The sequence below is a fragment of the Pteronotus mesoamericanus genome, unplaced genomic scaffold (genome assembly GCF_021234165.1).
Source record: "Pteronotus mesoamericanus isolate MK-2021 breed Mesoamerican mustached bat unplaced genomic scaffold, CSHL_Meso_final scaffold_99, whole genome shotgun sequence".
Classification (NCBI taxonomy): domain Eukaryota; kingdom Metazoa; phylum Chordata; class Mammalia; order Chiroptera; family Mormoopidae; genus Pteronotus; species Pteronotus mesoamericanus.
The window spans coordinates 12703121-12774834 of NW_026555330.1; the positions used below are offsets into that span (position 1 = coordinate 12703121).

Below are 71714 nucleotides of genomic sequence, written 5' to 3' on the forward strand. Positions count from 1 at the left end.
ACCACAAATTCAACCAAGAACTAGGAACTAGTCCTTGCTCTAGGTCCCACAGATTTTCCCCTTTGTTTTTGACTAAAAATTGTAGTTTTACATCTAAGTGCTTGACACATTTTGATTTTATTTTTGAAAATACCTCTTTGTATACCTTCAGAAATACTTGTAAAAATATCTTGGATTAATTCATTTAGATGCAGAATGGGAAAGGCTGAGCTGCGGATGCAGTGAAGTCGGTTTTCCTAACCCCCCAAAGATGACACACTTTTCCTCAGAGGACGTCACAGGCTAGAAGATACAAATTATAACACAGGGAAGAAGCGTGTCTAGGATGGAGGGTGGGTGATAGCTAGTGTTCTTTCTAGAGGGTACCAGGTGTTCTGAGGTGATTAAGAGACAGGGAGATTTTATATACATACGATTGTCATACTTTTCGCTTCAGATTCATTGGTCTGCTTGTCGGCTGCACTATTTTGAAAGCTCACCTTGGAGTCTAGATGGATTTTCCTCCTAGGCGGTGCCCGAGGATCTGAAGGAAGGGGGAGCAAGGGGGAGAGAATGGGCACTCGGCAGGGTTGGTAGGTGGACTTGGTGGCAGAGTATAGTTTTGCTCCGTTCTCTCCTCTTCTTGTATTGGCTGTAGTGCACAAACACGGGCCGTTAGGGGCTTTCATAGGTATATAATGGAAGGGACAGAAATAAAAGTCACTTCTTTTTAAATAATTTTTAAATTTATTGATTTTAGAGACAGAAGAAGGAAGTAGGGAGGAGGAGAGAGAAAGAGAGAGAGAGATTGATTTGTTGTTCCACTTATTTATGCATTCATCGGTTGCTTCTTGTATGTGCCCTGACCAGGGATTGAACCTGCAACCTTGGTGTGTTGGGATGATGCTCTAACCAACTGAGCTACCCAGCCAGGGCCTAGAAGTCATTTCAGTATCAGAGGACTCATCTAGATATTTTCTTATAATTAGTAAACAGGGTCAGTAGGGATTTCCTCCAATTGAATCTTATCTGTAATATCATATACTGTTACTGAAATCCATATTTTCTTCAAACTGGAGCATTTGATCTAGAGGATTTTAGAAGATTTCTATAGAATCAAGTCAGGAGACACATTGGATGAGCAGAGGAAATGAAGTACCCAGATGCAGACAAACCATTATCCAATGCCCAGGCCGCATTTTCCCTTTAGGTTAAACCATTTATTTTCTTTTGATTTCCTTCAATTATAGTATTTTAATTAAATTACTCTCTGAAACATGCATAGATTTTCATACCCCCTTTGAACTATAATATGAAATGACCCACATATATCAAGTAAAGACTTGACCTGTAAAAAACAGAAATAATATGGCTCTTAATGATAGCTTCTTATGTCTATAACCTGGAATCTACTCACCTGATACATCATGAGAAAGGTACTTGAATTAGGGGTTCTTGTATAAAAATCACCTATTTTGATATAATATGCGGTAAAATGGTTGGTGTAGGCTTTCAGCAACCCCGTTGCTGCGCTTACGTTAACTTTGTGGCCAAAGCTGATAATACCCATTTTGGGCCGTTGAGCTTTTATTGGGAAAAATAGAAGGCAGCAAGAAAAGGAAATGACCAGCTATGAGATGGAGTGACCTCCAAAGAAGCCACAGAGGTGAGTCTCGAGGAGCTGAGCAGGGACGAGGACAGGTCATCTTGGACACCACTTGTCCTTGTGGGCGCCAAGAGTCGGAGCCAACTTGACGACGTGTAACACACACACACACAGAGAGATTTCACTCTCTGGATAAAAGACATGATAGTGACCCACAGACATTAAGGAGGGACTGCAGTGCACCCTTTAGAAAAGATGATGTAGTGGACTGCCCCCCGTTTTAGAGATAAAAGCTCAAGACCCAGAGAGACTTCCTATTGTACTTCAGCTATTATAAACACATGGTTTTCTCACATGCGAACGTCTCTAAAGCCAGTATGTTTTGCACAATGGCATCTTACAGTGCCTTTGGCCAGGTGGCTGTCGTGATAGAGTTGCTTGGGATCATGAGCTTGGCTGCTGTTGGACGGTTGCATGAACTTGGTGGCTGTCCTGGGCAACTGTGACTTCATGTTTCAGTCAGCAAACTGCCTAAGGACCCTCTGAGTAAAGAGTCTTGGCTGCCGTCTAAAGGCTTGTGGTAGCTCCTTCTAGGGAGCGGTTTAAAGCGGCAGCATCACAACCCGCTGGGCAGGGGCCGGTGGCTTGGGAAAGAGTCCTTCAGGTAACCGGGAGGCATTCTTTGGAGGAACACCCGGCACAGCGGGTAACAGTGCTTGGGAAAGTTCGTGCATCAACGACTCTGAGTGAAATATTGATTCCGAAAAATTGACGGTGACTCGTCCATGTTTTTATTTTTTATACTGCTGATATGTGAATAATTTATGTCTAAACAAGCTTAAAAGAACTCCTTTAATACACATACAATAAAAATTCTGAACGGTAAGGGAATATTACGTCACAGTTTGACAATTTTTTTTGTAGTGCAACAAACTTTCTTCTAAACTCATAAATAGAATCAGTTCTGATTCATTCTTATTTCTTCATCTGTTTTCCTATAAGCCAAGTTATTATCCATTCATACGTGCTCTGAAGTAAAAAAAACCCCAAAATGTTCCAATTTTGATGAAGAAATCTAATCTTTATTTCTATGATGTTAGCACAATATACTCACACAATAGCTTTGATCTGTACTTAACAAAATACATTATAGCACTGTACAAACTTTATCAGTTTGGAAAACATTGCGTAACATTTTATTAAACACAATACTTTATATATATATTATATATATTTTCATAATTTTATTTACTTTAAAAAGATAATTAACTCTCTTTATTCAATACTTGGTTTTATCAGTAAAGCACAGCCTAACACAGGAAAAAGTGCTCTCGTTAGCAAATAAGATCAATAGAACCCTAAGAAGAGATACCACCTATTAGTCTCATTTAGTTTAAATTAAGGTACCAGTGGAATGTAAACAAATTTTTTGTAATTATTTTTTTTACAAAAGATGTGTTATCAAATATACATGCAGAGGTCTGAGTTCTAGCGACTATTGTTTTATTTCCTTAACAATGTGGTACAATTTAAGTCTTTAAAAACTGTAGCCTTTGGCACTTTGAGTAGAAAAAGAATATATCAATATTTATGTAAAGGAAAAAAAAAGTCAATGACCAGAGAAGTACTTTAAAATCTTTTGCTAAGAAGTAGGAAAGATTAGGAAATATCACACTGCGCCTGAAATGCTGCAGCTTTATTGTTTTCTTCAGAGTACTAAAACCAGCCCTCCTTTCTCTCTGGGAACGGCCAGAGCCGGCGGCGTGTCAGGACGGTGGTGTCCTGGGAAGCGGTGACGGCGGCATTTTCGTCCCGCTCGCATCTCTGAGAAGGAAATTGTCACAAGGGATGTGGTTGAACCTGTGTTTTATTGCCAGTTTTCAATTCTGCTGGTTTCAACTAAATCCCTAATGCTGGAGGAGGTTGGTTGCTCTAGAAAGCTCTGCCCCTTCCCTGCATGAGTGATAATGACGGGGTGTCTCACCTCTAAACAACGCCTTCTGTTCTCTCTGAAAACTAAACCGAGATCTGGATCGACCGGCGGCCCGGTGACCTTTGATCCCCTTGGCAACCCTCCGGTGTAGATCAGAATTCTAAGTAACGGGGTAGGAAAGGTCTCGTCTAAATTCCAAGAACCGAATACTTCTTTATAATTAAAATAAATTTTTAAGTTGGAAACATCTCAAAATGCTTTGTTTTCATCTTCTTATGGATCATACTGTTTCCTTTGATTTAGGCTGAAAGCTTCATTTGGGATAGATAGCAAAGACTGTTGTTTGCAAACAAAGCACTAAAACTGTGTCTATTTAGATATTTTGAGGAAATACATTCTTTGTTCTGTGAGATACTTTTATTATCAATTTGCATATTTTTCAGATTCTTCCTGTTGGTGTCCAGTGAACTAGGTAAAACCTACCTATGGTGGCTCTAATTTCCTGGTTATCAGAATGTCAAAAAAAGTTAACAATCTGGAACTAAAGGAAATTTTTGGATTACTTGTTAAAATAGCAACTAAACAAGCTGGCGATGTAACCCACCATGTCAAGTTTTGGTTCACATTTCTTGTTTATAAATTCACAGCGATACATTTTGTGCAAGGAATATTGACTATTATTTTCACGTTAAAAATAGAAGAACATATCTATAACATCAAAAAAATTTGAAAATCCATAAATAAAGTAGAAGCCATAAAATACAAAATAGGATCACAACCATTTCAAACGATTCTCTAAAACAATCTAGTTTTTAAGTTATGCAAATTGACTCACTAAAAACCAGATTCTTTATTAGCGGTACCTATACTTAAATGAAAAGTAAGCAGGAAAAAAAACAAAACTATGCAGAAATGCACTAGCGATTCCCATTTATTGAAAATATTCCTACACGATTGCTGTTGCTGAAGAAAGCATCCTTTTGGGGAGAAAATAAAATGCACAAAACCTTTTCAGGTTTGGATTGCAACAGAACCACTACGGGGAAGCTGTGGGGTGCCCTATTCTAACACGAAGCAGCCAGCGTCATCTGAACACAGCAGCATTTCTTTGACAAGGGATTGCACACACCACTAGTTCACAGCTAGACAGACCTGGAGCGTGTACACGGGAGATGAACTATGCGACCCAGCACCGCCCGCGCGGGGCGCCAGGTGCAGATTCTGCAGAACAGATATATAAAACCGCATGGCCTCTGCCGTGGGGACCCCTGGATCCTCACGGCGAATTAAAAAGGAAAATCCCTAACGTTGGCACATTCAGGAAGTAAAGGAGTATACATGGAAGGGAACCCCTGTCTTTCGAGATTGCCCTCGGCCAACCTTTGAGTGTAAAGACCGTCTTGCGAGGAGTCACCCCGTTGTCACATTAGTTGGGTTCTTGCGTTGTGCTTTTCCCTCCCCTCGATGTGAAATGTACAAGCTTGATGGTCGCAGTTCTCAAGAGTCGTTGAGTCCCGGGCTGACGGTGGATGATCTCGTTGGATAAGAGGTTTCCCCAATTTGTTGGAACAGGACACAAGGAGAATCAACTCATGGTCTTTTTTTTTGGGGGGGGGGGCACCCAAACGATTGACTGGACATTGCTCAATCCTTATAAGCCCGTGTGGGGGAGGTCCCCTTGTAGAAGATATTCCTAGTGTTTTCGGGGCTGTTGCTTCTCTCGGGGATCAAGATGATGTTGCCTTTCCTGCGAAGTGTGGAGTCGCGCGAAGAGGAGACCGACAGCGTCTCGGAGCCCAGCTCGCTGCCCTCCACCGGGGTGACGCGGATGGTGGCGATGCCGTGGTGGTGGTGGTGCTCGCTGCCCTCGATGTTGCCCCTCTTGCGGTCTCCGGAGCCAAAGCCGTCCTTCAGGGACTCGCAGCTCTCCGAGTCCCTGTTGAGGTCGTTGAGCTCGTAGGTCTGGCGCAGGCTGCCCTTCTCGGGGGCTTTCCACTTCCAGGAGCCGCTGCCCTCGCCCTCCGTGGACGGGATCTGGATGACGGGCCTGTTGTTCTCCGGGTGGGCCTCCACGCGGACGATGCCGCCGGGCTCGTGGTCGGTCAGGGCCTTGTAGCGGATGGAGCCGGTGCAGGAGACGGCGCTGCCCTCGGTGTTCTTGGGGCTGCCCTGCAGGACGCCCTGCTGCTTGGACATGGCGATGACCTGCATGATGCGGGGCTGGCTGTTGCTCCGGTTGCACGCCACGGTCTTCTCCGCCGCCTTCAGCCACTTGGCCCGAGCCGAGCTGCCCTTGGGGGAGGCGCCCACGGTCTCCTGGGTCTCCTCGGGGATGTGCACTAACTGCGAGGAGCCAGGGCGCGGCTGGATGGACACCCTGGCGCCCCCGGGCATGTTGTTGTTGCAGCTGGGGACAGTGCCCGGCTGCAGCTTGAGGTACTGGCCGCCGGGGCCGTGGGGGTCTCCGTTCACGCCCACCCGGGACGGCTCCGAGCTGGCCCTCATTTCTATGGACTGGGGCGGTGACTGTCCGGGCTCAGTCTCTATGACTTGCAGCGACAGCTTCCGGCTTTCGTTCTTGTTCTTCCACTGGGTGAGGAGCTGCTTGGACCGGGCCGAGTCCATGGAGGCGTGGATGCTGGCGTTTCGGCGGACGGGGTCCTCCACCGATGGGGTGCTGGCCCGGGGCAGGGTGTTGCTGAACGTCACCATGTTCTCCTTGCCCATGGGGCTGCGGGGGGTGATGATTTCCACGTCGGCGTTGGCCCTCTTGAGGTTGGTCAGCGAGCTGGCGTCCCGCGGGTTTCGGGCGAGGATGCCTTCGGTGTGAGCGATTCCGTCGCTGCTGCTGCTGTTCTTAGCGGCCAGCACCCGGCTGGGGTCCTGGCTGAGGTCCGACAGGGACCGCAGGGCCTCTCGGTGCTGGAACAGGCTCTCGTCGCTGGGCAGGAAATTCCCCACTGCATACAGGCCCTGGCGTGGAGGACAGACCATGAATACGCAGGCTGGACACCTGCTTGCTCGACCCCGGTCCCACCGAGAGGACCCTGTGCCCCCTCCCGCTCCACCCCCATGAAGAAGGTATGAGCTTGCTAAACACCCCTGGTGAATTCAAATAACAAGACCCTGACAACTGCCATGACTGGGGAAATAGTTTGTAAGTTATATCACACGCCACCATCCTAACTGTTCGGAAATACAGAGCCTGTGAGTTTTTTTTATTATTAGTTGGCTTTTCTCTCCTTTCTCCATCCCACTGGATGTTTTTGCACATTTACTCCTCTGAATGCTTTGAAAAGAAAAGTCAGACAATGCGAGATATAGGAACATCCTTCTGCTTTTCAAAGCAATTCAGTTTTCTGGGTTTTGGACTCTCTTGTTGAGTGACACCTCAGGGTTTCCATCATTCCTTCGGGTGGGTGGCAGAAGAAGCGTGGAAAACAGAGAAACAACAAATCACTCACAAAACATGCTATCAGGTTTTGCAACAAGGTCAGATACATATGTCGTTACTACTCCCATGCAGTACAGCCCTGCGCGTTCAGCTTTGTACGGCGTGTTCTCAGGACACGGGGCGGAAACCGTCACTGGATTGGGACCCCATGTTCTCCCCTGATCTCAGCTTGCTCTTAGGCAGGGAAATAATATTTGATCAATGTAGTGCTATTGCCCTACCTTTGGGCCAAATTTTTAAAATCTTGTCTTCACGTCCAGGCGATCAGCTTTTTGTTTTTGATCGGAGGGATACCATTTTGGAAAAGGCTAAAATTCAGATCCAGAGGTTCTACCCTTCCCACAAAGAGGATCCAGTCCCTGCTGCGTTTTCTGTTTTTGAGTTGCTCCGTTTAGAGACAAGGGCAGAGCCCCATTGGCGAGCTAAGTTCAGTAGATGGTAGCCCGTGTGCCCTTTTCCAACCCGCCCGAAAGAATCCCTTGGACTTAGTATTTATAGAGCTGCCTAATAGTTTACAGTGGCGTAGGCTTAGAGCTGACAAATCTCCCATTTCCAGGCAGAGAGTGCAAACAGGGATGGGAGAAAGTCAAACCTCTGCTTCTCCAACTGCTCTCATTCCTGGTTCAAATCTTCTAAACAATAACTATTTACACTCTTGCTGCCAGAGCGCCCAGGATAAGCAGTCTCCACTTAACGTTCCATTAATAATTGTATTTGCATTTGTAAGTTTGGGAAAATAACTTCACCAGACTGCAAGCAACCTCTGCCTGTACAAGGTGGGGCAAAAGTAGTTTATAGTAGTTTGTCTGGAAAATAATACAATAATTAATAAGTCATAATACAAAAATGAACTCTGTTTCCCAAACAGCTGTAAACCTATGTCTGCCTACCCCTGTATTTTTATTAGCCTTTACACTGTAAATTCCTCGAGGACGTATCTTATTTCTCACCCTTTTGACTGTCAGCATCGTCCCTGGCACAGATCGGGTATTGTATAAATGTAAAGTGAATGAATCAAACGGGCAGCAGAGGCCGGGCTTGCGCGTGGAGCCCTGTTAAGGCGCCTGTACTGGTGGGCTCTGTTGCATCCAGGCGCTGCGTCTGTGTTGTGGGGCGAGTTACGTGATCTTCCGCTAAACCTTCGCCTTCCCTCAGGTTCACTTTGTTCATCTGTAAAATTATACTCATCCCTGGATCTTTTGGGGGATGCTAAGATAAAATGCAATAATCCCTCTAAAATCACAGTTTCTGGCCCATGGTAAGGGTTTAATAAGGTATTTTACTGAAAGCAGGTATGTGTTTCCGCTTAGAACAGAGATGCAGCCAGAGATTTTCTCATGAATAGCAATTAGTTTTCGGTAAATTATTACAGTGCAAAATAGACTATGCATGTTTTCCACTTTACACTGGGGTTTATCAAAAATAACGGTAAATTATTTACCAAGTACAGAGCAATTCCTCCTCCGATTAAAAAGCCACAATAGACGTCAACGGGGTGGTTCTTGTACTGGGTTATCCGTGTCAGCCCGCAGATGATGCCGCAGATGATGAACGCGAAGACCAAGAGCGGCTTCAGGAGCTTGGAGGAGTCCGTCAGGGTGGAATTGAAGTACATCTTGTTGCAGATGGAAGAGACAGGTTGAGTATGTTAGAAGGTCCTTCTACTATTAAGTTATCATCAAATAAACAGTTGAACTCAGAAGCCTAACTGATACACTCCATGAGAACTTTACTGTTCCATTCCCGTGGCATCTCTCCTTTCTCTACCCGAGAGGAAGGAATTGCAAGACAGAGCTCATCAAATAAGTAACATCATTTAATTGCACGGGAGTGTAAAAAAATGGAAGCAGCACGATCAGCCAGATAACTGTTTAGTCTCCGTGCTACCTGTCACAATTTCAGCTCGTTTTTCTCACATGAGAGCTAACGAACTATTGTATTGATCAGACATGATGACCCCTCATTGTATGGCATTCCTCAAATTTACACTGCCTTAGCACTCACATCATGGAAGTACTAAAACTAAAGCTTGCACACGTGTGTATGTGTGCACTTAATGCAATTCCTTCAGTTTCAGAATTTATAACATCCACGTGGCTCACAATACCCTCTCGGGAAGCATGATACTACGTGAAGGGGATACCAGGCTAAAGAAGTGCACGACTGTGTAGAAAAATTCTGTTACTAGCAGTGTTTGCAGTGGCACCCGCTTCCTCCTTTCGAAGCCTGCTCGGAAGGACCGCTGTGCTCGGGCTTACCGTTCTGTTATCACGCGGCTACATGAGGGGGTCGGGAGGAGGCAAGCCCCGTTCCCGACTTTCTCTAGCGCACGGGCTGACGAGAAGGACCCCGTTACTCACCGAAACGTACACAGCGGCAAAGGCAGCGAGGGTCGCATGCTGAGAAGGGAATGATTTTCTGCCAAAGGAAGACAGTCAAATTATGCCCCTATTTCAGACACGCCGCCAACAGTCATCTTAGGAACACCGCAAGGCTAAAATCTCCAGTGCGAATGCCACAAGGCAGCAGGCGATAACTAACTTCTGGTTTGTTCTCTGGAGAATTAGCTGAACGATGGGGTAAAGCGCGCTCACCACGGTTAGTGTTAAAGACCAGGAGCGATGCCCTTCCCCTTAGAAAACGCCAGCCTTGTCAGGCATGCCTTCCTCATGCCACGGGAGTGGTTGCTGAAGGCAGAAACAGGCCAGAAGACGTTCTAACTGTTCTTTGGTGTTAGAATCATGCCAGTTTAGAGTAAAAGGTCATGAAACTAGGATTTTAAAATCTTTCGATTTTGTCTATGCTCCTAAATATATGACTCCATTTACATAAAATTTTAAGACAAAATTATTTTCTCACAGCAATGGGTCTAAATATGTTTTTCACACTCTATCAAGCATAAGAAAAATCTAATCTTAGCAAAATGTTTTTTTCTGTGTATTCTACTGTAAAATATTATCTCAAGAATCACAGAGCTTATTTAGTTAAATAATTTAAGAAGCAAGGAGAGAGAGGAACTCAGGATAGTGGGAGAGACACTGAAAAAGGCAGACAAAAGAAGAACAGAGATTTCTTTTAATGGATAAAAAATGGAAAAATAAAATTTAATTATAGTAATGTTTGGTACCCAATAAAAAAGATTACCATTCAGTAAAGACAAGATAATGGAAAAGGACTGAGAAAGAATAGAGGACATAGATTATAAATGTAGCTTCAGAATTATTGAATGGACCACGAGAACTTGAATGTGTATAATTACATAGTATCAGGCTCTGATTTTCTTCAAGTGTACTTATTAATTTAATTTTGACTCAAATTGATCTTTGGGGAGTCACTGATGACAAATGAATTCTTGTAACAATAATTTATTGCCCTTCGTCCTTCTATAATTTATCTTGAATTTCTAAGATACTTCTTGAGATACAAGTTTATCTTCTACTTTATTGATTGAAAAAAAATTCATGCATTGGCAGTTTCCTGAGTTCTTCTGTCTCCTAGTTTTTGAAATGCAAAGTTAGAAGCTATAGGGACCTTCTGGGTTTATTCACAGAAGGCGCATGAGATCTTGGATGTTATCCCTTTTAAAACTCTACCAGAAGGAAAAATTCACATGATTTTTAAAAAATAAAACATATAATGGAGATGTAAATATCACAGATATTTAGTTTTCCACTTAAGTCAATACAGGGTACATACTGACTGTAAGCCATGACTAACTGTAAATATCCTCAGATAAGCCCATGGTGGGAACCTAAAACCGTAAGGATTATAGTGTGGATCACAAAACACAAGAACGTTTGGTGATAGGAAGACTAGTGGCAAAATGTGAGGCTGAAATTTGGAGACAGAGAGGAAGATTTGGAATGAGTCACCCGTGGTATACTTACTAAAGAGAGTACTGAATTGAAAAGGAAAACAAAACCAAACTCCTTATGGCCGAAGAATGGCCGCCCAAGGGGACGCCTCCGGCTGTCAACATACAACACGAGCCCTGAGACTGAATGGCCCTAAACTTCCGTGTCGAACCTGCCACTGTTGATCACCGTGAGGTCGGATCCTGAGCAGATGTCCTCCACGATGTAGGAGTTTTCCTTGCAGGACACGTTCAGGGAGGTGTAGTTGGGCTTGCACACCGTCAGGAAGTAGGGCGCTTGGTACCCAGTGCACAGCTGGATGATGTCCGTGATGAGGGCCGTGGAGCAGAGTCCAAACACGTGCACACCTGCGAGCAAGAGGGCGGGGCGGTTACCACGCGAGGGCCCGGTGCGGCCGCCCCGCCCCCCACCAGCCCCGCTCGTCCCACGCCCACAGGACGGCCCTCCAACCTGCTGGGGTCCTCGTCTCTGAGTTTACTTCCACTAGGTACTGTAGAAAACCCCCAAACTTCTAAACAGATACCTGAGTCCAATAGAGTGGCAACGAGTATCTTCAAAGCGGTAGTTTCAGGCATTTTGGTCAGTTTGGTTAAATGAGGCCAGCTCTCTATATTAACCATAAGTCACTTGTCAAACACCTGGAACATGTCAAGGTGACCAAATGCATGAAATGTGGGGAAGGCAGCAAAGTGAAAGATAATTTTACGATGCTCAGCCTGGTTGAGCGGCCAGGAGTCTCTGACTCTGATCGCGGGCGCCAAACCCCGCAGGACTGGCTCGCGCTCCCCGCAAGCTGCAGTCGCACAGGAATGCTGATCAAAGCAGAGAAGAGGGCGGGGCCCTGTCGTGGAAACAGTAACGACATCGGGGCACAGGGCCGGCAGGGGCGGGGCGGGGGGGAGGGGGCCTTCCCGCACATCTGCAATTCAGAGATGATGTTCTTGCATCTCCTGGTTGGAATTCCATCTTTCTTTCGTCTCTTAGGGCCAGACTCAAAGCACAAGCTCACAAACCCCGAGGTGCACACACGCACTCAGGCCCCATTCCCGCTGCAAGTCCCTTGCTCGGCTCACTCCCTGGGCGCCTGGCTCCGCACATTTGGCAGGATCTGAACCCGCCTGCCTCCTCTACACGGCTCGACACCCTCGATTCACGCTGACGTGCCAGCCCGGGTTCTGACTCATGACGGGAGAGGCACCTGGTGGTTCATTAGTGGGCGCTTCCAGCCCGGCATCGCCCGCCTGCACGTGGCCCTGCTTTGAATGTTCCTTCTCCGCTTGTTGTCCCCGAGCAACCACTCTACCGAGCCCTTCTCCACACACTCCCCTGGGATTCTGGACACAGGGCCTCCGTGTCTGCATCCCTGTTCCTAGCAGCATGCAAGGTCTTAGAGAGGAGTATGGGAAAGGGGGAAACACCCCTGTCATTACCTTTGGAGGGGGACACCCTCCAGCCTCACGGGGGACGGGCTCGTTGGCTCCGGGACCCGTTCTCTAGAGTGAGGTGGACCGTCCTCACGGTCGGAGGCTTTTCAGAGAGGTGGTGTGCCCCTTCCCCATCGCATTTTGCTTCATTAGGGAAAACTGCCCCTCAGGTCAGCTCTCTGTCCTGAAGGTTAATTTCCTTGCCTCAGTTCGTGACCTGCCAAGGGGCTGCTTCTTGTCTTACCGTCTTGCTGTGCTGTGCTTAGCGAGCAGAGTCTAGGCCATGATTTAGACCCGACTTTGCCTCTGGTGGAGAGATGGTTGTATTTAATTGCCTACTAGGCACTGGGTGAAACTACACTTCCCTTGGAGATAGAGGTGACAGATGAAATACCTTTTCACTGACTTATTGGGAAGGAATGGAGAACACCCATGCTAGTATATGCTCTGGGCTTCTCAGCTCACTTAAAAAACCAGGCCTGTGACTGTAAGCACATTAAGATGTTTCCATGCCAACCAGAAGAGGCAACAGTTTAGATGCTGGTTAGCTTCAGATGCTGGTTAGCAGGTCTGCGATTTTCTACAGCTCCCATAAAATATGGGAGGGAAACTGATCGGGTATAACCGAGGAGAAATAGCCATGATGTGGTACTGTATAGTGACATTTTATGTGCGGTAATTTCTGGATGAAAACGTTCCAGGACAACTGAAATGGAACCATGGACTAAAGTCATCTCTGAAGAGTTATCCATTCACGCTGGCCTGCTGACATTTATTCTCCACTTTAAAAAATGAACACAGGTCCAATGAAACCATTTTAAAGTGGATTTATGCTTCCACTAGAGCTACTGAAATGCACGGCACGTCGGCTCTCAAAACAAGGACTATAACCGCAAATAACACATTTCAGCTACAACACGCAGTTTGGGGGTAGTAGCAGTTGTGTGTGTGTGTGTGTGTGTGTGTGTGTGTGTGTGTGTTTTGTATAAAGTAAAACTCATCATGTACCTGAAATTGCACATCTAAATTATAGCTTTAAAGACTTAATATCTGTAATTAAACATAACATTTCTATTTGAAAAACACATTTCCTTTCTTTGTGGGTCCCACACCCACCCACGAATCTGACGGCTCTTCGAAGGAAAGAGTTGAAGTTGCAGCCTCCAGCATTGATGTTGGGCTCCAGTCCGACCCCGTTTCTCCTTTTGGACAAGCAACAGTAGAGGATTCCTTCCCCTACCATGATCTGCAAAGACAAGAGGGTTCACAATGGACTCAATGGCTTCAAATGAGTCATGAGTTACCTCTTCACACGCTGCCAGTTCGACGAGGTAAAGATGGGTTTCCTTAACAGCATCAGAGAGGCGGTCCGTTTCTCCTCAGCAGACAGAGCAGTGGAGAGAGCATGGGTTGGATCTTCGGAGCCCCTACCCCCGGTCAAGGGCACGATGGCACCAGGGGTTTTGACGTGGTGGCAGCGGCCAGTCTCTGACCCTGTGCCTCTCTGGTCCATCCTGTACTGGAGCCACTACCCGCATGTGCCCACCAAGCACTTGAAATTCAGCTGCTACAGTTAAGGAGCTAAATTTTTACTTCCAGTTCATGGTATTCAATTATTTAAGATTTAAGTCAATCTAGGTTTCGAATGAAGTAGCCCCATGTGGCCAGTCACTATCTTATCGGGGAGAGTCTCACGCAAGAGCCAAGGCGAGCGGGGACTGGAGCATTCAGGGCGATGGAAATGGAATCACCAACAGGGCGGGAGCCATTTCTGAAGGGCTCCCTGTTCACACTGGGTATCAGCCGAAGAGAAAACGGTTTGCCCTGGACAGAGAACCGGACTGCAGTGTCAGAAAGGCCGTCTTCAGCTAGGGGACCGTGAACTTGCTGTAGAATCCTATGAGAGAGGATGCCAGGGATGGGGGGCACCCAATGTAGTTAGGCCTAAATGAAATTATGTCCCCTGGCTTGTGGTTCCCTTAGGGCCTGTCCTTCCCTCTGGCACAGACTGATTAAAGGGCAGGTCAGCCGTCCACCTGATTCTCTCTCTGTAACCACGCCCCTCCGAGAGGGGCCCGGCTCTTCTGCCTTTCACCCCCGCTGTCTGGCCCGGTGCTGGGCACTGTGGGATTTGGACCCATCACTGTCACCGTGGGGTTATCATTGGCTGATTGCCAGGGGCGTTCAGGCTGTGAGTCACTCTGTGTAAAAGAAGCCAGTCTGAAATTGTGAATTTTATTTATGCAAACGATCTCAAATATTTGGGATTCCTGTGCTAGGGGAGATTGTTGTGAAATTAGAATTGATTTGTATGGACATGTGGAAAGGGGAAAAGTAGGGTTACACAGGATGCTGGCAGTCCCTTCGGTACATGTGGCCACGCCACTTGAAAGATTATAACCATGATGAGGGCCGAGACAGATTTGCCAGGGAAAGCTCCCCAGGCCTCAGTACTAGCTTAGCATTTCTCTTATGAAGTATTTAAAATGATAGGCTTTTAAAAACTCATGACAGGAATCCTATGACCTTCTGCTTCAAATATCCCACCTGCTGCATTTAGCTCTGTAGGTCGCATGGTATATGGACAATGGTAAAGAACTGTAATTTGTATGAAGAATAATTTTCTTAATGAAACTCTACCAGTAACCATACATGTGTGAAAATCATGTGGCATGCATGATAACATTTTAAGATCAATTGGAGAGTAATGAAAAGGATTTTTTTTTTCCAAATCATGGAACATGGAGTTAATTATATGTCTTGAAAAACACCCTACATTATCACTTTCAGTTGGGCATGGAAACACAGTAGGTTCTATATTTGGCCTGACGCACACATAGAAGAGCATAATGTTGTCCCAAGTTGATCGTTCTAAGGAAATTAGCCACTCATTCCTGAAATGCATTGCTGTGTGGCTGTATGGCTAGAAGAGATTGAGTTCCTCTCCACATCCTCCATAACAGCGCTGTGAATAATTTTGTTTCTTTTTTTCTTAATTAACTATGCTTCCTTTAGTTAGTTAGTTAATTAATTAATTATTTATTTTTGCTTCCTTCTCATCAGTGAATGCTACCTTATATAAGAATTTATGTGTCCCGCGCCATGGGGAAAACGTGTCTTACAACCAACACAGCGGCCGTTATCTCAGATGACCTTGAGATTTCAGGAACTCACTATGAGTTGCTCAATATGCTGAAAACGGTTATGCCGACAGAGCGCTCTCACACTACCTGGCTTGACTCTAGGCAGAGGGTTTACGGGTCGGTACTTTGACAGCGCCCGAGTGCCCCTCTCACTAAGGGCACGTCACTTTCCTCCCCACACTTCTATTCTTTTAACCTTGATCACCAGGTCTCTGCACGCATTTTTGGAATGACGTGACTTGGTTTAAGGACAGCCTCCCCTCAGGGGAAGGGCAGATGCTCCCTGGCATATTTCTGGATGTGCCCGCTGTCCCCTCTCCTCCCTCACAACGGCGCGCTGTTCCCCTGAGCATGGGTTCCAGGGGGCACGTGACGGGCCAACACCTTGTGGCTGTTGTCAGTTGTAGGAAGAAACAATTTATGGCAAGTGTCTTTCTACAAGATTCTGTCTATGTGGTACACAAACCCACAAAGAAACAGTATAATTTTTTTTGCGCGTCTGATATCTTGAACCAGCTCTGGGAAAGAGAGTCCACAGGGACTCGCCCTTGGGGCAGATGAAACTGGGCACCGAACGACTTCTTATTACTTGGGCACTGCGTGGGGGGGTGGGTGCCGCCGGTGGGAGGTCCCAGCACAGAAAGTCTTTCTTGTGAACACACAGAAGAAAGTGATGAAAAAGTGTTGTATCTATCGGAGTACCTTTAGTGTGAAAACTTGCAACCAATGTCCTGGGGAACCCCAACGTGATCGAGGATTCTGCATTTTGATTGTAGAGACTCCTAAAGCTAAGGCTACCTGCTAGGAACCATGATCAAATTCTGATAGAATTCTCCTCTAAAATTAGATAGACTTGTCCTTTAATAACATGTAATAAAATTTTACTTCCAGAGAAAATGTGCACATTTTTTTCCTGTTCCTGTGGATTTCATAAAGTTTTGTTCAACCCAGATAGTCTGTATTGTTTCCCTGAGAAGTAATCTCCAGGGGACCGAAAAAAATGCTGGTTTCATTATCGCGCTAAAGTAAAGTAAAATTGAGTAGTAAGAATGAGACTTTCAGGGCAATTTTAGAGAGACAAGAATATGCATTTTATAGACCTGAAAGGAATTTTTACAGTTTGTCATACGGTATCATGAAGACAAGTTATTTTTAAAGCATCCCTCAAAGCACAGGAAAAAATCGGAGAAGCCAACACTAAGTAACTGATATGTAAATATCTGTACAAAAAGACCCAGTTGACCTTCTTTTTGCTGCTAGAAACTTTCTTTTAAAGAACATTGCTGCTGAGATACTTCCCTGTGAGGAGGCGAACGCGGACGGGGGCCTCTCCGCCCACACCTGGGCTCTGGGTGCCACGCCCAGGGAAGGGTTCACCTGGCCTCTCTCTGTCTCCCCTGCCACGGCATCTGGGAACAGGCTGATGTCACCATAAGGATTAGAGGGTCATTTTCACTTTCAGGAAGAGTGTGTGTGTGGGGCGGGGAGGGGAGCTAGAACAGTAATGTGTGCAGTAGAATTAGAGACAGAATTTTGGGTGTAGAACATGAGGATCTGCAGATTGGAGGGCCTGTGCTGAGAAAATGTACGTTTTAGAAGAAAGCCTCGACTCAGGTAAAGATGCAATTAGAGAGAAATCTGGAAGATGTGGTATGTGGCTGGAGTGAAAGACAGCATTTGATGTCAGCAAAAGTCAGAATTTGTTTGCTATTGAGCTGTTCACCTCAAACCTGTGGAACCAGCGCAGAGTGTGGTGGCCCTTCAGGTGACATGGGGGGAATTAGGGACCTTGAGGGCAAATATTTTCCAAAGGCCCATCTCCTCCCAGGAGGGGTCCCCGCGGAGACCCAGGTGCTTTCAGGGGCCTTCGCGCCGGGAGTTAGCCCGGCTGCTCCCCGGGGCGGGGGGGTGGACGGGGTCACAGCAGACTTCTCCCATTTCTCGGGGCTCACAAGAGGAAACTCTGACCCAGAACCCCCCAGAAAACATCGCTAAGCTGCACGTTGAGAATTTCTTCCTGGGAATGTGGGAGTCAGAGAAGCAGAAACACAGTGACGAGGCCAGGGTCCTTGTCCCGGACTTGTAAGAGTCGGCGAAGGGGTCGACGCAAGATGAACAGTGTGCGGTCAGACTTGCTTTCCTAGCCGCTGAACACGGTACCCCGGGGGGGAAGGGCGTGTGGATGGACAAAAGCCAGTGACTTAAATGGTTAATAATGTCAACACAGTCTCTTCGGCAGACTTGTGAACACGTGTACTGTATTTTATTTATTTTGTTTCAAACAAACCAGTCAATAATTTTGCCCACTGCACCCGAACTAGGAGAAATGCTCTCCAGAGTAATAGAGTGCAAGTGTACATTCATTTTACTCCTGTAAAAGGACTGGACGCTATAGATTTTTCATAAGTCTTTAAGGAAATGACAGGAGAGTGCTGTTATTCTGAGCGATATGACTCTTTAAATATGTTTTAGCAGCCCGAGTCTCGGCTACTTCTCAGTACATCAGGAAATGAGCCAATCACCCTGGAGTAACTGGAGCTCAAATCACTCCTTAATTCTCAAAGTATTTTGACATCTTTTAAGTATGGTAAAGTTCTGTGGAAAATTAAGTTCTAATTTTATCTTCTGAGAGCATGCGGTGTGATTTGTTTGCAGTGCAAATCACATGTTGTGATTATTTAATATAGGGGAAAAAAGTTACAAACAAATCCACAGCCAATATGAGGTGGACTTCAGGAGGTCTGCGTGGAGACCCTTCCAAAGCTGCTGATGTCTGGGCCCGAACAGGCCAATTTCTCTCAAGCAGCCTTGTAGGAACACCACGCCGACGTGGCTTTCTGTTTGATAACCACTTCCTCTGACATTCACGAGCGTGCAAAAAGCAGAGTCGAGTCCCTCCTGTTAGAACTTTGAACATCTGTTGTCCTTTAGGGAGGATTCTGGGGGCGCAAGAGATGGCGGAAAGGGTTGGCCAGTCTAACTTATTAATGAATTTATCACAAAGCATGTTATTCACAATGTGTCTGTTCGCAGAATAAAAATAACTCTGTTTTCAATTCGGTTCCAGTAGGTGAGGGCATTTCTTTATGTTAGGTACTTTAAAAGGCAAGTGCCTTTTCCGAATCAAAAGTATTTTCTGTATGTGTGTGTGTGTGCGCGCGTGCGCACGTGTGTGCAGAAGGTGAGTTATGCCCTCTTTACAGTTGCTGGTGCGCAGTGCTCAGAATCAACACAAAGTGCTAATCTGGTAAAAAATGAGAAACACTGAGAGATAGCAACATGCACTTTTGGCAGAAAAGGCTGTTGGCTCTATAACGACCTGTTGCCCTTGCCGTTGCCCACACTTCAGATAGCTCCTAAGCACGCGAGAACTGTGTTCATGAGGGAGTGGACCAGAAACGTTCTCTTAGCCACTCAAGTAGTATGCAGTCACAAACTTTTTTTTCAGAACGACTTATAAAAGTAACATTGGAGAACCCTCACTTTTACGATCATATAATTTTCTGTAACTATCCATGCCCATAATTTTAAACTCTTAATTCTTCCCACACGATGCCGTCCAAGCATCTCAAAGGCATGACTTTTCTGGGCCAAGATTCAGGACCCACTTTTTGTTTGCTCTGAACTCATGGACTCTTCCAGGGTGGCCCTCGCTGGTTTGCTGGGACTGACCGACAAACACCGTTCGGGGCAGTGCTTACCGTGATTGCAGGCCCAGCAAAAGCCAGGCTGAGCAGCATGAGGAACGGAATCGCCTCCTGGGTGGGTTCAATGTAGGGCATGCTGAGGCTCCGGTCATAGCAGCTGAATCCCGAGTGCACAGGCTTGAAGACATCCGTGAGTTCAAGGAAATACAGGCTCACCACCGACGATGCCAGGATGGGCAGCTGAGGAGGAAGCACAGGGGAGAGCGAGTCACTCTCACACCCGCTGCAGAATCTGTACACCTGGGAGTGGGGAGCGCACGCGTTTCCCCTTTCTCTCACCACTTCTTGCCAGTCTCAGAGGTAAACCCATTCCTAAGTTCCACTGCTTCTGCCTTCAACACGTGCCTCCCGGGCGCTGCCTCGGTCACCAGGCTGCTGTGAGCCCCACGCGCTCACTCACCTTTGCTCTCGGGGGCTCCGGCCTGGACTTCCGGTTCCACATTCACCTGCTCACCGCGCGCAACCATTTCTACCCATCGCCCCAAGGGGTCTCCTGACAATATTTTAGGACAATCCCTTCCTATCTCAGCCACTCTAGTGGTGTCCATCCTGACCCAGGTGTCACTTCAAGTATATGCTTCTACATGGCCTGGCTGTAGTTTCAATTTCTTCCATCTTCTTGCACCTGTTTATACCAGCCCCCAGCTCCCTGCCCACCTCAGTCCAAGTGCTCTTTTTGCTCGTTTTCATATTGAGATATAATTGACATGTAACATTATATTAGTCTCAGGTATGCAACCTAATGACTTGGTATTTGTCTATATTGCAAAATGATTACCACGTAGGTTTAGCAAGCACCCATCACTACACAAAGTTACAAATCTTTTTCCCATATAACGAGAGCTTTCAAGATCTATTCTGTTAAATATACAACGTAGTGTTATAAACTATAGTCTCCACGCTGTACATGACGTCCTCAGGACTTATGTGTCTTATAACGGGAAGTTGTAACCTTCAACCCCCTTCACCTGCTTTGCCCACCCCACCCCCCTCCACTGGCAACCACCACTCCGCTCTCTGTTTCTGAGTCTGGCTTGTTGTTCTGGTTCTAGGGTCCACATACAAGGAACATCATATGGTATTTGTCTTTCTCAGTATGACTTATGCACTTAGCATAATGTCCTCCAGGTCCCTCCATATTGTCACAAATGGCAAGATTTCCTTCTTTTTCATAGCCTAATAATATTCTATTATACGGATGCACCACATTTTCCTCATTACTTTATCTATCAATGGACACTTGGGTTGTTTCCATGTCTTGCTTATTGTCAGTAATGTTGCAGGGACGATGCTGGGGTACAGATCTTTTCTAGTTGGCATTTTTGTTTCCTAGAGGTGGCCTCACTGAATTGTATCACAGTTCTACTTTTAATTTTTTTGAGAACCCGCCATGTTTTTTCCACGGTGGCTGCACCAATTTGCATTTCCACCAACAGCGCACAAGTTTTCCCTTTCCTCCACGTCCTCACCCACACTTATTTCCTCTCTTTTTGATAATAGTCATGCTAACAGTTGTGAGGTGGTACCTCACTGGTTTTGATTTGTGTTTCCCTGAGGTGGCTTTGATTTGAGAGATACTTATCCTAAAAATTATGTGTTGTTTATCTGAAATTCTAATTTCACTGGATATTCTCTAGATTGTGTGGTAAACCTAAACTAGACACAATTTACTTTCTAGACCTTGTGTAATCAATTCAATTATTCATCCAATCAACCTACCACCTGCTGGGACCTATGTGGGTGCTAATTATAATGTAGCAAACAAGACAAAGGCTTGGCCATCAAACGTCATAAGCTTAGTGAGAGATCTGCCTCCCGTTCAAGAGAAAGTACCACTAACACATCATCCGCTGCTGCTGAGCTTTCAGAGCCTGCAAGTGCGGACATACATAACGCTCAAAGAATTGTTTAGTTTGAGGCTTTGTTACTTGGGGAGGATACAACATTTAACAAAACACAGCGGGTTTATGCTTTTTGTGTTTTAGATAAAGACATTATTGACCATCCACAATTTCTGGTTGCGTGGCTTAAAAATAAATAGATTGACAAGACACCACTGTGCCTTCTGTTCCCAAGAGGATCTTGTGCAACGAGGTGACAGTTAGGTACTAACCCTGCAGTAAAACCAGTGGGTCACATGGTTTTCAAGGCCTGTGGGAGGTTCTAATATCGGCTTTTCTACTCACTACCACCGGCGCGACCTAGGAAGTGTTTCTCTTAGGTCTCAGTCTTCTTATCTGTGACAGAGGTACATTGGTGGCACCATTGCCACCAGCAGTTGAAGGCGTAAAGCATTACAAGTAATGTTCAACAATACCTGGAATGAGGACGAGTTTATCACGGTTAATATTATTACTGCTGTTGTTGCTGCGATTGTAACTATTAGCAATAATACACTTGTCAAATGTCAGCTCTTTCCTAATGCCTTACCTGGCAACTCTTTTTGAGGGTAATTTCCTCCTTCTTAATTCCCTAGTACTTCTTTTTAGGAAATGATTATACACTGTTCTTTGTTAGTGTTCTCTGTTATGGATTAGTTATAGTCTTTGTTCTGCTTCCCAAACAAAAAATCTCCTAAAGGCATGGGGCTAATCGTACTCATTTCTATAATTCTACTATTAATATACAGCACAGTGACTTCTAAGTATAGATGTACATATACATATAATAAATGAACGTATGGGTGAAAATAATTTTCTTAACTAATTTTATGCATCTTACTCCTTTTAGATACTAGTTTCTTGAAACTGATAATTTTTCCCGTGATACCATTTTTCTATCCATGTATTAATATCTTTTTATTTGTTTTCAAACTAGGAATCACATGTTTTTTCCTTTTTGATGTTCATTTCTCTGATTTTAAAAAATGTATCTTTTACTTTGTCTTTTATATCAGTTTTGTTTTAGGGTTATTTCTACAAAATATTTATACTATATGCGAAAAATAATTTTATACATTGTTTTCTTATACTGGACAGTGTAATGAAATTACAATGTTTACTTCGCACATATTTATCTTCAAAAATACCTTTCATCTTTGAAATGTTCAAAAGCAGAACTTTCTTTTGAGTGTAAGAAATGTAACAGATGGTATGTGCTAATTCTGGCATAGATATATAAATAATACAGCCACATAGACATCTTTCGATTGCACTTAAAATGAGATTTTAAAAGATTTAGAAAAGTTTATGTAATCATGCATTAGAAATTTTATTCTTTAGTTCTGTTGTAATCAAGAAAAATGTATGAACTACAACTGTTTTCATGCACTAATACAGAGGACGGAAATTACCTGAAGATGAGAAAAATGGTTTCAAAGAGAAAAGATTGATTCTTATAATTACCATCTGTTAAGGAACCTTTGAGTAATAATTATAGAGCAATTTTTAAGAGAAAATTATAACAGTTTTAGAGAACAGGGCAAACAAAAGAAATGTGTTCCACAAGATTACATTTGCTAGATAATACTGATTTTTTTTATGCCAATTTTAAAAAGCCAAATCTACAGTCCACATCCATTGGACTGAAACATTCTATGGAATCTACCATGGCTTTTTGCTTAGGTCAAATCACTTACTTATTTTTAGCATGTTGATAATAAGGAAAACTTGACTTCTCCTTTGAGAGCGTTCACTTTGCTCTCAGTCTAGAGCAATACGGGCCAACCCCATTCTTGTTCTTTGTCACAGCCGTGGTGAATCCGGAGTCTCTGAGACCCTCCTTGGCTGGGCGGTCATAGTCACAAGGGGCCGATTAGCATATGTGATATTCATGGCTCGTTTGTTTATTAATTGAACAAATATGAGCTTCCTAGAGCCCAGCATTGACCTATGTCCTGCCACTGCAACTGTGATCAAAGGAAGCCTTTCTTCTCATGAAGACCTCTTTCTTGCTGAGGAAGATACAAGTTTTAAAGTTACTAGTGCACCTTCTCTAAAGAAGAGAAAACGGGCTGTGGGAAGCGAGTGCCTGGGCGGCTAGATCGAGGAAGACCCGCCTAAGTGGGTGTCATTTAAACAGAGACTTCAGTCGGTGACAGCAAACTAACCACGTGGAAACCAGGTCAAAGCCGCAAACTTATTATTGTTATTATTATTTTTGACTATTTGTGCAGTCAAATGCAAATACAAAGCCGTAAGCAGCAGCGTGGTAAGAGGACGTCGTCAGAGAGCTGGATTTGGGACTAGATTTCGCAGAGCATTGCAAGCCAGGCAGAAGTTAGTATTTTATTCAGAGTATGTTTGGCAACGCTTTGGAGATCTTAAACAGAGGCATAGTAAGACTCGAAATACATCGTACAGAGATCGCGCTGGCAGTAGGCCTGAGGGGGGTGGTGGGTCAGAAGCCGAAGCCAGGCGGGAATTCCCGGGGCTCTTCAAAACTCGACAAATGCTTATCGCAGAGAGCACGTGCCGGGCTCGGCTCTGAGCGGCGGTGCAGAACCGTGAGCAAAGCCAGAGAACGCCCTGCGCTGACAGAGCTTGGATGCTGTGGGGGGCCTGGTGATCGCAGTAACCAGGCAGGACGGGGCGCGGCTCTGCCTCGCGTGGGTGCTGGAGACACAGAGGGGGCGGCAGGTTTGGGTATCGTGCTGGGGACGGGAATGAAACGCCAGGACTTGTTGACGAGCAAACTGTCAAGGTGATTTCAAGGACTGGGGGCTTAGTCAGCGGGGCCGGCGGTGTCACCTCCTGTGACGAGGAAGGCTGGGGGACGCTTGAGTGGGGGCAACGGAAGGCTCTGTCTCGTAGTGGTCACAAGGTGAATGTCGGGGTAAGAGCCCCCCAGGGTCTGGAGCGTCCGGGGCGCGGCTGTGAGCCAGGACACAGGCGATGCAAACAGCAGCCCCTCGCCTTTGATGGACGACGCTTGCACCAGACACTCCGGAGTTCAGTTGCCTTGGCTTTGTATAAACAATGGCAGAGGAAGTCAGAGAACGGGCTTATGTATATTCATGCCACTCATACACAAAAGATAAGCTAAGAGGAAAAGAACGATTTTTATATTAACAGCAAATTTAAAATGGGGCGTTGGGAGCCAATCCGCACACGTGTCCCAAAATGGTTCAAACGTGGAATTTAAAACACTAATACAACACATTGAAATGCAATTCAAGCTGGAAGGAATAGTGGTGGATCGGAGTCACTTTACTGAAGTTTGTGGCCAGTAGGCTGTTCATTGTGGTCAGCACAGTGGCAATCGGCTCTTCCATTACCCACAGATTTTTACGGACATTCTCCAGTATTTTTTGCCTTTTAGTTAATACAGGTAAGGTTTCCTTTAAATGTTGACAATAATAATAAGTAATAAGAGTACAGGGCTTTATACTTTATAAAACGACCTTCATCCGAACCGTAGCGTAATTAGACTAATGTCAATGGACCTGAGACATGCAGACTGTAAAGAACACACCAACACTCGCAGGGCCGTTAACGACAGGTCGGGATGAATCTGTCTCAGTGTCCAAGGCCCAGAGACTGAAACCAGCTGTCTCAGGTCACAGGGCTGGGGCTTACAGGACACGGTGAGTGTGCACTGAAGTGGGGCAGTGTGACCGGCGGGACCCGCCGTCTCCCCTCATTTATTCCGCTGGTGTCTGGGATCGGGGACCTGTCACTTCGTCCTCGTGGGCCTCCTGGGGTGTCCGTGAGATGAGGGTCTTCTTCCACTGCCACCGCGTCCGGAAATAATTCCCCGTGTGCAGTCATTGGCCCCACACCCTCACTGCCGCGTACGATGTGCCAGGTTCGCCACCTCTCCTCCCCCCACGTTCGTTGCCTGCCCCGTGATGCTCCAGGCTAAGTTCCTAGAATCCACCGCCGATCGCACTTTTCATGGGGTCTGCTAGTGACAAAATAGAGTGCTCATCTTCTCGAATGACACCCAGGACCTTTGATATTAGAGCCTTCATCTGCCTTCCTTGTTTAACTTTACGCTGAACCTCCCCTCCCCTCCCCCAACCTGCAAACAGCTGTTTCCATTACACTTATATCCCGAAAGACGTGGCCTAGGCTCTGCTTGGCATTACGCCGTCACCCTTGTTTCTCACAGAAATTGCCCTCATAAAGGCGAGGTCACGTGATTTTTTTCTCTCTAAAAACGGAGTTCACGCTCTCCGTGCAGAACCGAAGACCCTGCCTCCTGTTCTCCACGCATGTCTTCGTGGTAGGACCTGTTTCTCGGCTGTGGATTGCAGTTATTTGTACGTTACCAGCCTTTGTCTTAAGATCAAGTAGTTAAAAATGAGACATGTAAAAGTCACATGGTGCTTTGAATGTTTTAGGTGGCCAGTAAATATTTGCCAAGTTTAATCCAAAGAAATCAGGATATTACCATTAAGAAAAAACAAACAAAACAAAGCAAAGCAGAAAACACGGAGAACGTCTCCCCAAAGCCAGGCCGCGCGCCGTGTCGAGCGCTCGGGGCCAGAGCCAGGCTGGGTTCTGTAACGCGCTGCCGCCGTCAGTCCCCACCCTATCAGGCACCGGGGGCGCCCCCAATCTACCGACACGGAAACTGTGACAGAACTAGGTAGCTCCCTAAATCACGCAAGCGTCCCCAAGCCGGGGAGTGGCAGCGCCCAGATTCCTACCCCAGAGCCCGGACCCGGGAAACACGCTCTGAACGGCCTTGCTCGGGGTCTCAGCCCGCCCTCCCCGCAACATCGCCACCACGGCCGCCACTCCCAACGCGCAGAGCGGATTGTCGCTCAGGCGCCGGGAGCTCCTAAATCCCTCGGCTTCTCTGCAGACCTCCTGCTTGGCACTGACACAGGAACTGGCCTCTGTCTGTGTCTGTTCCTTCCAGGGCTCATTTCAATCTCAGTACTGAGCACCTACTCACACCTGGAAAAAAAGAGCAGCCACGGAGTCGTGATGTAGATGTTCCCCCTCTGCCCAGTCCCCTGATTTCATATTCACAACCTCGTTAGGCGTTTTCACATAAATGTGAAGACCCAGACTCTGATCCAGACGAGGGAACCGCCCGCCCGGCTGCTGAGTCCAGGCCAGTAGCTGACCTATGAAGTCCTGAAGCACGGCCCCCCGCCCCCCGCCTGCTGCCTCGGGCCCACGTCGCCATCTGGCACCAGCCGGCGCTTTCCAGGAAAGAGCAGCCCCGGGCTTCAGTGGACAGGCCAGCTTGAAGGACAGGTGCGAGGGGGCCCGAGTATGCAAGGGGCCCGAGCGGCGCCAGGAGCGGAGGGCAGTGGGCTCTTTCAAACCCTGTCCTCAGGGGTCTGATTTTCCAGGGCCTTCACCCTTCCCTGGGTGGGTACTCCCAAGTCTTTATTATTATTAGTAGTAGTAGTATTAGTATTAGTTCCATCTGAAGGACCCCTCCTTATACCTGGGACGTGGTCTGCTTTTACTTCACTTCTGCCATCTCTACAGAATGCCTTCTGATGGGCAGATCAGGGTGGGCGGATCAGGGTGGGCGCATTTAAAGCTGCAGCCGGTGGGCGTCTTTGGCTCCCTTCTCTGAGTGGCCTCACAAAAGCCTCTGCCAGCCAGCTGCCACCCGGGACAGTGGGGCTCCTCTCCTGCGCTGTCCCAGGACACGGTCCTGGAGGGCATATGCTGTCTCTGCACCTCCCTACCCCCCGGGCCTCGTCTGGGGAAGGAGCCGCCGCACTGGGAGTCTGCAGCGCAGAGGACATCGGCGACGTGGCTGAATTGTTTGAACAGAGGCACTCACTGCTTAGACAGCTTTTGTAGACCGATTGTTACAGGCTCCAAAAGGCCTCCTTGGAGCCGAAAGCCCATGGCCCCTCACTCAGACCTAACGCCTGAGCTCACTGCAGTTTCAGCCTCTCCCAGAAACACCGTCTTTATGAACCAGTCTGGAATTTTCTGGTCAAGCAACAGTAGGGTGATGTCACATGGGCTCTCTCCACCTCGCAAAGAAAAGATGTCCCAGCCCCCAAATAACTTTTTCTTTTCTTGGTTAGTGGCCCCGTTGGCCCGCCCTCCTTCCTATGGAAACCTTCGCTTCTGTGCCGCCGGAGCACCCTGCTGGGTGCTGGGCCAGGCGGCGGCCCCCCACCCCCCGGACCCCTCCCCACCCCACTACGAATGACGTAATGAAGCCAGTCAGACCTTCACATTTTCTCACTTGAATTTTGTTTTGTAACAATAGGAGAAAACTAAATCCCCCAAGTTAAAATCCTTGTTTACTTCTACCAGAAAGTGCTTTGGTTGTGAATTTCTGAAATTTTAATATATATATTTTTTGAAAAACATGAAAGGACACAAGAAACTCAGGTGGACTCTTTCAGACGGCAATGGCAGTTACTAGGGCAGAGCAGCCGGACCTAGTGCAGAGCGGAGGCTTAATGGGAAAAACCCGACCCATATCTTTGGGCCTAAATGGGAGCGGCGGTTTACGGCCTGAGAAGGCCGACCCCAGGCACTGAGTGGCCCGTGGTAACGTCTGAGACAACGGTCCGTGGCCAGGCTACAGCCTGACTATTGATCCAGCATCAGGCGGTGGGGGCTGAGCTTTGTCATTACCAGCTGCCCCCTCGGGCCCCCGAGATTCGCTCCTGTAACAGAATCAGACACTGAAGTATGTGCTTTGTCTTAAAAAGCATTTTGTTCTTTAAACCAAATTCTAGATGAAGACCTGCGGCTAGGGGCCTGTATCTCAGTTGCTAAAAGTAATTGCTTTTAAGTCTTTTCTTCCAGCTGTATTTCGTTTTCCTTAAGAATAGATACCTGACTTTTAAAAATATGGGTACTGACAGTAACTGAACGCTGCTACTATTTGCCAGGGACCATTTAAAGTACCTTCCGGGTCTGAATTCACACAGTCTTTACAGCCTCGCTTTGATGCTGTTACCCTTGTCCTGCAGACGAGGGGGCAGGGGCCCAGAGAGACGATCTGAATTTGTCCTCTATACGTGAGACTTCACTACCGAAGAATCCAGCATCATTACCCACTTTTTCTTCACGCATAGCAAGTTCAACTGGAAGCTAGAAACCAAATGAGAACTGAGGGCAGAAGAGTTTCAAAAGTTCACCTCTCTATGTAATAACAGATTGCAACAGATTCCTGTCCATTTTTTTAATAGGCTTTCTCCATGAGAAAGACGGGTGACCTATACCAAAATCTCAGTTGCAAGGTCTCCATGTTTTAATCATTCAAATTTCAGTTGCTACAATATAAGCATCTCCTTCCAATTATCACCCAATGGGGCAAAAACCTGGAATGCCTTAGGCTGCATCCTGCTCCTTTAAAGAGATTCTAATGAACTCGTCCTAGGAGTCTAAATGAGGTCGCTTATTCCCAAAGATCAGATCAGTCATAATTTTTTTGAAAATATAGATATTATATCTTCTTTATATGTATGGGAATCTCTCCCGCTAACAAGGTCAAGTAGGGGACCCAAGACAAGTGGTCTCCATTGTGTGCGTGTGTGTGTGTGCGCGCGCGCGCACATGCGCATGCTCACATGTGCCTCTATCAAAAAAACACGCATGCATTCCAAGAAGCATGTATTTTTATATTTTTACACATGATAGTATAATGAATTACTTTGTCACTGTATGCACATTGTAAAACATGCCTAAATGCATGAAACCAAAATAAAATCAGGAAAACAAACTTCATTCCAGGGAATCCAGTGATGTTTGAAGCCATCAGAAAGTCTACTGTAGACAAAAAGCAGGGGTTGGTAAATAGGAAAGATAAAACTCATCTACCAGGCACTAGGTTCACATTAGAAATCGTTAGCCATGTGATACAATTATTATATAATTGGAGGATCGCAAAAACTAATGTGCCCACAGTATTTTTACTGTTTTACAAATGAGGAAACTGAGGCTTGGAGGAAGTGAGTTATGTGCCCAGGGTTACCAAGGTAATAAGTAGACCAGTAAAAACTTATTTTATGAGAGTGAAAAGTAGGTATCTACTAGTTTGTCCTACCATCACATAAAAAATGGCCCTTGTTGGCATGTGTGTCTTATGTAACTAAAATAGTTCTCTAAGAAAATTGAAACTACCACTTGTTTGTTTCAACAAGGCCTCCTTTTGCAGCCTCACGTCTCAAAGAATCCACAGGTACGGCCTACTTCATGCAGGAGCATAATGTAAGCAAGACATGGCGACCCATCGACCTTGGAGACTGATTTAGCGTTCAATTGTTCAATAACCCCCAAGGCAGAACAATGTCTTTGATAGGACATTCATCATCTCTTACTTTACAGATAAAAGTGTCTCCACTGGCTGAAAAAAGAAAGTTAAGGAAAAATTTATGATCTGCGTTCTTAGTTCTGTTCTGTCTCATCCATTCACGGAAACTTTATTGAAATCCCCGTGGACCAGGAAGCATGCCAGTAATGATCTCCATTCATTTACCAAAAGGCACACAATGAGCAACCAATAAATATTTATTCCCCGGATAAATGAGCTGTCATGGCAGAAGCAACCGATTACAGCATTTTAGGAGAGCACTCAGGGTGGGGTGCTCTGTCCTGGACTCCGACCAGCAGGGTGCAGCGTCTGAGGCAGGGCCAGGCTTTGCTAAGTGGCACTTTTCCTGGCAGACGGTCGGAGGGCACAGGCTCTTGGTGGGGATATTGCACTATAGAGAGCCTACCCGCCCACATTCCCGTGTTCCCACTCCCCAAGGACGCCTTGCCTGGCCTTTCCTCAAAATACATCATTCATTAGCTGCATTTTCCTTTCCTTTTAGTTGATACCTAGCTGGCCTGATGTCAGTTTTAGAAGAACATGCAGAAGCCATCTTCTTACAGCAAATAGGAAGGCAAGTATCCTCCTTTCTGTCAATTAACATAAATGAGTGTCTAATTACTGGCAGAAAAAACACCTCAACATTAATTGTGTCACAATGAGCATTTCTGTCCTTGGCTTCCACATTCCAAAATCCACTTGGCCGTGAGGAAATTACTCCACTCTGCGGCTACCTGGAAGTCCATTTCTCAGCTAGTTAATTCCAGAGGAAACCATAGAAAGCTGGGATGCTGATAATTAGACATTTCACAGTTTAAATACATTTTTTTTTTTACTTGTGGCCAACATGGGAGAACAGTAATACTTGGATTTTGGGCAGGTTCTTGGACCTCCCTGAGTCTCAGTTCACAGAGCTAATAGCTATTCCTCAGGTGTATGTAAGGATCAAGTGAGATAATGTATGTGAACAAATTATATTAAACTCCATTGGACTATTCAGTTATTTTGTTAACCAGTGATGTAAATCATACCCTAACCTTTTCAAAGTTTCTTCTTTCCTTCCCTGTCTGTTAAGGACCTCATGTCAAAGAAAGCAATTGTGAAATTACAGGTGGGCAATTAGGGATGAAAAAGAAAAATATTAATACCAATCTGACCTTTAGCGCTGCCCATGCTTTTCAAAGAGGCTAACAATCAAGAAAAGTAGACCCGCTCATGTGAGCTGTAATGTGTTGTCTAATGCCACATGGTGTCATAAGATGTGTGTGCTAGATACGTAGACATGACTTCGCACAGCTGGCACAACCTGTCATGTGCAGAAGAAGAAGGACCTGTATTTTCAGTGTCACAGTCCAGGGGGAAGCTTTCTAATAGAAGTAATTCTGGAAATAGTCTTAGGAACAGCTCTGATCTCAGGTATTAACCACGTGTCCTAAAGTAATGCGTGAACCTTGGTGAGCCAGTATTTGCTCATTTGTGATGGAGGAAAGAATCAAACCAGATGTTCTCGGAGTACACGATTTTCTTAGACTTCGTTCTCATGAACAAGACATTTCCTCATTTTTTTTTAAAGAGAGGCTGCTTGAGAAATAGCGTGCGCTGCGTGCCTTTCCTGAGAGGAGGCCTGTTGTCAGAGTTGCGATACGTTCCCCACATAAATAGTAACGACTGTGCTTCAAATGCTGGTCATTTAACAAGCCAGTCGAGACCACCCCATGCTCACGCAGTCTCCTTGGCCTGCTCCCAGACGGGGCCGCCAACACCACCCTGACATGCGCTCACTGTCATCGTGGGCTTCTGCTCCCAGGCCTGCGGGGTGCGGACCCTCTCGGTTTCTGGAATCCCCCTGGGACAGTTCTTCCAGGCTCTGCCGCTCTCCTAGACCCGCAGCATCCATCCTACACTCGATTTCAGTTCCTGCTCTTCTCTCTCTGCTCTGTCCCGCAGGAAGCACATGTCAGGGAGCTGGCTGTCACGCCATCCACATGTACACGGCAGAGTTCAATCAGTTACTCTAAGGGGGGTGGGTGGCAGCAACAAAGCCAAGTTCAGGAGCTGAGCAAGGGGAAAACTGCATCCCACAGCTCAGACGGAGCCCGAGCAGACAGGTGTCCAAGCTCATCCCCCAGGTTCCACAGAGCTCGCCAAGCTGTGGCGGAGACGATGTCCCGCCCTCTTGGCCACCAAGTCCCATGTGTCCCCAGGACATCTTGCGCTGGGGAAGAGGCAGGAGGACAAGCCTGCAGACCCTGGCTCCTTCATCTAATTGCCGTGTGTCCCCAGAACGCTATTTAGCTCTCTGAGTTACACTGGGATGATTAAAAAAATAAGGATAATGATGTCTCCTTGGTACTACCCTCACACACTATTAATACTGCCTTCTAGGTTGGTAGTGCGCAGGGTTAGAGACGATTGCACAGGCTCTGCCGCACCAAGGAGGCCTGCAATGGAGCCTTCTTTTTCGATGACTGTTGTCATCATTGTCATTAGCCTCGACCGGAGGCTGGTAGAAGCCAGTATTTGTTTTGGCTGTTGGAGTAAAGCAGGGCAGAGGATATTTTGAGGGACTTGGTGAGGGCACCCAGGAGTAACGTCACATTCCCCAACGGCAGGGGTGATGCTCAATATTTGGCTTTGGTATTTGTGTAAATGTTCTCCTTTCATCTCTCTACAACTTAGGAGTCTGTTATGTTCTCTATTTTTTTCTTTTTCATCAGAGGACCTCGTGGGGGGCAACTCTAAAAGAGGAGGGAAGATTGGCAGCCCAGCCATGTTGGCAGGGTTTGGAGTAGTCGGCAGCCTAGCTCTCTGCGCCATCTAGAAAGGGGGAAAATCTGCAGCCTCTGTTTCGCTGTGTGCGAGGCAGAAATCTTAGGGTTTTGTACTTCCTACTGATGCTCAAGTTTATGTAAGAGGAAATGAGCTTGCTACATTCCTCAGCTGGAAGATCAAATGAGTTGTATAATTTGCACGTAGAACATGAGCTAGAACAGAAATTCTGTGAATTGACGTTTGCTAAGGAGGAGTCTGTGGACACGTTCCCCTGGGAAGAAAACAAAAACTGTATGGAGGTTTGGCCAAGACACCCCAATGTCAGGACATGATGCCTAGATTGAACTATGGAGGGATCTTTGCTCCAACCAAGGCTCTTTGAGCTTCTCCAGGTAGGTCGGCTGCTATTCCCTAACACGCTATCTAGTCAGTGACCCACTGTGACCAACCAACCTGCGTAACAACACCGGAAGCACATCCATTGTTAAGCATCACATTCAAATTAGTGAAAACTTCCTGTGTAATATCCAGACTGTTGTGTGTGGAAGATATTCTGGATCTGTGATGCCTCAGATACTGTTATTTTACGTTTACTGGAGGGAGCTATGGACCTATGACACGTTTACTCTGAATTTGGGCATGCCTATAACTGGAGGGGGGGTGTGTGTGTGTGTGTGTGTGTGTCTGTGTCTGTGTGTGTAAGAGATAGATACTCTCTGTGTCTATAGTCGTATAAAAATACTTTTGCATATAGGTCACATGTCTACCTCCATAAGGTGATCGTTAGATTAGCGATGGAAATGCCTGTCATAAAGCACAACGTGTAAGTGGAAAGACACTCTCCCTTAGTTAGTAAAAGGTAGCTCACCATCTGTTTCTATGGCCCACCGGGTTGAGGCGCAGTCCTGTCTTTGGACAGGATGACCGATGGAAGCCTACGTGTGAGCGTGAGCCCAGCGGACGCTGTGCCCGGAGGAAGCGCTGTGCCCGAGGCAGACGCCAGGCTGCCGCGGAGAACGCTGGGTTGGGCAGCGCGCAAGGCCTGCACTGAGTGAGCCTGGTGTGCAGCCAACCGCCGCCGTAAGTGATACGGCTGTCACATGGCGGGTGCTGTGGAACTTTAAATGCAAGAGACACCTTTCCTTCAATGGAACATTCCTTTTCACCTGCTTTTCTGTTCAACCTGATAAGGCCTTGAATGGGCTCGTTTTGAGAGTCCCTTTTACACCTTGACCTCTCTTTGCCTGAGCCGAACAGTGCAAAACAGAATTGCCGGGTACCATGCTGGAAACCATCCCGTAGTTTTCAAATCACTGTGTAACACCTTTGTATGTAAATGACTGTCGACCACAGACTTCTGTATCAGCAGTCAATTCGCAGCATAAGCCAAAGATGTAAGGAAAGTTAATTCTTAATCCATTACCTTAATGTTTTATATTTTTTAATCCTCATTTGAAGATATGTTTCTATTGCTTTTAGAAATAGTGGAAGGGAGAGGGAATGAGCGCGAGAGAAACATGGATATGAAAGAGAAACATGGATCAGCTGCCCTGACCAGGGATCAAACCCACAACTTAGGCACGTACCCGACCCGGGATGGAGCCCACCACGCTTCGGTGTGTGGGACAACGCTCCAAACTGTGCCACCCGGCCAGGGCCCTGCTGGCTGAATGTTGGCTTTACATCAAGTGTGGCGGTGAATTAGGACAGGACCACTTGAACGTGTCAGCCTCATGCCCTCAGGGTCTCTCTAATCGGAGACCCCGACTCTCGGACCACGGGCCTCGGCATCTCTGCTCTGTCCCAGCACCCAGCCCTGGGGCCATAGCGAGGGGAGACTGGCTGCTGACTGGCGACTCGGGGAGGAGCGTAAACCGCCCGCCCACTCTGTGCTGAGAGGTGCCCGTGGTGGAGGGACTCGCTGGGAAAGGGGCTGTTGTCAGGCCGACGCACCCGCCGGCGAGTGTGGAGTGTGTCCCCGCTCGCACTGCTTCTCCCCGTTGTTACCCGTGGGAGGCCACAGGAAGTGGCCGCCCGGGTGATGTCCCTCCCGCAGGCTGGGAGACGGCCGCCGCCTGGGGTAAGGACCTGAGCTGTAACTCAGCGCCCGGCTGCGCCCCGGGCCTGGCCTGTAAACCCGAGCGCTTTGCCTCACTTCCAGGAGATGCAGCGTCTTCTTCCTGGAAACGTGGATGGCAATAATGGGCTGTTTCAGAACGAGAACCTTTGCAGGCTGAGCAAGATGGTGCAGGCAAAGTCGTACTACGCACGAAGTGCGTCGCAAGTGTTGTCATTGTTATTGTACAAAGAGTGATCGCATTCATATTTACTCCCCCGCTCGGCCCCATGAGGACAGGTCGGTTTCAGGAAGGCTCTGGAACCCAAGCCATTTCTAGACATGGGTGGGGAGGGGCGGGAGGCGGCCTCTTTCCAACAGTGGGAACCCCCGAGTGAGGCGTTGCCAGGACTCCACCCCGAAGACCAGCCCAGAAGCAGAGCCATCCGTCCTGGGGCAGTCAGGAGGGAGGAGAGGAACTACCGCCCAGGAGGGCGCGCTCGTCTCAGGCCTGACACGCCTTGTTTTCCAAGATGAGGGTATTACAGTTTCTATTATACATATGTATTCACAGTATAGCATCTAATTTCTATCGTGTATGCAGAAACAGGCTGAGAGAAGAGACTCGGCCAGAATTTTCCGAGTCGTGTGTGGCGTGGGGGGTGCGTGGGCGCCCAGTCTGCAAGGCCCAGGCTGTTCCCAGCAGACCTTGCTGCTGTTTCCCTGGCACAGTTTGGTCCCACCTGATCGCGGCACCCTCTGGTCTGAATGAAAGTTGCTCCTCAGTTTCCTGGGTCAAGTCTCTTCCTATCGCATGCCTACATTGAGCAGCAACTTGAACTGTCTGTGATGTCTCCAGGTGGAGACTCCGAGACTTTCTCCTCAGAGTCTGGTCCTTTTGGCCTCATTTTGCTACTTAAATTACCACCTGAAGTCACAGAGAAGGCTTCACACGTGTGTTTTGGGCTGACGTGTGATGGAAGATGCGCTCACGCTTCGCGTTTCCATTTTGACTAGCAAGGTCTCGGGCGGCTCCGAGGTGAGGCAGCGCCGCTACTTTCTAGCCTCTCCCCGACACGGTGATTTGTGCTGCATGTGTTCACCCGCCAGGGAGATGCAACCGTCCCGCCCAGCGCCTCCCACATGAGTCACTGCAAGGGAGCCTGGTGAGGCAGCCCGCCCGCCCCTTCCCTCGTGTGCTCGCGTCTCCTCTCGTTCCCTAGAGGGTCTCTGGTCCTTCATCACGCACGCAAGTTCCAGAGAGATCATTTCTGCTCTCACCCCCAAGACAAGCTCCATGACTTGTCTTCGAGCGATTGCCCCAGAGCTCGCCCCGCTGAGGAATTCTCAGAGGGGATCTGACCGGGTCCGAGGGAATGTCAGGATTCTGGGCCATTTCCACGCATGGTGAGATGTTTGTGCCTGGAGATGCATGTCAGAGGCATAATCAGTCATTTTTACTTTTAAAATGTCTACAGTAAGGGACGCGAACTCCGGTTAACGGGACCTTGGAAGGGCGCACATGGATTCTTGGAAGGCATGGCCGTAGTCTCTGTTTGCACCCTCTCTCGGGAAAGTACCGTCCCCGAAGCCATGCGGCTGTGACCCAGCTTGCGGCTGACCTGGGCTGTGCACTGTACTGTCCTGGAGGGGGGACCCACAGTCCGATTCCCCTGACAGAGGGCACAGTGGGTCAGCGCTGTGACAAACGGCCTGAGGGAGTTACCTTGGGGGCAGGTGCCCCATCGCCTATTCCTTCCCCTTTCCATTGCGGGCTCTTCCGCTGCCCACATTTTTCTTTAGAAAACCCTTTATTATCTTTCAGCAAAACTACCTACACCATGGCCTCAAAATCCCTTCTGAAAAGAGGAAGGGCAACAATAAATGACTCAATTAATTACTTTAAATAAATAGGACCATTTCTGCGCTTCTTTCCTGCGGGTCATGGATGAGGGGTCGGCTTTCCTTCCTCTGAAACTCAGGCAAATCACACGCATCTCCCTTAAAATGGAAACCATTCAAGGCGAGGCATGACTCCGAGGAGAAACTGGCAAACACACTGCTGCCCAGGAAGACCTGCCATGTCCCTCCCTAACTTTCCAGGCGGCGAGCACCCCTCAGCGCAGAGAAGCCTCGCCATCGAAAAATCCAGGATCTACTGGCTGCACCTGCAAGTGCTGAGCCTCCATATTTGGCTGAAAAGACGGCCAAGGAAAGATATTTCTAATTCAGCCACAGCGTTCGCATGCTCCGTGCAATCCCGGCTCTGACTGCACAGAACACAGGGTCATGCCTGAAGCCATCTGATGTCACTCAACCTCTTCGGTCCGTTTCTTTTCTACCTGTGATGTAATAGACCTCTGGCTTAAAAATGTCTTCCTCCTGTAACGGACCACAGTGCACAGAATGACTGTCCCTGCCCGTCTTCAGGGCCCTCCCACAGGCTGTTCCCCCTCAGCACTGCATTTTGGGGAGTGCGAGGTCCCTCCTGAACACGTCTGCAGGTTAACTGCTCGTCTGTCACACAGCTCAGCACAGGGTGATGCTCGTGGGCAAGCCACGTAAAATCAGATGATGTCACTCACTTTATACATACATATTCACATATGTGCACACATGCATGGATATACGTGTGTGCATGTGTATAGCAAGAGACAATTTTTTGCTGTCCATGTAAAAGGGCCAATAGATTGCTGCCTAGAGATGCAGACCCAAATTTAGAAGCAGTGTGAGCACCATAGTAATTATGACAGGAGAGAGGTTTTATTATTATTATTATTTTTATATGATAAAGCAATCAATAATCCTCATACCCTACGTACACATCCCCAGCCCTCAGCCCCCGCCCCCTCCCCGGGCAAGGCTGCGTGCGTTTGAGCTCTTCCTAAGAGCTCGCAGAATTCTAGGTGACAGGCTCGCAGGCTGAAGACACAAATCCCGAGATACCGGCACCGCGGCCCCCGTGGGCCACTGAGGCGGTGCTCGCAGGCAGACACGGCAGGAGGCCCCGGGAACTGGCCCCACGCTCACTCACACAGGTATCTCCTCCCTGCGGGCCACCAGCAGGGCAGGGACACGGCTCATGGTGGTCACCCCGGCCACCCCGGGCTGGCAGGCGGTTCCAGGCGCACTCCGGGGAGCGCCCCAAAGGCTGGGGACGCGGAGGGTCGGGGACACCGGGCCGCGGCGCGCACCCTGGCTCCCGGTCCGGGACCCGAGAACCCGAGCTGCCCGGCGGATCTGCATTATGCCAAGGCGCCGGGCCAACCTACCTCGACAAAATAGAAGCAGGGCAGGAGGGTGACGCTGTCCTTGATCACTTTGCCCTTTGGCCGCTCCTTCGCCGACATCCCGCCGCCAGCCCGGTCCGCGTCCTGCCCGGGCGAGGTGAGCACAGCGCGGCCCCGCGAGCTGCCTCCTCCAGCCGCCTGCGCCCGCGCACTGATGTCACATTCCCGCGGGCTCCGCGTGCAGCGCCCCCGCCGTCAGCGCCTGTCCCCGCCCCTCGGTGCACCGCCCGTCGCCCTCTCCCTCCCCGCTCTGCTCCCGCGCCCTGATTTGCTCGCGGAGGGACCTCCACCTGCCCCTCCAAACTGTTGCTGCAAGGACTGGCCTCCGCCCCCTACCGCCCTCCCTCTCCACCTCCCTGGCGAGGCCTGAGGGTCAAGAATCAGAAAAGGGGGATGCGCCCCAGGATGCGGCAGCTCTGCGCCTGGGGAGATAGGGCGCCGCGGCCCCGGGAAGCCTCCTGGGTCCCTCTAGGAGCCGAACTTCAGGGTTGCTGGGGAGGGTGGCACCTGCGGGGCCCTGCCCCATGGCCTGAACGCCAGCCTCTCCCCGGATCCCGTACTGAGGAGCAGGCCACGGTGGGGACTCACGGAGAGATGGCTGCTACGCAGGAATGACAGCCTCTTCTGAGGATTCTGTGCTAGTGAGACTCCCCGGGACACCAACCACTGCGGTCGGGAGGGAAGGCTCGCCTGCATGGAGCGAGGCAGGTGTGTGGGGTCTTCAAAGAGCCCAGAGGCCGCGGTGTGTTCCAGCCTCATCCCCACAGCCTGGCCTCCTTCAGAGGCCAGCAACCTGCGCCAGGGCCTCCACCCTTGCGGGCGGTGTGCCGGGGCTCACCGATCTTGGTGATTATTTTGGCAACCCACCAGTGACGTGCGGAGGAAAACAGCCAGCACAAGTGAAACAGTTTACTACGCTATTAGAGAGAACACACTTCCGTAATCACACGCCCTGGGTCATTGTCGAGGTCTCCAACGCCTCTCTTTCAGGCGGTGACAGCGTTCAGCCAGATCCCAGCCCACTTTCTACTCACTGCTTCACTTGCTGCTCCGTGTTAGGTCTTAGTCAGCCCCGGCTGCCGTAACAAAATACAGGGGTCTGGGGGCTGTATGCGACTGATGCTACTTCTCATAGTTCTGGAGGCTGGACGTCTGGGTGCCGGCATGGTCAGGTTACGGTGAGGTCTCTCCTCTTGGCTGGCAGGTGGTGGCCTTCTGTCCTCACGTGGTGGAGAAAGAGAGAGAGCTCCTTGCTGGTGTCTTCTTAGAAGGGCACTAATCCCATCGCAAGGGGCCCCCTCATGACTTTTTCTGAACCTAATTGTCTCTCAAAGGAAGGCCCCACCGCCAGATGCCATTACTCGGGGGACAGGGTTCCAACACATGGATTTCGGGGCAGGGGCGCAAGCGTCCAGTCCGCAGCAGACTCCAGGAGAGCCACCAACACCCACGCTTCGCCTCCAGTCCATCTCGTGCCCTCGCCGCCTGCCAGGCTGGGGGTCTGGGGTCCAGCAGTACCATCCCTCACCCCCCCACTATTCACCTCGTTCACGGGTAAACCCAGTTCTGCGCCCTTACCAGAGCAGCCCGAAGTGTTTGTAGAAAACACGCCACCACGTGGGCTTGTCGACGTTAGATGCATGACTGCAAACTTCAGGCCCCTTGGGTCCACAATCCTAGTATTTGTCCATGGACCATTCACTCGCTGACTCTCCGGGGACAGCGCATCCCTGCTCCTCTCTCTCTAACTCTCATCACTCCTGGCAATGCCTTCGACTCTTTCTTCTCTCCAAAAAATGGGAGGAATCATGAGGGAACTATGTCCTTTCCCATCATCTTTTGCCTGGACGGGCACAGGAGCCTCCTAACTGACCTACCAGCTTCCATCTTGCTAACTGTGTAAGGACAAAGCATTCCCTACTGAGCATCCAGAATGATCTTTAGAAAAGTAAACCCAGTTGTGTGACCTCTCAGCCCAAACCCTCCAAGAGCCTCTGTCACCTTCAGGAGAATATCAAAACCTCTGCCGCTTCCTCAGAGTCCTGCCCGAGGACCCTGCATGGTCCACGGGCCTCATTCACCCCGTGTCCCCACGGTCTGGCCCCAGTTTAGCTTTTGACTCCTTCAGGGACTTCGTGCTGACTCTTCCTTTGTCCAGGGACACTGTTCTGCCAACCTGTCAGTTCATACCTGTGCTCAAATTTAGCTCTTCAGGGAAGGTTTCTTGGAGCAGTCTGTTCATCTAAGCAGCATCAGTTAGCCAAGACTTCATCACTGTTAATTCTTTCACGTTGTGATTTTTTCTAGAACTTACCATAATCTGTAGTTTACCAAGAATTTCTTGGTCAGTTTTTCATTGCTCTCCTCCCTTCCTAGAATGTAAGCTTTACAAGGTCAAGCACTTTTCCATCATTACAAGTCTAGTAAGTGGAACTGTGCCTGACAAATAGTGGGGATACAGTAAACACTGTTGAAGAAGAAATTAATCAATTAAATTAAATATTACATATAAAACCAAGTCACCTAGTTTCATCCACATGCTAACTGTTCAATAGATGTCAGTTGATTCTGCTTGTTTATTATGCTATTTATCAATAACTAAATTTTTCATTACTACCAAAGTTCCTTTTTGTGTGTTTTCTTTTTTCAACTTCCTTAGTAGCTGAACACAACTTACAGTTCTTGATAGAGGTAAAAAAATAATAAGCTAGAAAATTCCTGAATTTATTATCCTAGAAACTCAGGATTATTATTGAAAGGGGAGGTAAAACATAAGGCTAAAACGATAGCTCCCTAATTCTATTAGCCAAGAGTTGAAAATACGTGATAAAATATCAGAAGTGTATGCTGAGCGTGCCTCAGAAATTCAGGAAATGGCTGAACCCTCCCAAAGCTGTTCCCCTCACCTCCCTAGGTGGCTGGGGATCCAGAAATGCTTCAGAAGTCAGAGCCTCTATCCCTCCCTTGTCCAGGTTTTTCTTCTCTCCTTTTTCTTTTAAACTATTTTCCCCATTTAAAATAATTTCACAAAACAGTCAAGCTACTTCATGCATTCCACTAACTACTGACCACAATGGCAACGGCTTACGCTGGGCTAACATTTTGATATATTTTGCCTACTTTAACTTTTGATGCTCCAAACAGCGAGAAGAACAGGCCAAACGACTACCCTCTAATACAGAAAATATTGTGAAGAGGATTCAGAGACAGAAAAAAGAAACAAAAGCCTGAGCCCGAGGAGAATGAGGCCTAGAGGCCGAAGACTCGAGGCCAGACCAAGGATCCGTTCTGTCTGAACCCTGCTCTGCCGCGAGTCACGTCTGTGGCTCCCGTTCCCAAATATGTGAAATGAGAGAGGCCCTCTACCGCCCGACAGCAACGTTCTGTGGGCCAATTGTGACAGCCTGTGCGGCAGACCTGGACAATTGTCAGTTTGGTCCTTCCGTTCACTGTCCATCCGTTCAACCTCCAAATGCTGAGTGGTCCCCCACGGTGGGAGACGCGGTCCCGGCCCTCGCAGGTGGCCGGGGGCAGACGCAGAACTGGCTTAGTCCTGACAGCAGAAAGCACGTGAGGGCCGCTGTGGACACGGCCCTGCTAAAAATGGTCGGCACGCCCTGGCTGGTGTGGCTTGGTTGGCTGAGCATCGTCCTGCAGACAGAAAGGTCATGAATTTGATTCTTGGGCAGGACATATTTCTGGATTGCGGGTTCGGTCCCTGGTTGGGGACACATGCGAGAAGCAACCGATCAATGTTTCTCTCACTTTCTCTCTCTCTCTCCATCCTTTCCCCTCTCTCTGTCCCTCCCCAAGAAAAACCTCCCCCCCCCACAAACTTCCTTTAATTCTCATTATTACCTCCTTAGGAACCGAGGGGTCCCATTTCTCAGTTAGACAACTGAGCTCAGAGAAGTTGGGTTTGGACGCAAGGCCAACAGCCGCGATTGGTGCCGCTAAGCACGCGAAGCCAGCGGGTGGCTCCGAGCGCAGGAGCGCGAGGGCCGCACACTCTGCGCCTCTGAACGAACATCTGCTTCCGTCTTAGGGTGCACGCTGCTGAAGGGGCGAGGACAGTGCGCTTGTCATTGCTGTGGCAGTGGCCCCGGGGGGCCTGGGAGGGGCTGCCGTCCAAGTGCCCGGGGCTTCGACAGACGCCCCTGCACTAGAGAGCCTGCGCCACCCCGCCTTCGCCCCGGAATCCAGGGCAAGGCCAAGGGCAGCACTCGTGTGTTGCATGCTGCTTCACACGTGCCGCTGGCAGGTCCCCATGAGAACAGTGACATTAAAGCAACGGCATGTGCCTCACAGAACCTGAACGTTGCCCGTGGAAATGCTGCGTCTGTGCATCCAAATGAGAATGGCACCCACGGAAGAGCACGCTGACATTTCACAAGGCAGAGAACTTCACCGCACAAATAAGCCGGAAAAAATGAGCCTGAAAACGCATTTGACATCATCATTAACTCTGTCAGACCCCTGAGATGAGAACGGGGTCGTCTTCCTACGTGTGGGTTTGGGTTTACTCTGCGTATTCGCAGACTAATGCCAACTTTTTTTCAGCTTCTTGGCAACCCGTCATCGTCAGGATATTTGTCTGACATTTATTATTAAGACTCTAAAAAAAAAAGTGCATTTGATTTAGTAATGTCTTTTGCAGACATCAACCCACCCCGCAGCCTTCTGAGGAGACAATGTAATATTTTATTGCATTTTTCTAAAAAGAGAGAGGTTTAGCCCTGGCTGGTGTGGCTCAGTGGATGGAGCACCAGCCTGCAAACCAAAGGGTCACTGGTTTGATTCCCAGTCCCCTGACACAGGCCTGGGCTGCGGCCAGGTCCCCGGTAGGGGGCGCGTGAGAGGCAACCACACGTGATGTTTCTCTCCCTCCCTTCCCCTCTCTAAAAATAAATAAATACAAAATCTTAAAAAATAAAAAGAGAGAGGTTTAAAAACCTGAACAGGCAGATGTGGGAAGTAGCCAAAGTACTGGAATGAGGAAAGCTCGGGAAGAGGGAAGGTGAGGTTCCAGTTCCAGCCTCGTCGCCGACAGCACAGAGGCTCTTGGCAGGCGGTCCTGGCCCCCGAGGGCCCCGCCCGCCGCGCTTGCTCCCCTTCAGTCGGCCCCGGGGCCCTGCCGTGCTGTCCCCTCTCTGGGCATGTGCCCCACCTCACATCCCTGAACCTCCTCAGCTCCCGGGGGCCCCTCTCCGAGCACCGCACCCCTGACACTGGAGCGCGGGCTGTCTGCTCAGCGGCTGTATTCTGTCCCCATTCTCAGAGTGGCTTGGGGGAGTGACATGGGTCATTTCTCTTCTGTGCATCCCCGCCTTCCGCCTCTGCTCTCACCCTTTTCTTCACTTCCTCCTGATCTCTGTGACATTGTAACAACCTGCTGGCCACTTCCCTGGCTCCGATCTTCCCTTTCTGGTCACTGCTTTCATTTTGCGCGAGGGTGCTGCTCCTGAAGCACAGTTTTGACTATGCCACCTGTTTGCTCAGAGACGCGCCTGGGTGCTCCCCACTGCCTGGGAAGCTAGTTGCCCTCAGCCTGCGGCATGGCGTTTAGGGCTCCCGCAGCCTAGCTTTCCCCAATCCGTCCGCCCGGCTCCCCATTCTCTCCCGCGCACGCCCGGCACCCAGGTTCCCCAGCCGTGTGGTAGCGCACAAACCGTGTTCTCCCTCCTGCACGGCAGTCTTTGGCGTGCACTTCCTCTTCCCATTCTCGAAGGTTCCAACGAACGGCAGCTTCCTGATGGGGCTTCCTCGATCTCTCCCGTCTTGGGGGTTCTTTAAGATTCTCTTTGGACACCGTTTATAGGTCATACTACCTTCTGCCTTGATGGTCTTAGTTTTTCTTTTCCAATGATATTTCGCTTCTTGGAAGTAGGAGCCATGTGGAACTCATCTTTTACTCTTTTCAACCCTCTGCATAGTATTTTGTATTCTTGAAGAGTTCAGTGATTATTTATTGAGTAAATAAATTTTATGATTTCTATCCTCGCTTACAGTGGGTTAGGGTAGCCCTGGTAAACCATAGAGATTCTGAGTAAACCCTTATTAGGTGAGGGCTCTGTGAGTCATGGGTCTTTTGGGATAAGCACTCTCTGTCTTCCCCCCAGAGCTCTGAGAACACCCACCGCTTTCATAAGAGGCGTGAAGGGCATCGGACACGTGTGGATGAGAACCTGTTTTAATGAGTCCAGGGTGCCTGCCGTCCTCTCAATTCTTCGGTTACTATCCACTGATCACATAACATTTGTATAATAATTAATCGAATATGAGAGTTTGGAGCATTTTTTGCCAGTATGTTGAGAGATGAATCAGTTGCATCAAAAGCTAAGGCCTTTATGGAAGAAAGAGACCACCACTCGGACCCCTGTTTGGACGAAAGTAAGGGAATTTCTCAAGGGGTCCTAGGGTGGCCCTACATGAGAGGTCTCTAGGCGGGAGGAGACAGACAGACTCACAGGAGGAACATGCTGGAAGGAAAAGGTTTCAGGTTTGGCGACCCTGACCCGTAATAACAGGGCCGCCGAGGTGTTCAGGAAGGGCCAGCTCTGGAGGAATGTGTACCTGAGGGGGAGACCCGGGCCTTGGTCCCGGCCTGGTGGTGGTCCTGCCACTGGGCTGGATCCTGGTCACTGAGGGACTCTCCGCGGCAGCCGTGGGAGGACAGGCACGGGCTGGAAGACCAGAGGTGGTAGCAAATGGAGCCACTGTGCCCCCGGAGAAGTGAAGCTCTCGAGCTTCTGTCCTGGCCTTGGGTGTGGGCTGGACCCATGGGACAGCAGTGAGGCCCGGGGCCCCGCGGACCGCTGAGAGCAGGGTCGGGCCCAACCCAGGACACTTTCAGGACCAGTGTGACGGGCGCACAAGCGCGCCCTGTCTTCGCGCGGGGTCGCAGCTGCTTGGACGCGCCGCTGGCAGCCAACAGCTGTGACATAGAGTGTATGGCTCATAGAATGTGCACTGTTTACTTCCAGGCCTTTTACAGAAGACGCGGCTGACCCCTGGTATCCAACAGCTTTCACGCCGCCCCTTTGCTGCGTGCACCCCAGTCCTCACTAATCCGAGCTGTCCCAGCTGCGGCCCCCGCGTGGGCTCGCACGGGGTTGCCCCGGCCGCCTCCGCAAGCCTTCCCCACCGGGCTCCCTCGGGCGCGCTCTTCCCAGTGTAACGTCTAGGGCGCCACTCGTTAATGTCACACGCTAGGGGCGGCGGTTTTCGGACGTGACTTCAGACACGTAGGGCTAACGTGAACATAAAATAGTGTCTGAAGTTTATTTTTATCCAAGATGAGGCAGAAATTAAAAATAACCCCTAATATGCCATAAAATGCAGCAGAGTAATATTTTTAACACCATATGTAAATTTCGGGCACCCAGTTGCCTTTGCAAATGTTATTTGGAGAAAATTTTAAACTTTAAAAATGTCATAAAATGGCAAAAGCCACATTATATGAATAGCTTTAATTTGTTCAATCTGTGCTAAATTCTTTCAAAGTTATTTAAAATGACATGTAAATGAGAGTGAATTAACCAATATTTCAGGAAAAACAGATGGAGGCTTGGTCTTGATGTCATTTGAACAGACACCAGCTGTTGTATTGATTGGAAAGGAAAATGACTAGATTTAATGAAAATAATAGTGTTGACCTTGTTGACCAGTCACTCATTGCCATCACGCACAACACAATTTTTAAAAGTGTGTATGTTGAATATATACATAATGAATACTGTGAATATGTATGTACACATACACACCTACGTATCTAAGAGAGACGTAGCTACATTTTGGCATATATCTACCTCCATATAATTAATTGGGTTGAGGACAAAATGAAAATGTAATACTTTAACACATATTTGTTGGGGGCCTGCCCTGTACCAGGCACTAAAGCTACAGGAACGAACGAGCACAGTTCTGTTCTTAACGAGCTCACGCGACGCTTAGGGAAGTTACGTGAAAGCATGTGCTTAGAAAACAGACACTAGCCTTCAAAATTTTTCTCATGTATCCCACAAAATAATATAAAAATGCTTTTTCTTGTCCATTTTATGTTAGTATCTTTAATTTTAACGTACGTTTAAATGATTCCAAATGGTGTGATTTTGGCATGTTGCAAATATGGCTACTATTAGGTAAACCTGCTAGATCATTTGGCGCGTATGTCCAATGGAATCTCAATACCGTTACAACTGGGTAACCACCTTCTTTCACTAACAGTACAGACGGAGCAGAGATGCCCCAGGAATGGTCACTAAGTGATTCGGACTAACACTTGCGGGCACCAGCGAAAAAGCTAGATGTGTCCCTTGCAAAGCGCGGAACGCGATGTGCCGCAGAAGATACCCTCTGAGTAGCATCAGACTCCCAGCGATTTAGTGGGGAACAACCAATCTCAGACCAGTGAGAGTGGGCACCCCCAAGAGGTGACCAGACTTGTTGACCCCAGGGCCATCTGCCCACGCAGAGGAGGCCACTCATACCTCAGTGAGGGGGACCTGGGGACCTGGGTGGAGCTCCCCAGGAGAGAGCTTTGGGCTGACTTTTTGGAGGGAGACTGAGCCTGAATCCGGGAACTGCCCCGCAGAACCCCGGCATTGCCCACCCTGGTCAGGGGCTCGCACTGCGGGGGCTGAATTCGGGACAGAGGACGTAGCGTCACGCCGGGGCTCGCCCAGGTGGCCCCGAGGACCCTCAGACCTTCACCCCACGCGGCCGGTGTCCACGGGCAGCCTGAAGCAGGAAGCAAAACCCTTTCTGAAGAAGAGAACAGCACACCAGGTGACTCTATCTGAGGGTATTTTTAGAAATAAAACTGGCTAGCCAATAGTTTAAAGTTATAAGGCATGTAATGAGATACGTTTACAAAAGCCAGAATCCGCAGAAGTGTACACGGGAGAAACCCTAAAGCCCACCAGATTAGGAGCCCCTCAGACTCACACTGGCTGGGATGAAACACGCTCTCTTCCTGGACACAAAAGTCCAAACTCAATTGTTTCAAGGAACTTGGGTTTGCAGATTTGAAGAAAAAACTACCTAAAAATTACATAAGTGAAAAATTATATAGATCTGTTTAGCAGTAGGTTAGGCCCTAGTGAAAGTATAAGGATTAAGAAAATGATAAAACAGCATGTAAGTCAAGGAAAGGCAAATAGAAGTGCAGTCATCTAAGTCTCTTTAAGTGTATTAAAGGAGGAAGCAAAAGGGAAGAAAAATATGTTGAAGGAAAAAATTTCAAGTGCAACAAAAAATGCACATGGGAAAATGGAAGACATACGCATAATATATAATGCATTATGTACATGCATTGTAGGAATTATGTACATACAATGTAGGAATTAACACATCAGATTAAAAATTAATTACATCCTATTTACAGAAGATTTTGGAAATTTTAAAATGTGAAGGAAGAAAGCAGTACACCATATAAAAACTTCACCAGAAGAAACTGATGTAGCTGTTACTAACTTTTAGTGGAATGAAGAGTTAGTAAGTTCCTACAGGAATTAATCTAAAGTTTTATGAGATCTCTACAGTAAAAAATAAAACACTTTAATAGGAGAAATTGAAGTCCTAAATAAGTGGAGAGTTATACCATATTCATGGAGTGAGACACTCAATAATATAAAAATTGTCAATTCTCTCTATAAATCCAAAATAGTTCCAATGAAAATTCAAAAATATTTCTTTGAGGAACTTGACACTCTGACTCTAATATATGGGAATAATTTTTCCCGTCTTAAAAATAATTCATTAGTCAGACATTATAGTCACTTGTTTCTCAGTTTCTTCCAACTATATTAACATATATTACAAAGACACAACAAATGACCCTAAACCACACCTTATTCATTCGCATAAGAGCATTTATCAAGTGAAATTGATCTTATATAGAAGTAAAAAGAACTCTGTAAAATTAGAATTATTTATTTTTGGAAGTTGCTCATTAATTTCAAGAGAAAATGTATGTTTGTGCTAAATCTATTTTAAAGGCCAATATACTTTAAACTATGAAATAAATGAACAGAGAAATAGACACTGGGATTATTCCACATAAATTGCTTAATATTGCTTATGGTTAAAAGTGATTACATTTACAATGATAAAATCAAACAGTGTATGTCTACCTAAGGAGGATAAATCAATCCTAATTAATTAAAGCCAGTTGTTTAAATTCGACATATTGTATCTTAGGTTCCATTTTGGGATCTGCCGCACCACAGTAAGAGTCGAGGTGGGTGAAAAATTGCTTCTGTCTTTTGCGAAATGAAAACAGCCGCACACTCCTCATACCCCAGAAGCCCGCGGAGCAGCCCTGCGGAGGGGCCGGGGAGAGCCAGCCGGCAGGTGAGGAGCCCAGCCACCCCCCAGAAGCAGAGCGACCGAGCTCCTTGGCACCGAAGGCAGCCCGCGGGGGAGCCCGGTCCCGAGGTCAGGCCACAGCAGTGTGAGCTGAACAAGTGCTCGCCGCTGCGTTTTGGGATGACTTATTCCACAGCAAAAGCTATTTCCGTGGAAATGATTTTGCCTGGGATTCTGGCTGTGAAAATCTTTCTTTCTTCTTTCCCAAGCCTGTTTTTCAGCTTATCTGGTGATGCAATGAGATTTTCAAACAACCTTCACAACAAATTCCTTTTCTGCTGGAATCAGCCAGAGCTCTGCTCTCTGCTGCCTGTGACTAAGCACTCTGACTGATATGCTGCAACGAGAGAGGATTTTAATGTTCTAATGCATTTTTATTTCCAGTAATTTATATCATTTCATGGTCCTTTCTCCTATTCAAAGTAGCCAGTATTCAGGGTGCGGCAAACGTGGGTTTACAGTTGTTCATGTGGAAAATAACACAATAATTAGTAAATAATCATACAAGAATAAATGGTGTTTTCTGAATGTACAACTGTAAACCTACTTTTGTCCCACCTGTATGATATGCTAACTTCTTAAGAGGGCAGGTGAAATATATCACCGTGACCCCCGAAAAGAAGTTCTTAGTGTAGGAAAGAAATTTAGAATGAGGAAAAAAAAAAAGTTTATTATTTTTCTATCACCCTTGGCACCGCCATAAAAAGTATCAGCAATCACTCAGGCCGTGTTTACAGTAGAAACATAATAATGGCTCCACTCTTTACATTATTTTTCATGCTTGTTGCTGTTGTTGCTAATATTGAAGGCAAGGATGCTTAAAATATTTTGCATCGGCCGTAGCTGAGAATTAACACTAAGGTTAAAATTATATATTTCTCTGGGGAAAGACGATGCGCATTAGATTCCTTTCAGACCTAGTTTCACAGAACAGTGCATTTATTGCAAATGAATTAAATAAAAATGTAATTTTGTACTCTTTATGATTTTGCATTAAAAATATATGAGAAAGTACCAGAGTAGCGTTTTCACAGCATCCGAAAGAGTCGCAGAGCAAGACCACTTTGGATAAAGTCTACAGTGTGGTGTGAGCATTGCTACCAACAAGACGCTCTGGCCACATCCTGCAAGTGAACTTCGGCGAGATCCCACTAACCTTGACCTGTCTTCTAGTCAAACTGAAGTTTCGTGAGGCAATGGCAATTTATTCCATTGGGTGCTTAACAGTAGCAAATAGACGAAGGTTCCAAATTGACCCGAATTAGCATTCTGAATCCCATTCACTTTCCCTCCCTTGATTTCCATTGGAACGCGAGGGGCCAGCCGAGGCGTTTGTGCGCCGCGGGTTAGCTGCATCCGGGCCTGGCCGTCTCAGGGAAGCTCTGCAGGGAAGGAGAACCGTGGGCACAGAGCGCGAGGGGGCGGAGCGAACGTTTCACAGCACATTCTGCCTCCACATCCATCTGCTGCTCTGAAGTGGGAAAAGCGGGGGCGGGGGGAGCGCGGTGAGTGGTGCAGAATATGCTGAGGGCCCCCTCGAGAGCAGGACAATCAGAACAAGATGTAGAGCCACAGTTTTGTTTTATTACAAGGCCAGGACACCGGGCTGAACAGGATAGACCTTTGTTTTGCCTCAAGTAGATTTTAGAGATTCTGTCCTTCTCACTTAACAAAGACAAACACGTTGCTTCCAGGTACATGTTATATTTTAATGGTAAGAATTTCAACACCCAGTGAAATCATGAATCTAAAAGTATAAGGGAATTACTTTCCTGTAACCATCGCCCACATGCAGATATAAACATGTCTCCCGTATATGATTCCAATCTTGGATGGTTTAATTCTATGGAATTACTTACGTATATAACATTTTGATATAAAATCTTAATGGAACAGCAAAAACCGCTTGAAAACGCAGAAAATCACAAAGGAAAAATATCTTTGCTCCTATGGCCAAAAGATCAACCATTTGACGACTCCTTCTAGTATCACATGTTTTTACACATTTAAATTCCAGGGTGGGGCAAAGGTAGGTTTCCAGTCATTTGTATGGAGAATAATAGAGTAATCAATAAATAATAACACAAAAATGAACTTTCTCCTACCGACAACTTCAAACCCACTTTTGCCCACCCTATATGTGTACCACTACCCCGCAAATATTATCTCCACGCTGCCCCGTGCGCGGCTCTGTTCATTCGGTAATGTAGCAAGGACATTTCCCTAAACTGCAAATACTTAGCTTCAGCTTTTACACCACGTATGTTGAGAAATCAGCTTTATAACCAGATGTCATAAACCTGATGTTCATCCCGCTGAGATTGTTTGCCTTTCTGCTGGGTCCGCGCTTGTTGTTCTGTCATTGGAATTGGAGACGAGAGACACAGCTTGGAGAGGTCTCCTTCTGGCGCGGCTGGCGCGGGGCACCTGATGGGCACCCGGGGCCTGCTCGCCCATGGGACCCACCGCGGACCGACGGGCAGCGTGTGGGCCCAGCCCCGGTCAGGGGCCCTTTCCTGGGTGGCTGCAATGCCCCCGGGATCGGAGAAGCGCGTTCCCGCCCGCAGCCCAGCTAGTGGGTTGGAGCTCTGCTCGCCTCGCCCCGGGGCTGGTGGGGACGGACCAGCAGCGGGAGCGGACAGCAAAGCGCGGGGCGTCAGCAAGGGCGGGGCTCCGCGTGCCAAGCCCGGTTCTTTCCTGAACGCTGGGCTGCCAGAAAGGGCTCTCCCTCCCACCACACCGTTGCTGAGCAAGTTAGCGTTTCCACTCGTTCCGTTTCAGAGCTTTTGCCCTAATTTTGGTGTCGATTCCCTCCCTCCTCCGGCCCAATTCCAAATGTGGCCCAGCTGCCCCAGAATCTCCAGCCAATGGGAACGGGCCATTGGGAACCCTCGTTCCCACAAAAGCATTGTAGGGATGTATCTTTTCTTTCCCAAGCACTCTTTAAGATGCAGCTGAGTCATAAAATCTTGCTAATTCTACCAGATCTTTCTAATTCTCCACTTCATTTCTCAGTCCCCTGATTTTATTTTTATTTTTTGTAATGCCAACTACAATGCGTGGCTCACCATAGCAGATCAGAAATGTCTGTGGACGTAATGATAAAAGGAGTGAAAGAGTGGTGTGAAAAAAAAAAATCATGAATTTCCAGTGCTGCAAAGCCACGCTTTTTGGCTTGAGTTCTTTCAAAAATCTCTCACATTTAGCATGGAGTTTGGTGCCTTTTTCTAAGCTCAGAGCTGAGCGGAGCGTGCTTTGCAACTCAGATTTTGTAGAGTCACAAGCTGGCCGAAGACCTCCAGCCAAGCAGTTGCAGGTACTTCATTGTTGCTGAAGGCCTACGACCTTTGCTAAAACATAGGAGTTAAACAGGCTGAGGTCGTGTTGCTGTTGTCTGTCCCATTTCATTGACCCCGGATGGAATAAAGGTGAAGCTCCTGTTTGTCTACCAGGCAGGCCTTTTTAACATTTAAGAACATAGCAATATCCCAGGTGGTTTTTTTGTGGATTGTTTTTTTTTTTTTTTTAAATTTACAGAAAGCAATGTGAGGGAATGCTGGGCCAATAGTAATAACTTCACTGGTTAACCTTTTCTCAAAAATTGGCTTCCAGGGATTTTAGAATTATATTTCTCTTTGATGGAGGTAACTAAGATAGTCTACAACCTCTTTTATTTATCACCCATTGATTTCATTATGCCTAAGATCTTCCTTAATATTTCGACAGTTTCTAAGTGTTTTTACTAATACCAGTCAACTTAATGGCCAGGACTATTGCCTAGTCATTGTAATTTCACCTGCTCATAAAATAATACCTAGTATGTAGGATGCTTTAAATAGTTTTTTTTCCTTAAGTGCTGTGAGGCCAATCTGTCCTCCTACATCCATATATCAACCCTAAGGCACTTCTATTGAAAAGTAAAATGCTTTTCTTTTTGTTAGATTATTTCTCAGAAAAAAATTATACCTGATGCTAGAATATATGTTTTTTTTAAAGAGTTATTATTCTGTTTTAAGAAAATAAACACCATGGCATTCTTTAATAAAAATAACCATTCCCCATTGCCATGCGTGTAGATGAACCGGATCTTCTTGCTGAGAATATTTAGCCATACTTTCTCTTGCTCTTCTTTCCTTCTGCCCTGGAAAACTTGCACAGATGGTAACTTGTGCTTTTGGGATTTCTGATACATGAGTTAGCAATGGTGCACATAGACAGACTTCAAGATACAACATGGCAGGAGGTCTCCAGAGGTTCTTGAAGAGTCCTCCTAGCAGGTCTTTTTAAGACAAGAGGAAGATGCTCCAGAGCTTAAGAGGCTGGGCCAGGTCTCAGAGTGAGCGGGTCATGGCTACAAAGCCAAGGCACCATAAAGTATTTTGTACCATTTGGAAAAAGTGTCATAGGTAGAATATTGAAGGAGATAATAGAGAGGTTTGCTCTTCAATAAACCTCAATTCTCAGAGAAAACAAAGTATGAGAAGAAGAAGAGATTACCGGAATCTCCATGCTGATACGGATTAATCTAGTTCCTGTGCTAATAATCACTGTCCACTTGGTAAATTGGACCTCCAAGCTGGGTAGCAGAAGCACAAGTGTAGCGAGAGGCTAACAGACTGAATGCTGGGGTGGGAACTATGGCTTCCACTTTTTCTCAGAGCTCGTTATTAAAAATGGGTCATGTTCCATAGTAAATATTCTTTAACTTGAAAAATTGCAGCGACTAACATGGGTGAGATCTTAGGAACTGTCTCAAAATCTACCACAATATATAGACCACTCTATCTAGTGACAGTACTCATTTGCCATTAGCATCCTGTGAGTTAGTGATACCTTTTGAAACAAACAAAAACAAATCTCATGGCTTTTATTTGGGTTTGGGGATAAAATCCTGTTTTTGCCCACCTGGATTTCAAATCTGTTCTCCTGACATTCAAAAAAATTTTTTTTTGATTTCTCAATATGCTGCTACTTTTCACGGAGAGCTATAAAATCTAAAAATATGATGAAAAAAATTTTAAGTGTAAAAGACCACAGGAGACATTTTCTCATTGAATTGAATTAATATCCAAATGATGCAATCACATGGAGCTTTCTGGGTAATTTTCATGTTGAAGAGTCTATTCAAGCTGATTAGAGAGGATTTTGCATAAAACTTGGAGGGCTTTCATAACAAAGCATTTATTTTCAATAACATAATTTTGGGAACATTCTTTTTTCCATTGGCAGTTCTAGCTCTCAAATGTTTCTCTAACTCAAAGAGATTCTGACAAACAGATAGAAAAACCAAACTTTTTTTTTTAACCTCACGAGTGGTCAGTAATCTCCTTAACACAACCTTTGTCTTCATAGTTCTTCTCATCTTGTGTATTTTATGTGAGGAGATTTTCTTCACATGAATAATGCATACTTATGATTTTCTTTCTGTTGCATAGGAAAGAAATTAAAAATAAATGGTTTCTATAAAGATATATTTACACTAAGAAAATATGAATAAATAGGACATTTTGAAGTTATTTGAAAATTCAGGAACATGTGGCTAGGAACAAGTTAATAGTTGATAAAACCTCTCTTTTTAAGAGATTTCAGATACTGGCAATACATAAATACATATCAAGCCAAAACAATTTTAATTTTGGACCCCAGATGGAAGTTGTTTATGAACCAGAGAACATCCAGTTTATTTATAGCACAGAAATTACTAACACTTGAAAGACAAAAAAAAAAAAAAAAAAGCAATCACTGTATATCTCCAACCGTGTAATGACCATGTTAGACAGAAGAATCACAAATTTAGCTTCATCATTCTTACATCAAAAGCTGGATTGCAGAGATTATGGCTGTGTTTGGAAAATTAGAGGAAAAATAACACTTTAAGAATTATAACATAAAAAGGCAATTAAGCTGCTAGCATTGTTCTCCAGAACAATAAAGTTCCATTTTAGAGAAGGCATAAAAGTCATCAGGGAAATATTGAAATAAAATTAATTAGATGATAAACCATTCTTCCCAGTTTCTCTCTCTTCCTTCTATGGTGGGTATTTTCTTCTATCTTTTTTTTATTCTCAACTTTCCTTCTTCTTCAGAGTCACGCTTTTCACCCCTTTTTAATATTTATGCATTATTCTCTATATATTCTTTTTAAAGATCATGTGACCTTCCACTATACTTTCCCTCCCTTATTATATGTTTTTTTTCCTATTGTTTTTCTTTGTGTCTGCAGAAGTAAGATCATTGGAAGGAAGCTCTTTGTAACCAGTTCCCTGTTCAATAGAAGAAAGATCTTCCTAAATCTGAGCATTGTCTAAAATAAACATAAACAGCTTTTTTGGTAGCGATCCCTCACTTTAAGAGATCTACAGAAGAGGATGGAGCGTTATAGATCTGAAAAGTCGTAGAGAACTCTTACATTAACTAGGAGGTTGAGCCACGTGACCTTTGGCCCTAAAATAGTGCGCTGCTATAATTCTGTTCCACCGCCACGTCTGTCTTTTGCCTCCTGTTTTGGAATGCGGGAAGTCTTCTCCTGAGACTAGTATATGGTGCTTAATTAGGCCTAGGTTAGTGCAATTTTTTTCTCTTCTGCTTTTCCCTTTATATCATCAATTCTCCTACATCCTCTTTACTTGGTTCCCTTTTCCCCACCAGAGGCCCATGTCCTCTGCTTCCCTCTTTCCTCTCCTGACTCTATTCCCGCTTCCCCCTCTTCCCCTGGACACCTTGCTGCATGCTCTTCTCTTCTGTTCGGCGTTCCCATTCTTACGCAGAGAAGGCCTGCTTTAGGCCTTGGCATTCCGTCCTCAAGGCTCAGAAGCAATTAGTCATTGGAGAAGGAAAGGAGATACTGCCTGGCTTCTCTGGGAAACAAAGACTTCTCAAGCCCCCTCGCTCGCCCCTCCCCGTCCTTTCCCCTTTAAATATTGATGGCCTCGCGCGAGCAGCCGCCTAAGGTAACCGGCTGGCACTCGGCAGAGGCAGGGGAGCTGCGGGTGCGGTCCCAGGTAAGAGGCTGAGGACATCTTCCCTTCTATCTGTTACGCGCCCCGCGGCAGCGCCCGCGAGTCAGGCTTGCCAAGGACCGAGGAACCATGTGTGATTCAAGAGGCTTGCAGCCCCTGGACAAGGTCCACTGGCCACGTGCGTGTCTGCAAACTCGGCCGATGCCTTTGGCAGGTGGCTGGGCTAGTACGGTGGCAGGAGGAAAGGTTGGGGCCCTGTTCCTGATGGGGTGGGGGGCGACCACGCAGCTGAGGTGCTGGTGCTGGCCTTCACACTTCCGCGGTGGAGGAAGAAATCCATTCAGTGGGGGCCCCCTTCCAAGGGAGCTTATGGCGCGGCATTCCGATCCGCGAGGGCTGTGGCTGCCTCGCTGGCTGGTGTGATGTGCCCAGACAGAGGCAGCGTGTCCTCTGAATTCCAGGGTGGCTCCGCCGGGTCCTGGAGAATTAGGGAGCAACTGAGCGCTGTGATGGGTACCTCTTAATTATGTGCTACGGGTAATTTCTGAGCATTTCTATTTATAGTGGGGCTTTACTTTTAAAAAGCTTACATTTCGGAGCGGGAGGCGAAGCCAATGATTTCAAGCCCTGTAATGAGGCTTAAATGTGAGTCAATGGAGCTGTAAAATTGGCCAGCACTTCAGGTCGGTCACATTCAGATCAAGGTGGCAAAGGGGTCACAAATGGCATAAAAACGAGCTCAGGATTTGAAAACCAGAGACTTCTCTCAGTCTGTATGTGAGTGTGCGTGTGTTGTGCGGTGTGCACGCGCGCGCGTGTGTTTTGTGGAGAGGTGGTAATTTATCAGTAGTAAAGGTAAGAAGTCAAAGGACATTCACGATGTTTAATAGAAACTCAGAATTTATGAAAATACCAGTCAAGGTCAGATTGAGTGAAAGGCAGGTTCCGGATCAATTCCAAATGGCACAGACAGGAAGGAGACATAGGTATGGAGACAGGGCAGGAGGACCCAGCTCAGGGAGCTGGAGTCAGGGAGAGGCTTGTCTTGGTTGTCCATCACAGAGCAGCAGCCAGGGAGGCGGAGATCCTGAGCCCTGGGCTCTGCTAAGTCTGTGTGTGCGCGCGTGTGCGCGCGCGTGCACGTGTGCATTGGGGGAGGGGCGATGGGTGGCATATGCGAAGGTGCTCAGTCTCCTCAGGCAGAAGGACTTTGCTTCCCTGCTCTGGTATGGTGGGGAGGGTGGCTAAGAAATGGTCTCCTCTTCTTTTTCTTTCTGTAGTAAATTAAGAATGATTGAGGCTTGTAAACAGTTTGGGGGGACCTGGAAGTATAGCAAAAGGTTAATTGGCCTGGTGTAAAAGTGACGCAGCCCTTGGCCAGCCAGTGAGGTGCGGCTGTTCCGTTTCCCTCCCCTGCGCCCGCCGGCCCATGCAGACGGACCTCAGTCCTCAGCCATTCGGCTGGAAACGCAAAGGTGGCGGAGATGTCTGGAGGTGGCACGCGCCCACGGAACTGGATGCGCCAAAGACCAGGGCCGTGGGGTACGTGGTGGCCAGGACCCTCCGTCGCCGCAGGACAACAGTCGGTTCACTGACCGTCCCTTTCTCGGGGCCTGATGTGGCCTTGGGGGATGGAGCTGTGGTATTTCCCACTTCTCAGCTGTTCTCCCTTCCACTGGCCTCCTATTCACTTGCACCTCTACACTCATCCGTCGCCCTTGCACACCGTCTGGCCAGCCCGCTTCCTGACCGAGGCTGAGCCGGGACCTGCCGGCCACCGCAGCAGCGGACACCGCTCCTGTCCCCGCTGTTCTCACGCCGACCTGCCGCGTGCCTGCCAAAGCGCCTGCTGGGTTGCCCGGGGAGCGATGTCTTTTGCAGCCAAACAGTGGCCAAGAGAGTAAATAAATGCATTTTCAAGGTCTAGCACAATACGTACTGTGAAAATAACAATGAAAAGATTGCATTAATCTAAGGGTCCACAGAAAAGGCTTGCTTTTTGAATTGGAAAAAAAAAAGCTAATACCTTAGAAGTGGTATAAAGGCCTAGATTAGTACTGGGTTGGACAAAACGTCCTTTTAGTTTTACAAAATGAGAGACACATTTTTCATTTTCAGCTTTATGGATTTGGATATTTTGATACGTCGCCGTCTCCCGCTCTTGGCTTCTAGTGGGTAGAGGCCGGGGGTGCTGCTCAACATCATCGGGTGCATAAGGCAGCCCCACGGCAGAGCGTTATTGGACCAAAATGTCAACAGTACCAAGAGGCTTCACAAACCACTTTTGACACGTTTGGCCAGTCACAGCACCTTCTCTGTATACTGCACAAATTTTTGTGTGCGTGTTTCACTTGCATTTTTACCTTTCTTGAAACAATAAAGCATAATATACCAAAAATGTTGAGTATTTTCTTCCATCTTCTGTATTAAAATAGCTGTACAAAAGTTCATCAACTTTGATAGTCTTTTTTTAAAAAAATACATGCTGATATGACAGCTGTCAAAATAAAAATCTAACAGTTGTTTCAAATGAAGTTAAAGACAACTAAGCACTACTAGAGTCATCCTACAGAAAAAACTAAGTGAACTTTTTGGCCAACCCAACACTTTGGAAATACTGAATTAAATATTGTGAATTATCATTAATTAATTAGTTCCTTACTATTTTTTTAAAATACTGGTGAAAGGGAGTATTCACCTGAATATTGGTATATAAATTAGATTATTGCCATAATATCATTATTAACAATAAGTGATAACATGGTAGTCATAAAAATTAGTAGTGATAATAATAGCATTTTATTTACCTAAGGATTATAAATTCTGTGAGGCAGGCACTATGTCTAGTAGATGCTTGCTTGATGAGTGTTCATGGAATGCTGAATGTTTTTCACCACATATGTGTTCTTGGTCCTCGTAACAACTCAAGGATCCTGCCTCACTCATGCTTAAACCTTTCATGTGCTTGGCATTGCAACTGGTGGACAGTAGCCATTTAGCAAATATTTGTTGCCTGGGGGATTAGAAAGACAGGTGTTAACATCTGCATTGTGAATTCAGAACATACATCTGTAGCCTCACAGAGCTTACATTTTAAACCTACGTGAACTACAATCTCAGGCTCCTCTTGGACGTTGCTCTCCCTTATCTGGAGAGTCCTGGAAAGGCAGGCTTACTTGCCCGACTCCTGCGTCTGTGGGGCACGGAGATCAGAGGAGGCCAGGTGGCTACCAGCAGGAATTCTGGGTATTGCGGCCTAACCAGTCTGCCGCTCACACGGGCAGGGCCCCATCAGTCTCGCCGCGGGTTCGCGGAGCCCATCTTGGAGCGTGCAATGATGTGTCCTGAAGTGAGGACTTCCGAAGAGATTTGAAGTTCCTGGAACTACAGCCGATAAACATTTCTGTCACCCTTTCAAGAATCCCCAGAGGAGACGGGGACGCACCTTCAGGGGCTGCACTGAGGACGGTCACCTCGCCCCTGCTGTGTGGACAGCCTGTTGGAGCCTCGGCATCGCCGTCCGCGCACCGGGATGCCAAGAAGTGTGCGATGGTTGTGAAGGAGACCGTGGAAGCACATGCTGAACCAGTTGCGTGTAGTTCAGAGGTGTAGTTGCTTCCTTACTATTTTCTGTAAAACGGAGGTCGCTGTTGCTCATGTAGCTCATGACGGGGGTTGAAGTGCCCAATGAGACAGTGCGGGAGAGTGGGAGGGAGCGAGGTGCTTTTCTTCTGCACATTGAAACTATTATTGCAGTGTCCTCTTCAAGGACAGCGATATCTTCTTCTCACGCCTGAAGAGGAGGGGAGTTGTTTCTGCAGAGGCCTGTGGCCATGGCCCAAATCGCTTAGTTATCACCATCCCACGCTCCCCGAGCCAGGGCGCCCAGCTGCTGCCTCCCGACACATTCTCCGTGCGGCGACGAGCAGCGCGTGACAAACGCCACTGGAGTCGCCGCGCCCATAGGCCGCAGAAGTTGCCTGTTACCTCAGCATCACTTAGGCTTCTGAAAGAGCTGCTACCTGCAAAGGCTGTCTCCTTAGGACATCAATCATTGTCACGGGAACTTGGGAAATAGGCAGCTAAAATGGTGACTGACGCAGAGCTGGGGACTTGCGAGGATGGCACACTCACATTTTCCCCAGGGGCTTCCTGGTGAGAAGCTGGGAAGTCGGATAGTATCTATATGTCCTAAGAAACTCAATTGCATTTCAATGTTTTTCTTTAACAGCTAGAAAGCCCTTTCATGAATAGATTTCAATTTGCCACAAACATAAACAACAGGCATTGATTTGATCGTCTAGTATGTAGCGTCACAGCTTCCTAAGCCAGACGACTTTGCGAAGCAGGTGTGCGGCAGTATTTCTGCCAGTGATGTCCCCACCGCCTCCCTGGCCCTGAGCCTGCCACAGCTCTCCCCCAGCTCTTTGGAAAGAGCAGCAAAAGGAGCCAAAGAGTCAGGACCAGTTTCGTTTGCCTCTTCGGGGGTCGGAGGAGAGACAAGCGTCCTGACTGCTGCTGTCTCCCTCCATGTCACTGTGTCGCACACGGTGTCCCTTCCTTATCCGCCTTGGCAGGAGCAGAGGCTGGCTTCCCCCGCGCTCCTGGCACACCCCGTCCCAGGGTGAGCAGTAGACACCTGTGACCTGGCAGAGGCTCCGGCCACGGCCACGGTGTCTGGGGCGCCGAGGGGCGGGGCCGGAAACCGCCTTTCCTTCGCAGGGAGCGCGGGCCTCGGCCGCGGTCTCTTCCCGCGGCGGCACTCAGGACCGAGGACACTTAGCTTCTTTGACCCGAGGTCAGAGCCGCTGTCTTCCTTGGGAATGACTTTTGGAAATGAGCACCATCTCGGCTCCCTGTGCAGAGCGCAGACATTCGCCATGGAGCAGGGATTCTTTGTGCACCGACTCCGCGCGGCAGACACCGTTTCGAGCGACACTATTCGTGCGGTGGGTGTTGCTGGGTCAGGTTCCCCGTTCACGCTGTCAGCCAACGCCTGTCCCTGCTTCTTCCCGCCTCAGCGCTGTTTCTACGTCGGCTCCAGGGGCCGCTCCCCATTCCAGCTTTGGGGGGCTCTCCGAGCCCGCCCGTGATGCCTCTGAATTAGGTGTTCTTGTCTTTGGACCTGTGGTCCAGAGTGTCCTGAAACATCCTGCTTTTCTCCAGGCACGTCAGCGGGTTCGGCCACCTCAGCTCGGTCAATTGCTTTTCTTGCGAAGAGGCAGCGCCTTCTCCAGATTCCGCATTTCCCAGGCTCTTCTCTGTCTCCACGGGGCCTCCTCAGGGTCTCGCTCCCACATCAGGCCGCCCACCTCCCCGGCTTTGACCCGTGGGTAATTGCAAAGTGGTCCTACACTTTCACTGTTCAGGAAGGAGATCATTTCTTCCCAGTTATTTGTGTCGTTTTCAATTTCTTTCAGCAACACTTTAGAGTTTTCACTTGTACAAGTCATTCTCCTTGTTAATTCCCATACATACATATACATTTTCATGCTTTTGTAAATGGATTGCTTTCTTAATTTCCCTTCTGGATAGTGTGTTGTTAATGTATATAAATGCAACCAAGTTTTGTAGGGTGATTTCGTATCCTGCAGTTTTGCTGAATTTATTAGTTCTATGGTTCTGTTGTGGAATATTCGGGTTGTCTACAGATAAGGTAATGCCATTTGTTTAGAGATCATTTTATTTCTTTTTCTCTGAGTTAGATGGCTTCTATTCATTTTTTTGACTAACTGCTCTGTCTAGAACTTCCTGAACTCTGTCAACTAGAAGTGGCAAGAGTGGCATCCTTGCCTTGTTCCTGCTCTTAGGAGAAAAGCTTTCCGATTTACATCGTTGAGTATGGTATTAGCTGTAGGCTTTTCATAAATGAACCTTATTGCGTTGGGGTAATATCCTTCTACTGTTAGTTTGTGGAATATTTTTTATCAGGAAATAGTGTTGATTTTGTCAAATGCTTCTGCATCTCTTGAAACAATTGTGCGATTTTTACCCTTTTCTTTTGTTAATGTGGCATATCGCATTCACTGATTGCATACGTGAAAACATCCCTGAAGCCCAGCAATAAATCTCGCTTCCCGGGTGTAGATTCTTCCAGCGTGGTGTTGAACTCAGCTGGTGAGTACTTCACTGGGGGCCTTTGCATCTCTGTCCATCAGGCACGGGGACCTGCAGTTTTCTTGCAATGCCTTTGTCAGTCTCCGTCAGGGTAATGCAGAAAAAAAAGCATTGGGAAATGTTCCCTCCTCTTCAATTTTTTTTGAAGGGTTTGAGAAGAATTATTAAAATGTTCGTGCTATTCAAAGCAAAGTACAGACTCATTGCAATCTCTATAGAAATCCTACTAGTATATTTTGCAGAAATTAAGAAAAGCAATGGTAAAATTCATAAGGAACAAAAAAGGACTCTGACTAGCCAAGCAATCTTGAGGGCTCACACTTCCTGAGTTCTCAAATATTACAAAGCTCGAATAATTAAAGCAGCATGGGACTGGCAGAAAGACAGACCCAGAGACCAGTGAAGTAGAATAGAGCGCCCAGGAGTAAACCCTCCGCTATACGGTCAATGATCTTTGACCAAAGTGCCAAGATTTCACAGCAGGGTGAGGGTAATTTTTAAAACAACTCGTATTGGGAAAATTGGATATCCACATGCAAAAGAATGGCATTGGCCCCTCATCTTATGTCGGCCGCAAACATCAACTCAAAATGGATTAAAGAATTCCGGGTGCGACCTGGAAGTATAATCCCTGAGAAGGCAACGTGAGGGGAAACGGGGGGTGTGTTCTTGGCAGTAATTCCTTGGCTCTGACACCACATGCACCGGCCTCAGAAGGAAACACGGCCAAGTGGGGCGACCTCCGACGGAGAAGCTTCTGCCCAGTGCAGGACGTGGTCACATGTCCCCGAGATAAACAGTCGCTAATCCTCAAGCAAGAGGACTTGGCCGCCCCTTGGACGCATGTCACCGTCCTCAGTTCCCCTGGAAATGGGTGACCGTCTGCGTTAGCTAATTGGCTCTGCGCAGAGGAACCACCCCCTTCTCGTGTGCTTATTAGTGTAAGTAGTTTTGCAACGTGGAGGAAGGCACCCCCGGAAGTGGGGCACCCCCTTCCCCAGAAACCAGGAGTCGGGGGTGCTGCCCCCTCCATGTGGACATCTCACAGAGATGGTTCCCAGGTCCTGGGAGACATGGTTTGGGTCAAAAGGCTGGCCGGAGGCCCATCTGTCTTTGAAGGATTTCTGTGCGTTTCAAAAAGATGAAAAAGTACTTACGATGACAAGTTTTTCCAGGTTAAAACTCTCACAAAAATGCGGGGATGGAAATGTCTTCTCCATTTCCAACAGCGAGAAGGAAGCCTCTAATCTGTCACTTGTGTTTGTCTTCACTGGAGTGGACAGCTGGGATCTCAAGCCACCGGCGTGTGGAGGGGCCTGTTGGGGGTCATGCGGAGCCTCAGGTGTGGGGGGCCCGCGTGTCTAGGGGTGGCTGGGGGCTGGGCAGCCCCATGTTCCCTCTGTGGCCAAGTGTGGGTCCTGGGGGGCGGTGTGTGGGCAGCTCCTCGCCCTTAGCTTTTTGGAATCTTATGCAATGCTGGGTGCTGAGGCCTAGCTACGCTCAAAGGAACTTGGTTAAATAGTAACAGTTAATGGTGTGTCTGTGTATGATTTTTACGAGGGAAAACCTAGGCCTATGGGAAGGATCCTTTCACCTTTAACTTTTGAAGGATGTAGCTTGTGAATAGGACTTTTATTTCAAAAGGACCAGATGTGATTGATTACTCTGTGAAACTGTTTTCATAAAATGTACCCCCGCAAAATGATATTTCTTCTAATGAGTTCTTTCGAAACTCAATTTAATCAAGCAACTAGCCCTAGCCAATAGGTTTTAAAGTCGCCCCTTCCTTGACGGGATTCTAGGGGTTTTTTTCGGTCGCTTTGTGAGAATAAACCCAGCTGTCATTCGAAATGAGCACACAGCCAGCCTTGCCCCGGGCTCACCTGCCTCCATGACACAACAAGACACCGGCAGATCGGTGGCGCAGTTAAAAGCATTTAACCAGACAAGTGATAATAGGCGGTGTGTGTATCATAAGACGCGGTCGGGTTGCCGCACGCCCGCCTCCAGCTCTGCTAGGCTTGGCCTGGCTATTGCCGCCATTGAATCTTGATTTTCCGCAGCTCAGATGAAGGCGAGGGGCAGCTGTGTGGAATGACTGTGTGAAGTGCGGCGCCAAGCCCCCCCGCGCAGGAGGATTCGTTCCAGAAGGGGGCGGCCATTGTGAAGGCCTACGCTCTGAGCTGGCCTGGGTTTCCCCGCGTGAAATAAATACATGTCAGTCTAAAAAGGGTGAGAGGCCCGCGTTACGTTGTGCTATCCTGTATCAGACTCATTTAGCATAAGCTTCAAGCAGTGGGCAGGTGTTAAGTTACCAATAGTCTCAAAAGCCAATATTGCGCTTCCAAATTATTTTAGGTTGGGCATCCGAAAATGTAAGCATATTCTTCCCATTAGTGTCTGACTTTGATTCCTATTCATGTACAACTCCCACCAAAACATATTTATATTTTGATCCCTCTTCATGATTAATTCTCTCTCCTCAATACCTTTTATCGGGCACACTTGACTTCTTAATGTTGTTAAAGAGAAGTTTTAAGCAATTCAGAGCCTTTGTATGTATTGCTCATCTTCTGTATGCGATTCCGCTACCTAATAAAGAGTAATAATTAATTTAAAGCTACGAAGCAGTGCTCTGGTAAGTCCCAGGAGGAATAAAATGTGACATGTGCCCAATGTTGCAGGTGTGTTCTATGTGTTGTATCCCCAGATGGAGTTTAAAAGTTCCCTAAGGGAGCACCAGCGAGTTCCTTGTCCCTGTCCCTCCCAATGACCAGACAGCGCCTGCCACACCGCTGTGCCCAATCCGTGCGGGACGGACTGGGAGAGACAGGTTGCCAGCCTAGCCCTTCGCAGGAAAGAGTCTGCATATCCAGGAAGTCAAGATGGGAATTTTTCAAGATAATCAATCCATTAAAATCAATAAGCTTATTCGAGCAGTTGGCAATGTATTCTACCATGGACATAACACAGTTAGTAAACACATCTGTTATCTGGCCCTTTGGGTGGACAGAGAAAGGAAAGGAATCCCAGGCGATGGGCCAGGCTCCCGCAAATTTCACTCGGCTGGAGCCTCGTTTTTGACCCTGGCTCAGTGCAGGGCTACGTCACTGACCCGTGTTCTCACCTGCCTTTCGAGCACAGAAGCTGTTCAGCTTTGAGGAGACAATCTGGTTTTGCTTTTGATTCAGGCAAGAGCTGACACATCACTTGGGGTTTTTTTTAAAACTGAGGTCATTACCGCGTCCGGAGGGTCACCGCTGGGCCGGTTTCACCGCTGCGTGAAGGGAGGTGACCCACTATTTGCACGCTGTGCTTTTCCTAATCAGAGGGAAAAGTAAAACCGCCAGCCCCTCGGCTTTTGCGAATGCAAAGAAATTGATTGAACTGGTGTTTAAGAGAGAGTAAGGGAACAATGTTCTTTTCTCGTGCCCCTTAAAATCAGTCACATCAAACTGTAATTTGGTTCCCACCGTCATTACCCCATAACTCTACTAAATTAAAGGGGCGATCAATATTTCCAGTTCTTCGCGATACCTTGTGTAACTTGAGTGCCGCGTCCATCACCATTGGTGAAATGGTAACTCAAACACTGTACGTTCCGGTGAACTATGTCTTCTCCCTTCTCGGTGTAGAGAAGTCCACGCCCCCAGCGCCCAGGTGACCCCCTCTTTGCTTTGTCAATAGCGTCCTTCCTCCTGCGAACCCCCTGCATTGGGCCACCCGTTGGAGCACCCTGCTGCGTGCTGGGCGGGGCGCTCCCAGCCGGGAATCGTGAAAGGAAGCCCGTTAGACCTTCACGTCTTTGGGGCTGAATTGGGTTCCCGAACATCTGCCTGGCTGGCCTGGGTGGCCCCTTGCCGGGAGCCCCGCACTCTCGGTCCCTGTGCTCCACGCCATGTGCAGCCCTGCCCCGTTGTGTGTGGTTGTTGAAAACAGTGTGATTTTCTCTCTGGAACAATCTGAAGCTGAGGCATGAAGGAGCGGCCCCCCTCCCCCCCGCCCTACAGACACAGGAGTTGGGCCTGGCCCCTCCGCCAGCCCCCCCGCCCCCCTCGATGGCTCGCAGTGCTGTGCTCTGACGCTCTTGGCAGGCCGAGTGCCTTCCTGCGGGCCCTCCGACAGGCGGAGAGGGGCCAAGGCGGGGTTAGACGTGCAGGAATGCAGTTAGGGACCGTCTCTGCGTGGGAGGGTGCAGGCGGGTGTTGGAAGGGTCCCCAGGGTTTGTATTAATCAGCTGTGTCAGAAACGCAGACCTGGACCTGACGCTTACAACTCCCAGAGACAGGTGGCGCGTCCCCGCCCAGGTGAGCCTGGGGGCTGGTCGGGGCGGAGGCGCTGGGGGTCAGCGGGCAGAGCTTCTGCGGCGCTTTCTGCAGGAGTGGGTGGCAGAGGCAGCCACGCGGGGCCAGGGCTTGAATGCTTTCGGGGGTCTCTGCAGGTTTTCTCCAGGTGTCCGGCACCTGGCCTGGGGGTGTGCTGGAACGTAGGAGCCCAGGGATGAGGTGGCTGGGTGGACGGTTCTGGATGGGTCGGTTTGCATTGGAAAGGCAAGTTGTTTGTCATCTTTAGGAACTAGCGAACCCTGGGAGGGGCCTTCCGTCCAGGTCGGCAAGGTCCCGGATGTCAGGACATCCGGTACAGAAGCACAGAGACGTGGTTCACACACAGGGCGCCGGCAACGGCCGGCAACAGGCAGACCTCAGTGTTGGGGGCTGAGGCCGAGAGGAGAGTGGGGAGAGGTGGTCGGGTGGGAGCCAGAGGGCCAAGCTGGGTGAGGAAGACTCGGCAAGGCAGCCGGGGAGACTGAAGCCCAAACCTGCCAGCAGAGGAGGCCAGGGCCTCCCGGGAGCAGAAGGGCACCCAGTCGCACGCGGCCTGGCGGTGGCAGCCGGGCCTGGGAGGCACGGCCGCCGGGTGCGCACAGCTGTGGGTTTCGGAACCCAGCAGCCGGGGCGCCTCCCGTGGCAGGGGCCTGGGGGGCACATCCCAGGCCCCCACAGGGTTCCCCTTACTCCACGGGTGAGAAAACTGTGTTTCAGAACGTTTACAGTGCTCACACATGGAAGAGCTAGAATCCACATTAAAAACCTTGGCTCACAGCCCCATGCGACATGTCATCCCTCGCAGACACCAGGCAGGGCTTCCTCAAAACTCTGGTGGCCGGGCTGACCGCGGTGGCTTCGGCCAGTCCCCTCGGTCGGTGTGAGTTGTCAGACCTGTTTTTCCTCAGAGACTAGTGGGTTCATCATGCAATCTGGTGTGCAATGGAATCCAGGTAATTTTAACATACTAGGTCTAGGAAATATTTTCCTGAAAGTATAATTACAAACCCTGTTCTGGATCATTGACACTTCTTTACATCCTGATCTTAGTGGTCACTGACTCAGAGGCCACATGATCACAATGTCCTCAGGCAATGTTGACATAGGATCAAGCAGTCAGTGGATTGGGGCTGATGACGCCAAGGTCATTGGCTTTATCTTGAGGTCAAGTTGGCTTAGATAAGTCCCAGGGTCACAGACTTCTTAGCTAAGTCAGCTCTGTGACAAAGAGATGTGTCTGTGCCCTGACTGGTGTGGCTCAGTGGGGTGGGCGTTGTCCTGCAAAGAGAAAGACCACGGTTCAATTCCCTGTCAGGACACACGCCTGGATTCCAGGTTCTGTCCCAGCTGGGGCGTGCGCGAGAGGCAACTGATGGATGCTTCTCTCTCACATCAATGTTTCTCTCCCTTTCTTTCTCTCTCCCTCCCGTCTCTCTAAAAATAAAGTTTAAAAAAAAAAAAGATGTGTATACAATCACCAGCACTTGTTTGCATTATATTAAGGTGAAGTCACCACTACTTACTGACCACTCTCGGGTACAGGACATAAGCCATTTTCAGATTCATGGACATCTGTCTATGCCACGGGCTGACTTTCACACCTGCACATTATGTCTACAGGTAAACTATCACCGGACTTTGGTATGGAAAGCTTCGTCTACAACACTTTGAAAAAACGTAAATTACTATAAAAGTGTAAGTTGTTAAGGCGGTTGCTCGGCCTCAGTGACGATGATGGCGGGAGCCTTCGTCTCTGACCCTGTCAGAGTCCGAGTGTGTGGTAGGCAGCCTCCTGGCGCTCACATCCTTGGACGTACTTGTCTCCCTTGAGGGGGCGCCAGGCAGACCTAGCGACTGAACTTGAAGGAACGAGAGCGGTGCCAGGGTGACGTGGTGACGCCGCAGCACTAGGTTACAAAGAGACCACAGCTGGTTTCCATCGTGCTCGCCACTGCCCGCCCCCACGTGCTGTCTTGCTTGGAGACCTCACTCGGGGGAAGCAAAGTGTCCTTTGTGGAGGAGAGTGTCGGGGAAGGAAATGTTGTCTCTGTCCGACAGCCAGCGAGGACACGAGCCCCGGGGCGTGGGTGGGCTTGGAAGGGCATTGTCGGGGGCCTGCCACGTCCTCCTTGGGGTTCGAAAGCTGTTCCGTCCCCGGTCTAGCCTTGAAACGACAGCGGCTGGGATGACACCTTGAATGCCACATGTGAGAGACCCTGCGCAGGAGACCCGGCCGCCGTGCCCAGATTCCTGACCCTTAGGTAGGATGTAGTATGTGTTGTCTGAAGGCCCGGGGTTTGGGGGTAACCAGCACTAGGCAACTGACGCATCTGGAGGGGCAGGTTGCACGTTTTGGGGCGAGGTTTGCTGCAGGTGCATGAAGAACGCAGTGGGCGTTTCAGGGTGCCTTTCCCTCAGCACCTCCAAACGGCTGGCCCAGCCAAAGTCGGGGAAGGGATTGTTCCTCATCATAATGCACAAAACGTTCATGGAGGGTTCTCTGAACATATATTCAATCACTCCCATTGTTAGGGGATCATCTGCTGCTTAATGTCAGAATAAACGGAAAAGGGCTGGAAAGGGAAAGGACATTTATGCTCCTATGCCCGTCAGGGAAAAGTATTAACCTCCATGTTAGACTCACCAGCAAAGGTGTAAAAGTAGTTTGCAGTTTCAGTTGCCTCTGGCGTGTTCAATGAATGTTTTTCCTGGGAACACATTTCTTCTCTCCCGAAGCGTGGTCAGGCATCACACTATGCAAAGACCACACACAGCCCCTTGCGAAAAGCCAGTAGTGAAATATTCACTCAGAATGTATTGATTTTAACATAAAGCCATTTCCATAGTCAGTAACCTGTTCCGCATGTTCCAGGCGCAGCAAAAGGGGCTTCCACGTTGCCGTCAAGCCTCAGAAAACTGCAAAATGTTCTCCCTCAGCAAGGAGGTAATGCATTACACCCACGAGACGCTGGCATCTGGCAGACTCGGTGTCTTGAGTCCTGCTCTTCCATTACGAGCTGCGTGACACCGAGTCTCAGTTTCCACACCTGTGAAGCAGAGAGAACAATTCTGACGCCACGGGGTTGTCAGGGAAGTGGAACGTGAAGTTCTCTGGGAAGCACGGGGCGCGGGGCTATTGTTGGGATTATTAGTGTTCAAAACCTCTCTCATTATGAAAACACTTCTACAAGAATTTCCCAAAGTAGTCAGTCACGACAATTGAGACAACGACTCCCAATGTCCCCTGATGTCTCATTCCACCTGTTTGTCACATTTGTCCACCACTGTAGCCCTTCTCCATGTTCCGCTGCTTGTCAGATACACAATGAAGGGAACGAAAACATCTGCCTGGGCTGAAAATCCCCATATGGGCCCCAGCTTTGCTGGGGAAGCTTATTTCTCTACCCGAAGGCAGAAGAGAAGGTTATGCAACAGGGAAGCCACAACACATAGGTTTCAGGAGCCCTGATATCCCATTGTAGTTTATAGGACATTAACGGTTGCACATACAAAGATGATCATTTGTGTTCACTTCTTGTCCCTAGTGGTGCGTTCAGTGTTCACATTCACTTTGTCAATGAGAAGGGGTGGAAGTGCAAAGTGGCTAGACCATGTTTGATGTGATTACAGTGCTATACACAATGAGCTAGAGCATTGCCCACGCGCTCCTTTAGTATTTAATTTCTCTTTTGTATTCATTCATTTGACAGTAGTCAACCTAATGCCATGCACAAGGTATTCCACTGGGAGCTCAGAATGGGAATGCAAGTCGCTAATTGCTAAGCCAACCAAGGTCATTGTTCACTATGTGAATCACCCAAATAACAGCACCGCTCTAGACACTGCAGGAGAAGCATGAACGGTGCTGTGGAGCTGCCGGGGGTCGGGGGGACAGGGTACTGCAGGCAGCCAACCAACATTTGTCTGCCACCTCAATGCGCTCAGCTCCACGCGAGGCGCAGGCCCTACACAGGCCTTTTGTCTTAAGAAGCCATAAAGATTTATCTAAATATCTTCTAAATCTACAATGTTTCTGAATATGTTAGAAAAACATAGTGTAGTGGTGAAGAGCAGAGGTTTTGGTGCCTAAGTTCAAATCCCTAATCTGTTCTGTATTCACTGAGTGATCTTGAACTTCATCTCCTGGTTCTGTCATCTATAAATGTGGATATTAATCATATCTGACCCATAAGATTGTGGTGAGAACTAATACACATGAAGCACTTAAGAAACGTCTTTCATGAAGTCATTTCCCGACATGTATGAACTACTATGATGTCATGGTTAGTGGCTTCAGTTTAAAAGATTGCATCTAGCATTTTCTCCTTGTCTTCAGTTCCAAACATCAGCCATTTTTCTTAGGTTGGGCTTTCATGGGGGGCCAGGACGTCTGTCTTTGGGAAGTTCTTCAGTTCTTTACGAAGTTAGATCTACAAGGTCTGTTTGCCAGATTGACCAAATATACCGGTTCATGTCTGAACCCAGCGACGGACGTGGGTCAGTCTTGGGATTTTTCATTGACTTCTGCAGAACATATGCTTCCTGGAGAGAGTGGCATTGCTTCTCCCAGTTGATTTTGTTAGAATCAAGTTAGAGTTAGAGTTTTGTTAGAATCAAGTTAGAGTTAGAATCGCCTAAGGGAATTACAAGAGGACATAAAAGTCTTGTGACCTGGGTTAGGTAAAAAATTTTAGAGATGACACCGAAAGCACAATCCATAAAAGAAGAAAAGAATAAATGGACCCTCATCCAAATGAAAAGCTTTGGCCCTGTCGAAGAAACTTCTAAGAGAATTAAAAAATAAGCTATAAACAGGAAGACAATGAAAATCATATATCCAGACTCTACAAAGAACTCTCAATTTTCAGTGATAAGAAAATAAAGAAACTAATGTTTTAAATGGGCAGAAGCTTGGACGCCCACCAAAGTGGTTCTAAAGATGGCAAATCAGCATATTTAAAAATGTTCAACATCATCAGCCACAAGGAAAACGCAGAATTACACGGTCCTGAGATAGCCGTACAAGGTGGAAGAACTGACCGCCAGTAATTCCAGGCTTCTCTCCGCACCACACAAAACAGAAAGAGCCCCTTTCCCCGGGCGACCGCAGAGCCCTGTCCCTAGTCCATTCCTGAACGCATTGTCATCTGGCGGGAGGCGGACTCTCTCTGTGCCCAGCCCTCCCGGGCATGTCCGCTGCTGGGCCCGGGATGGGGGCGGCCCATCCCTTTTCGGACAAGAGCGGAGCAAGTGTAGTTGCCAAACGCACGCTTGGATGGTCCCGTGTCTATGGTGGATTTGGTGCTGGGGAAGACAGGGCGGCGCACTGTCTCAATGTGCCCACGCACAAGGGAAGGATATCCGGGCGCTCGGTGGGCGACGGCGGCATCTCCCCACAGGGGCGGCATCTCAGATGAGGGCCTCTCCTCCCAGCCACCTTCGTGGCCCCTTACCTGTGGCCGCAGGTAGTCACAACAGTCAGGTTGCTTTTCACACCTGGGAAAGCCAAGGGCGCTGGGGCCTCCAGGGTCCATGAGAAGCCATGGGCCCTTCTTTCCGATCTCAGGAAGTGTTATACTTGTACCTTTCTTTTTCTGTTTTCAATTTTCTTTATTGATCTAGAGAGGAAGAAGGGGGAGAGACAGAGAGAACCACGGACTTGCTGTTCCGCTTATTTGTGCCTTCATTAGTTGCTTCTTGAACGTGCCCTGACCGGACATTGAACTCACAACCTTAGCACATTGGGATGACGCTCTAGCTAACTGAGCTACCTGGCCAAGACTGTACCTCTCCAAAGGGAAGAAAAAATACGCATACTCACAATTTTTATGGAATGATGCTCTATGATAACCCTTGGCAACATATACTGTTCTCAGGAATCTCAGAAATGTCTTAAATTCAATGAACTCCTTCATGTTATTGCTTTCATGAAAGAACATGAAAGATTAGGTCTCATGAGTATCTTTATGAATGTTTAAAGGCGCTGGCCTTCACGCTGTTATTCAGATGCCACTACATATTCTCGAAAAGTCATTAAAGCATCAAATCCCTTGCCCATCATGTGCTCTTTATGTCCTGAACTCTTGTTCCACTAAACTTCCTCTGCAAATGTCATTTTTAACCCTTTAAATATTTTCTTTGAACTCTTCACAAATTCTCTTCATGTTTGGTCTTCTCACTGAAACTAAAATCCCAGAAATGTCTTCGAAGAAGAGAGTGAGCTCAGGCCTGAGGACAAGGTTATCCCAGGATGCCTGGAAGTCCCAACGCGGTCCAGCCCATCTGGCCGAAATTTAATTGCTAATGGAATGAACAGATTTTTTTTCCCTCCACAAATACAGCCTAAAGGGAATGAGGCCAGGATTTGTGAGAAAGCCTGGCACAAAAGAGCTGTTGTCAAAGAAAGATAATGTCCATGCATCGAACAGCACAAAATACATTATTATTATTATTTTTTTTTTGCTAATGGAGGAGGGAGGTTTTTTAAAAATTATTTATTTATTTTTGCTAAT

General features: G+C 47.8%; 1 protein-coding gene across 1 annotated transcript; it reads right to left on the reverse strand.

Annotated features, from left to right (window-relative positions):
- Nucleotides 1-4168: 4168 nt before the first annotated feature.
- On the reverse strand, nucleotides 4169-37571 carry PLPPR4 (phospholipid phosphatase related 4). The gene is made up of 7 exons (XM_054565036.1): nucleotides 37416-37571; nucleotides 19116-19301; nucleotides 13388-13517; nucleotides 10999-11194; nucleotides 9333-9390; nucleotides 8414-8587; nucleotides 4169-6491 (listed from the first exon to the last, which is right to left on the reverse strand). Exons 1-7 carry the CDS (start codon nucleotides 37491-37493, stop codon nucleotides 5163-5165), a joined length of 2151 nt encoding a protein of 716 aa, XP_054421011.1. The 5' UTR covers nucleotides 37494-37571; the 3' UTR covers nucleotides 4169-5162.
- Between the last annotated feature and the right edge of the window lie 34143 nt (nucleotides 37572-71714).

Coding starts and splice junctions, on each gene's coding strand:
- PLPPR4 (XM_054565036.1), bottom strand. CDS start 37,493: ATGTCGGCGAAGGAGCGGCCAAAGGGCAAAGTGATCAAGGACAGCGTC. Junction 8,588..9,332: donor TTGCCGCTGTGTACGTTTCG/GTGAGTAACGGG, acceptor ATCTGCAACAAG/ATGTACTTCAATTCCACCCT. Junction 6,492..8,413: donor GAGGAATTGCTCTGTACTTG/GTAAATAATTTA, acceptor CCTCCACGCCAG/GGCCTGTATGCAGTGGGGAA.